The sequence below is a fragment of the Benincasa hispida genome, chromosome 8, assembly GCF_009727055.1.
Source record: "Benincasa hispida cultivar B227 chromosome 8, ASM972705v1, whole genome shotgun sequence".
NCBI lineage: Eukaryota > Viridiplantae > Streptophyta > Magnoliopsida > Cucurbitales > Cucurbitaceae > Benincasa > Benincasa hispida.
The window spans coordinates 37,455,232-37,527,320 of record NC_052356.1 but is presented as its reverse complement, the minus strand read 5'-3'; the positions used below and the strand labels follow the sequence as shown (position 1 = coordinate 37,527,320).

The 72,089-nt window shown below is 33.6% G+C and overlaps 3 protein-coding genes across 9 annotated transcripts in view; 1 reads left to right on the top strand and 2 right to left on the bottom strand.

Annotated features, from left to right (window-relative positions):
• Positions 1-4,702, bottom strand: part of LOC120082559 (single-stranded DNA-binding protein, mitochondrial-like) — an 8,238-nt gene extending 3,536 nt beyond the window's left edge. Inside the window, exons 1-6 of one of the 6 annotated variants that reach the window (XR_005483222.1) lie at positions 4,363-4,702; positions 4,043-4,269; positions 3,644-3,744; positions 3,124-3,237; positions 2,738-2,877; positions 1,839-2,377 (exon numbers count right to left, since the gene is read on the bottom strand). Coding sequence is in view for 4 of the 6 variants with exons in the window: in XM_039037790.1 (XP_038893718.1) it covers positions 3,155-3,237; positions 3,644-3,744; positions 4,043-4,269; positions 4,363-4,650 (699 nt within the window). In the remaining 2 variants the exon portion in view is untranslated. Of the gene's footprint in view, positions 1-1,838; positions 2,378-2,563; positions 2,878-2,938; positions 3,238-3,643; positions 3,745-4,042; positions 4,270-4,362 lie in introns of those variants that run through there. The other 5 variants (XR_005483223.1, XM_039037788.1, XM_039037789.1 and 2 more) reach the window with 5 other exon arrangements.
• A 43,090-nt stretch (positions 4,703-47,792) lies between these two features.
• Positions 47,793-51,796, top strand: LOC120082691. Of its 2 annotated transcripts, none has more exons than XM_039037965.1 (4): positions 47,793-48,474; positions 48,571-48,692; positions 50,808-50,984; positions 51,373-51,796. In XM_039037965.1, exons 1-4 carry the CDS (start codon positions 48,253-48,255, stop codon positions 51,494-51,496), a joined length of 645 nt encoding a protein of 214 aa, XP_038893893.1. In that variant the 5' UTR covers positions 47,793-48,252; the 3' UTR covers positions 51,497-51,796. The 2 variants fall into 2 exon arrangements, with proteins under 2 accessions (XP_038893893.1, XP_038893894.1); XM_039037966.1 differs by having other exon boundaries at positions 47,798-48,474; positions 51,351-51,698.
• Positions 51,797-54,701: 2,905 nt separating this feature from the next.
• Positions 54,702-55,574, bottom strand: LOC120083287. Its single transcript, XM_039038963.1, has one exon. It carries the CDS (start codon positions 55,486-55,488, stop codon positions 54,988-54,990), a length of 501 nt encoding a protein of 166 aa, XP_038894891.1. The 5' UTR covers positions 55,489-55,574; the 3' UTR covers positions 54,702-54,987.
• Positions 55,575-72,089: the final 16,515 nt, after the last annotated feature.

The following is a 72,089-nucleotide window of genomic DNA, read 5'->3' as shown; positions in this document are numbered from 1 at the left end:
AAATCGTCGTTGTCGATTCAACAACCTCATATGGTGCGTGACATTTTATTGCAAAACATTTGACCGCGTGTTGTTGCATTCCTGTGTCTTGACAAATCATCCTTTTATACAATTGAGTATTGTCAACGTCCACATGGGCTACAATTGGGTCATGTTCTCGAATGCTATCCAATACATTCATATCCAAGTCGTTGAATGTATCTGAAAGTAACTCATGTTCACGACCATCGAAATCCAACTCTTCAAATTCATTATCCGTTTCAATTCTGAAGTCTCTATACAGTTGTTAGCCGCCATATCTTCATTATCACATGGCGATGCAACTAACTCCGGATCAGGATCAATACATTCAGTTGGATCTTCAAACTGGCTACATGATATATTCAAGTTTATATTCACCCATATCCTATTTACATTTACATACAAATGCACTAAATTTGGCAGTGACATTACAATTAAGAACATCAAGTTCATAGCTTGTGTATTCGAAATAGGGAATGACATAAACCTTAATGATCTTGATGGTTCTAGGTTAGGATGTCTATATTTTTTTTCCTTTCAAATCATGACTTTAAACCCATTACCTGTTGATCCTGATGTTTTGTACGACCAGTCCATTCATCGATCATCTGTTGTATGGCGAGATCGTACTACTGGAGAAATATCTTGCAGGCGTCGAGAGACAGTTCTCCAGTGCATTATCCTACTCCACTCTCAAATACTATCGCTACTGCGCACATTTGGATTCTATGAGGTTGCCAGATTGGGATTTATTCAGTTGAACTAATATCTGATCACAGTCTTGGTCGAGAGATAGAGGCCTGAGACGCATACATTTCATATGTCTGTTGAAGAGTACACTATCACTCTACAAGACATAGAAGTGTTGCTGGGGTTACCTGTTGACGGTGAGCCGGTCACCGGAGTGATGTACGATGACTGGTCACAAGTATGTCAACTGTACCTCGGTGTGACCCCATCTGCCGACAAAATTAAAGGATCGAGGTTAAGTTTGATATGGTTAGGAACACAATTCCGTGAGCTCACAGATGATGCAAACGAGGAAACCGTCATAAAATATGCGCGAGCATATATACTACAAATGATGAGTGGAAGTCTGTTTTCTGACAAATCAAGTCATTTTATTTACTTGATGTTTCTGCCACTATTAGTTAACCTCTATGATGCGGGGCGGTACAACTATGCAAAGTAACAAGACCTGAAGTTCGAGAGATAGCTGGACCTCCCATACTTTTGCAACTATAGGCTTGAGAGCGATTTTCAACAATGGCTTCATAGCTACAACATGTTAATGCCCCTAAGTTAGATGGACGAGCCTACGGTTCTCGGTATGTTGTTTTAATTCAATTTAATTTTTATCACTGATCTAGTTAATTTAGATTCTAAATTATCAATTTAAAAATTTAGGTGGAGAGACAAATTTGGTGTGACTAGGACTGCCACACATGTAGTCAGCCAGTACAGATACATGTTTATATTTGTTTTTAATGTTCTCCAATATAATAGTTTGTGTTTGTATTATGCATACTTTACCCAATTTTTGTACGAATGGTCAAAACATATGACGAACGATGAGTCTTCTCATATGTTTTCCCATTGGTGAGTGGCATCTTCTTGATAGGATGATGAGACAATTCGGTTTTCAGCAAGATGTCCCACCACCTTGTAATACTGAATCGCTACTGCATGATATCGACTTAAATTGATTCGAAAAAATTGCACATTTGATTGTGTGATGGCACTATCGTGCAAGATGTATTGCAATGGAGGTTTCTATTGAACAGATTAATAGAGATGTCACTTAAGACTACATTCATTGGTATAATAATATCTCAAGATGCTACGTCACTCGTCTGGGAACAGCTGTGGGTCATCTGGTAAATGAATGAATATTATCTAATTATTTTTATTTAAATTTATTACTCCGTAATGTTGCAAATGATCCGAACCAAGTTCTTGCTATATGTAAAGACAACCAAAGTTATATGGAGAAGATACATTATATGTACGATATACCTATTGTTCCTCCACCAACTCCTAGACGTAGAGGACCTGTACGGGAAGACGATGAGTTTGATGAGGTTGCATATAATGTGGAAGAGTTGCCCATGTGATGCAGATGCAGAGTCAAACTGATTATGTTAGTCCGATGATGATGATGTCAGCATTTGGCTCAAGACATTATGATTTAGAGACTGATCCTTCATCTTCATACGTGATCGAGGTCGTGGAAAGCATAATGAATATTTATATCATGAAGCGTCTGCAGAGGTACTAAAGCAACATCAAGAAGAACCAGAGCAACCTTAAATTTGAAGTCGACGACGACAACCAGCTCGAAATCGACGATATCCGCCTTGTGGGACACATTGATTTTTGTAATTAGTTTTATATAAATGAGATCTTAATTCACACTTTTTTATTTTTATGAGATATTTTTTTTTAATTTATTCTTTTTAAGGTTTAAATAAAATAATAAAATATTTTTAGAAATTGTTTTTATAAAATGGAAAATTAAAAAAAAAAAAAAAAAAAAAAAAAGAAAGAAAAGAGGTCGAATTTCTAACATTCGATCTCTAAATTATTATATAAAAAAAAGTACATGGTCTAATTTTTGAACCCTCGACCTATTAAAAAAAAACAACAATATTTTTCTAATAGTTTCAAAAGTACAACATTTTTATATTTTAAAACTACCGTATTATTTTAATTTTACCTTATGTGGCTCCATTACTTATACATGTGCCTCTAGCAATTGGTCAGAGTTTGTCTTGCGGTTTGAAAAATACTGGTATTGTTCCATAAAAAGCCAGCATTCACTCTGTCTAACCGAAACTATGCCCATGACCACTGCAACTATACAGGCAAGCATAAAAAAAGCATCACAAAAGAACCAGTAAGTCGAAATAAGTTGCAATGAAAAAGCGAAATGAATTTGGGATTCCAATTCTCTCTCCATCAAATTCATTTAAATCATATAAATATCAAAGATATTTGTCACTTAACAAAGGGTGGGGAAAAGGGAACTACCACAGAATGCCTTGTTGCAACTAATTTGAAGTGAAATCACAGCATTTACAGAGAAAAGTGGGTGATTCAAACCTTTAGATGACAGAACTGCAAACATCATCTCTTAGTAATAGCCAACACCTTTGAATTCTGATGGAGTGGACTGTTGAGCATCACCTTCTCCCTTCCCCAAAAGTAGAAGGCGACCTACATGACAACCAAACTTTATCAATGGAGATGTGATCCTAGGGGCATTTAATTTCAACATGCATGAATGCCAAGCCGCACAAAAGCAATCAAATTCTTTATAATCCCTCGGGTTTACCGAGGATCAGGCCATGAAAAATCACGAAACAAGAAAAGGGAAATGCAAAAATCAGAAACCCAATATTAGTATTTGACCACCAGTGTTGTTTCAGTTAAAATATATATCACGTCCAAGAAAGGACATTTACATCGTAATGAGGCTGTACCTTCATCACAGTTCAGAACAAAATTTACCGAAATTTTTTTATTAAACATGACACTGATGGTATGTAGTTTAAGTAGCAAGAATACATGAGGAGCTATATGTTCAAAAAACAGGGTGAATGAAAAACAAAAGCTGGTGTACCATTGCGACGAATTGCAACTTCTCTAATACGTCGAACAAGACCGGTGGTTGGATCAATGAAGATTTTGGTCTCCAAATTCCCCTCCAAATACAAAATTGAACTGAAAAAGACAAATTTACACCGTAGATATGAAGCTGCGACAAAGAAATGAGGAAACTAAGACTAGTGAAATATCTTGTGTGAGCAACAGGATAACATGAACCAGAAAACAAGATAACTACAAACTCAATAACGGGCACAGTTTGGAATTGTATTTCAATTAAGTGGAGCTTCGCACCACTTTACTAATGTAACATAAGCTCGCAATTAAGAAGCTCAGGGCAATTGATGGCAGACTACAAACAAATTTCTACGGTATTATCTCCGTGTACCTCAGGTAAATGGACCGAAATGCTTACCCAGGCACAACATGCTTCATGACAATATCGCCCAGTCTCTGAGGATAAACCGAAACCCGATGCCATTGAACTGCGCACCGATTTGCATACTCTCTGGGTTCCTCGTTAGCCAAGGGTCTCCGATTATTACGAATACCGCCCGTTCCAACTGATAACAGCGTCACTGTTATCCCACTCTTCAGCCGCTTCTGCAGTGGACTTTGCCCCACCTGACCCACCAATATAGCCTTCACGCAAACAAGAAATGTCATTAAGATGAAAATGTAAGTAACCAAACATCGAGAACAAAAAGTCCCAAAACCCTCGTACTTCCAACCTACCTTATAAACACCAGCATCGAGGCCATTTTCCAGAGGTCGATTGTAGATCGTTCTCGATAGGGTTGATGATTGAGACGAGGAGGGTGAGAGAGAAGGTGGATTAGTTACTGAATGTGAGTCCGAATCCAAGTTCGATTCAATACTGGACTCAGTGATGTCTGATACCGAGCGGAAGGAAAGGTTATTAGTGCAATAGGTTACGGGGAGGATGTTATGGTGATGAGAAGCTTTTGAATTCGACAGAAGAGAGCGGCAAAGCCTTCTTGAGAGTGCAGCCATGGAGGTCATCGTCTTCGTGATTGACAATCTACAGAGAAATTCAGTGAATGGCTTAAACCCTAGAAAGCTAGATGACCCGATTCCGAATTTGGATAGTGTTTCGGGGTTGGGCTTCGGGTCGGACTTTTTTTTTTTTTTTTTTTAATTCTAATTTTCTATAGTTTATTTTCAGTGTTGTTAACTTTTTCTTTTAAAAGTCAATGTTTGTAGAGGTGAAAAATCAAACCATCCATACTTGGATAGTTACAGAGGTCTCTTTATTTTCTTTTTAGGGATGGGGAAGATGAACCTAAGACATATGGAATAAGTGCATATGTGACATCAAGTAATTTTAATTTATGAATTTGGAATGTTATTGTTAGATATTAAAGAAAAAAAAATGGAATTGAATTTTTGGGATTTAAAAGAATATATATTTAGAGATTTGGACTTAAGTCAGTTTTAATTTGTTTTATTATGGGGTTATTAGGGAGTTTTAGGGTTAAAGTGGCCTCAATTTGCATGTAGAGAAAAAATAAAGGAAAATATTTTCCTTCTTCTCTCTTCTTCCCTTTGTGATCGTTGGTAAACCCCCTGTTTCTTTTTCTTCTCCTCGCATGAGCATCAATCAGGCTTCCTCCCAGTCGTCAGTCATCGTTGCTACCCTCGGGTCGTCGGAAAGCCACGCTCGACGTTAAGCGTTCGATTGATTTCGCGTTCGGCAACTTCAGTCGACGGCTCCAGCCGTGCAAGCCGCGCTTTTGCTCGACGTTGTCTCCAGTCGCTCTTCCAGCAAGTCGCATCGCACAAGTCCACCGGCGACACGTTCCTCTAGTCGTGTGACTCCATCGATCATTTTTTTACAGCTACGGTCGTCAGCCCTGCAGGTCCGTACGCGGTGAAGATGCCACTGTCATTTGTTTAACTCCTCCGTTTGTCGGAATCTTGGATTTTTGGGGTGAGATTTGAAGTTTATTTGGCTTTTCTTGAATGGGTTTTGAATGCCCACTGGGTTGGTCTTATTTAAGTTATACCCATGATGCGTTGATGTTCAAATCGAAGTTTTGACGCATTTTCGGCACTATCCAGTAGCTTCGACGGTGAAACCAAAGCGTTTTCGGTCCAATTTGTGGGTAAGATTGTGATTTTTGGGTTTTTGGAAATTATGTTTTAACCCTTGGAATTAAGTGTCATGCATAAGGTTGAGTTTATTGTTTGACAATTGGAAGTATTTGGGAGTCACTACATATTAGGTAGTTGATCTGAGGATTCTTGGATATTTCTTTTGTTGGGGTTTTCGCCTGAAAATGTAAATTGATTTTGGTTCAGGCTCGAAATCTCTCAAAGCAAAGAGGGGAGATTAAATTATTTATGCTAGATTTTGACGTAAGCTACTTACTACCAATTTGCCCTTGAACCCAAGTTGGAGTTAAATATGAAATTGCATTTTGTATGTTAGATTGAAATGTTATGCCATGCTTGTTGGGTTGTTGGTGGAATTATGGAAGCCTACGTTTATGTCATGGAAATTTAGATATTGTGATGTGGCAATGTTTGATTGATGGATGGATTTTAAGACTCTTTTTTTGAAACCTCTAAAGCATGATTTAAGACTATGACTGTATGCTTATGTGTTGTGGCTAGGCACTTGTGGGACTTTAAAAATTATGATCCCTCGACATTAGATGGGTCGCTGAAGGACCCCATTAAGGTGGAGTTGTGGATATCTTCCATAGAAGGTATCTTTTGATACACGAGGTTCTCGGAAGAGCAAAAATTGTAATGCACCGTATTTGTGCTCAATGATAACACCAAATGCTGGTGGCGCTCAGTAGAGTGAATGGTAGATGTCAGTAGAAGCCAGGCAATGTGAGACCAATTCAAAGAACGATTCTATGAGAAATACTTTTTTACCCACGTGAGATACAATAAACAGGTCGAGTTTATGAACCTAAAGTCGGGGATCATGATGGTGGAAGAGTATGAGTAGAAGTTTGGTAGACTGTCTTGTTTCGCCCCCGATTTGATGTCTACTAAAGTAAAGAAAGCTGAAAGATTTATTTAGGGGCTTCGAGATGGGGTGCGAGGTGCAAGCATTTGAACTTACCATCTATACAACAACATTTCATGCGGCAGCATAAGTAGGCTATCCATCAAGGTTAGAGTTTCTAAAGTCCTTGGCAGTAGAACCCACCTCGAGCCAAAAGAGAAAAGTACATTAGAAAGCTTCAGAGCCTCCATCGAAAAGGCAAAACACAGATAGACCGCAAAGGCACATCAAACAGCAAGCTTTTAATTTAGAAAGAGCCTGGAGGGACAGACTTGTGTGCAAATCGTGTGGGAAACGTCATTAGGAATGTTGTTTGATTAGTATAGGGACTTGCTTCCGGTGTAAGCAGCCAGGACATACGACTGAGCAATGCCTTAGTAATGGTTCTAGGGGTTGTAAGGGTCGACCATCGAATTCACAATAAGGGACTTCAAACCGACAGCAACAACAGGGTTGAGTTTATGCCACGACTCGATGTGAGGCAGAAAAGTCAAACTCGGTGGTGACAGGTACACTCTATATTCTGGGACATTATGCCCTTGTATTGTTTGACTCTGGTTCAACGTGTTTATTCATATCGTCTGTGTTTGTGAAGCATGCTAGTATAGAAATAGAGTCGTTGTGTTATGTATTGTCAGTTTCTACTCCATTTGGAGATGTTATTCATGTGACATAGAGGGTAAAAACATGTTAGCTTGTGATAGCAGAGCATACATTAGATGTAACCTTGTTAGTCATGAATATGACATATTTTGATGTGATTTTAGGTATGGGTTGATTGGTTGCCAACCATGCCATCATAGATTGTTTTCGTAAAGAGGTTGTCTTTAGCCTGCCTGTGGGAGCTAGCTTCAAGATTAGAAGGGCTAAGATTGAGACTTCGCCGAGGGTAGTCTTAATTGTAAGGGCTAGAAGGATGGTTAGCCAGGGTGCTTGGGGCCTATTGGCCAGTGTAATTGATGAAAGAACTCGTATTAAAGAGATCCCTGAGCGGAAGCGGATCGTCTAAATTTCATTAATTATTGAAAACTAAATTTAAAGTAAACATACAGTAGATATGCATTTAAAGATAAACTACAACATGCTTTTTCAAGAAATAAAGGTTTTAAGATACATTACCCTTGAAGTACCTTTCTTCACGTTAAACTCTCTCGAACAGTCACGTACCTTGAACAAATAGCAACTCTTGAAGACCTTCTTCAAAAATTTCTCGTACCAAGGAGGACATTACCACAATGAGTCTTTGGTATTCTCAGGGTGAGAACCCAGGAGTGATTGACTCTGACTATTTTGGTTAAATGTGAGAGTTTAGATGGAGGAGGAAGAAGATTGAGGAACAAACAGAACTTTTCTATAAACTCAATCGTTTTGCAATTCCAATGTTAGTTGTAGCCCTAGAGGAAGAAAAGAAACCCAATTTTCTTTTATTCCTTTTTCCACAAAAACAATAATCACCCACTAAGGTGGTTGGAGAGAAAAGAGGGAAGTTATTATTCAAAATAATAAAATAATATAAATAAATATGATAACTAATTATCATATTATATTTATATTAAACTATATGTTATATCAAATATAACATATAACCTATAGTTTTAATACTGTATCACATACAATATAAACTATAGTTTTTTTTCTCTATTTTATGTTATTTAATATAAATCATATTTAAATTTAACAAGTATGAATCATATTCATAATATATATATTTTCTCCCATTAAACTATAATGTATCAAATATATTATGACAATTATATCATATTGAAACAATTTAATTATATCATATATTATTAAATTCTTCTTATTAATTTGAATAATTCAAATTAACCCAAAAACTAATTATCAACTAAATCTTTTTGAGCTACCAAGGAGACCTTATGGACCTGTAGCTTGAAGCTTCAACAGTATATGAATAATTAATTAAACTCTTTAATTACATTATCCACCATTCGTTAACTGTCGGACACTCCACTAAAGACCAACAACTGCATTCTTTACACTACAGATATATTTCTTTGTCCATTGGATATAACCAATCAACAGTACAATGACCCTTCACAAATTGCTCGTAAGTACAGCTAGACCAAATGACCGTTTTGCCCCGTAGTTACATCTAACTCCTTACCACTGATTGCTCTAACGAACAATAGGTCATAGTCCTACTATGACTAAACCTCTCTCGGGCCAAGAGAGGGTATGGCGCCACATTGTTCAAGACCCGAAATCAGCTCTTAAGGAAGCAATTTATCTATTTATCCCTACTTCGAGGAAGGAGTGAATTCCATCTTGTGTAGTTGTGTTCCCAACTCCCCAATCAGATGAACCCTAAAAATGGTAGGCTTGTTGAGTCGGCGATTTGGCCATTCTCACCCATACAAATCAAATGACCATCCTCATAGGCAGGAGTTCACAACTCACTCAAGATTCGGGTCATGTTACCTATGGTCATCCTGGTGAAATGTAATACTCTATTATGAATGGTGATATATAATGAGACTAAACATTTCGTGGCCTAGTCTTATACAAACTCCTTTGTATAGAATATCCCTGCTCGCATGTCTAATACATGAATTATCAGGATTAGTTCATTTGTAGCACTTTGCAACAATTGTAACACCTACAAAGCAGGTCATACTCGTAGTGTCACTGGAATAAGGTATCTAGCCTTATCCATATAATACAGACCATTTAGGTTATCATTTAAACATGATCCACCTGTATGTCTCCACATATATGTTTAAGTTGCAATGATAACCTTGGATGTTAGTTTATTGGTTTATGGTTAATGCAACTAAAATATCACATATTTTATATACAAAGTGAATAAAATTCATATATTATTAATCACATAAGAGTTTGTTCATACAAAGTTTACAAACTATAGGACCCTACGAGATTTAGGGCATCAACCTTAATAGTTGATACCAAAGAACATAAAGTCACTTTTGAAGGAATCAAATTCCCGTGGAAGCGTGTGAACGCCTTGTATTTAGATATTCAATTTTTATGGAAACAAAAACAGTAAAATGAAACATGCATTTGTAGGATAAATAATGAGGATTAATTGCTCTGCTAATATGCGTTAATTTTTGTGCATTGATGGTCATGCGATGATCGTGTGTTAATATCAAGAATATGCATTATGCATTATGCGTTAATCGTGTATGCGATGACCATGCGTTCCCATCACAAGTTTTCTTGCTCTCTCGTTAAGTATAACGAGATCACAAGTTTCTCGAGATAATACGAGGTTGAACACGAGGACTTGCAACTGAAAGATGATTGTAAAGTAATGCGTTTGAGGTAGAGAATAAAAAGAAAAAGAAAAAAAGTTGATTAAGTATGTGCTACTTCTACTCCTACATAAACAGACTGAAAATTTGAAGTTTGACTATGAGAATCGGTAGAGATGCGACAACTGTTAACACGTAATGATATGCATGGATAAATAGAGTTGTGGAGGAGATATCACCAAGTCCTTAAGTTTGGTTGCAAGGATAATCCCAACTTGCCAACTAACGCATCGCATACCTCTCGATGGTCAGCCACATGCTTTATATTTCTATAACGCATGGTTGCATTGAGCATAAGGTTATTCCTATCTCTAGGAACACCGCTTACTTTGCTTAGTGAGTTTCACTACTTACCCTCTCGGCAGTTGTTATAGCTACTCTGCTCATAGACAAGCATTGTGTAGCCTCGCACTAAACAAACGGGATTGATACATTATACTCGCGCAACGCACACCTCTCGGTGGTTTGCTACATGCGTCATATCTCTATGCCATGATTGAGTTTGCGATAACTCTTGTAATCTATGCTTAACTCATTGCAGTGAAAGAAAAAAATAATAAAGTAGAAGAAAGTGATGAAAATGATGTTGAAGGAATTAAAGAGATGCATTGATTACAAAATGTATTAATGTCTTAAGCCAAAATGTAATACAATTCAGAGGTGAGAAGAAAGGTGGAAGGTTAGATGTAAGCAATCTCTTGCTTTCATCAGATGTGTGTCAAGGCTGGCAGTGGTGCAATGGATGAGCGGTGAAGTAGTTTCTCTCAATCTCTATCTTCGACGATGCTTCGGTCGTCAATCAGAGGAAATTGTGGAAATGAAGAATTCTCAAAGAATTTCTGCTCATGCTCTCGTCTATGATCACAAGAATCTGCCCAAGGCAGAGTCCCGGATGCTTTGAATTTAGGCTTCAAGGCTCTATTTATAGAGCTCAAACGTGGACAGCTTTGATAATCCCGCTGTGAATCACTGCCATTACTGACGCGGTGGGTGAAATATCATCATGATCTTATCTCTTTGACACTCTCGAGCCCGAGGTACGCATTCATGATTGTTTCTTCTGAAGTATCAATGCATTCCACCCACTTTGCGATCAACCTTCTATCACGGCTATCACTCTGTAGTTGCGGCATTTCATACGACGAACTTGTCTTCATTAAAATCAACGCATGCAATCAACTTTGCGATGGTTTAGGATCAACGCATGCGATTGTTCCTATGACAACTACAAAATAGACATTTTGATGCAAAATAACGCATGATATAAGGTTAGCGGGGATTCTTAATGCTGATCAACGTAAGCTCATTATTCCACATGAATTGTTAGCAAAGTTAACGCATATTATGTCTTAAAAACTCGTAGTTTGTAAAATAATAAACATTTTCTATAATCAATATACTTGTTATTGATTTCATAAATTGTACGAAAGTCTAAATCCAATAAACTATGACCTATGACTATTGTATGAGTACTTAAACTTTATGTGGAGACATAAGAGTGGATCGGGTTCAAGTAAATAGTCAAAATGATCTATGGTACATGAAGAGGCTGGATACCTTATTCTGGTGACACTATTAGACGCGCCCTACTCTGTAGTTGTTACAAAAAGTTGTAAAGTGCTACATAGATATGATCCTAATTTGTACATTATATGCCATGAGAAGTGAGGGTGTCCTATGCAATGAGTTTGCATAAGAACAGGACCATGAAATAAGTCACTTTTACTTTATAACGTTGTTTACTGTTTAAGACTAACTATTTCACCTAGATGACCTACGTAACTCAATCTTAATCCTGAGCTAACTATGAACTCCTGTTTTTTCGGGATTGCCCTTAGATTTGCATAGTTGAGGGTTGACTCAATAGTGATGGCTCAATAAGACTCCCATTTCAGGGGTAAGACCAGATAGATAGCTGGGGACATAGGATGCAAGAAGTAGTTTGCACCTACCCGATTTAGGGATAGAAGAAAGGTTGTTCTCTCAAGTATTGAATCCAGGTATTGAACAAGGGGCCACACCCTCTCACTGGGCTGAGAGAGTTTGGTTTGGTGATTGGATCACAAATCAGTTGTTCATTAGAGTATCAGTAAGGACCTAAGGAATAAGACGTAATCTCAGTGGTAAAATAGATATTTGACCCACCGTTATTACAAACAACCTGCGAAGGGTTGACTTGCTGATTATGGTTAAATTGTGGACATAATATATCTATAGTGAGGGGAGTGCAACTATGGGGTTTAGTGGAGTGACCCATTAGTTAATGAATGGAGATTAATTTGGTTTAATGAGTTTATCCAATTAATCTTGGATCGTTGGAGCCCATGATCTATAGATCCGCGAGGTCCCCCTATTAGCTCGTAACGAACAAGCTCTAGAATAGCGTGATAAGTTAATTTGAAACGTTCAAATTAGAATTAAGGGAATTAGTAATTATATGAGATATAATTATATGTTTAATTTTAGAATTAAACAAAATAGGAGAATTTATATATTTAAATATGATTTAAAGATAGATATGTGTTAAAATTAATTTAATATTTGATATTAAATTAATTAAGTTTTATTTAATAATTAATTTATGAAATTAATTAATTTTTTCATTTTTTAAAATCAAAATAGATTTTAAAAAATCAAATTTTGATTTTTAGATAAAATTGAAAAAAGGAAAAGGAAAACCAAAAACACACAAAATGGAAAAAATAGTTTTTTCATTATCTATTACCTAAGTAGCTCACTCAAATGGTAATATCTTTGCCTTGTCTTCTCCAAGCATGAGCTGCAACTCATGCAACTCTTTTCTTTGCATGTTGATCTACAATATAATGAAAAGATTTGAGTGGAAATTGGGCATGCAATCCATAGAGAATTTTAGAGAAAATTCGATTTGAAGAAAGGTTCTTCAATAAGGTTGTAGTGAGTATTTCTCCTTCTACCCTTGTTTCATGTTTGTTTTGAGTCCCACAACTCAATCTAGAGCACCAAGAGAATAGTGGGAAAGATCTTAAGATAGTCTATAACAAGATTCAGAGAAGATAGTAGCTGGTGAAGGAGCTTTGAAGAAGTTCTACAAGAGATATGTCTTGAAACTCATTTTTCCTACAAACGCATGTTTTATATTTTGCCAAAATTAGTGAATTTGAATGCCTAGATGATCCTTGTGTCTCCATTGCTGTTGATACAATCCTACATATTCTGCTCATCGACCCTCATAATTCTAAATAAAAGGTTGCAATAGCTTGTATTTCTACACGCTATCAATAAACATTCAAATAGAACTATAAGCATGTTAGAAAAGAGAAAGAAGAGAATAAATCAAACTTCACCTTTGTTGATTCTTCTAGCTTTCCTTTTCAACCGTTAACAATGACCTCGAACTTCTCCAATGAAGAAGGACACCACCAATAAAGTTACCTTGATATTCTCTAGGATTCCAAAGAACTTGGAAGAGTGGTCTTCAAGAACTTTTGAGGAAGAAAATGATAGATTTTTAGAGAGAAGTTAGAGAGAATGTAGATGCTAGGTTTTTCTTTTTATGTAATCAAAACCCCTTGCCCAAAATGCGCTATAAGGATATATTTATATGGAGAAGGGTTAACCCCTTCTCCAAGTATTTCTCGTTATACTCTTAGTGCTAATTAATTAAATAACCCTTATTTAATTATTTGGTACATTAATTAAATGACTATATATTAAATCCTATTTAATATACATTTAATTAATCATCATAAATATCATATATTTATATGTACCTCAAATCTCCATTATTTCTTAATCAATTAATTAACCATTAATTAATCAATTAAATCATATTTAATATGGAGCTAATTAACATATAGATATCACATATTTATATGTATACATCTCTTTATGAATCTAATTCATATAAATCTAATATTTGAATCTTATTCAGATATATCTCTCTTACATAATTGGGATTATAGATCATATAAATAATTAACCATTATATATTAATCTCATTAATATAAAATTCTCTTGTTTGATTTGAACATCACTATCCTTTAGTGAGCTAACAAGGGAACCTTATGGACCTACAAATTAGAAGCTCCAATGATATGAGATTATTTGATTAAACTCCTTTAATCCAATTAATCAATATTCATTAACTACCGATCACTACACTAAAGACCGATAGTTGCACTATTCGCACTGTATATATATTTATGTGACCATGGATATAACCAATCAACAAAGCAATGACCTTTCATAAATGCTCATAACTATAGCTGGGTCAAAATACCGTTTTACCTTTGCAGTTACATCAAGTACCACTGATTCCTCTAATGAACAAATTGTTTATAGTCCAACTATAAACTAACACCTCTCAAGCCAGTAAAAGGTTGAGACCTCATTGTTCAATACTCGTAACCAACTATGAAGAGAGCAATTTATCTACTTTCCCATAAATGAAAATGAGTGAATATCATCTTGTGTAGTTGTGTTCCCAACTCCCTAATGAGACAAATCCCTAAAATGGTAGGCTTATTAAGTCGGCTATCATGGCCACTCTCACCCATACAGATCAAATGATTTATATCATAAACAGAAGTTCACAACTCACTCAGGATTAAGATCAAGTCTCCTATAGTCATCCTAGTAAAACATTAGCTTCTTCAAGTAACAGTGTTATAAAGAGAAACTAATTATTTCATGGTTCAGTTTATGTATAAACTTCTTTATACAGGATACCCCCACTCACATTTCTTTACAAGAACAATATGGTTCGTATGGTTTATAACACTTACATCTCATGTAACAATTACAACGTGGGTCGTATGTGTAGTGTTACCAAGATAAAACACCCAACTTTCATCCATTTACTGCAGATCTTTTAGGTTATTACTAGAACATGAACCACCTTTATGTCAACCACACACTGTTCAAGTGACATCATATAATTTTGGATCTTAATTTATTGAATCTAATTAATGCTGTCTAAATGTCAAATAAAATATCTCTAATTTTATTAGATAGATAATTTGCAAACAAAACTACAAACCATGTGATACACTAGATTTAGGACATCAAACTGAACAACCTTGTCGTCCGAGCCAATTGTGAGTGAGTATTCAAACATTTTTATGAAGATTTCCTCAAGGGGGATCGAATCCTTCAGTGCAAGCGTCTTGTGAGAACGCCTTACATCCCACAATTTGATTTTTACAATAAACAAAATCATTATACTAAACAGAATGTATAAACATATAAATTAGCATGCATTAGGAAAAAGATTAGAACGATTCTTACCTCTGTAGATTCTCTAATGTCCCGAACAAGCCTCTCCAAGTTTACAATGAATGGATCTCCCAACGAATGAATCTCCAAATGATCTTGATCACAAATAACTCTTATTCTCTTAGGACTCCAATAGAGGTAGGTGGTATCCAACTATTGAGAAAGGGAAAGGGAGAGGAGAATAAGGTTTTGGAGAGTAGAGAGACTCAAAGAAAATTATGCACAATAACACTACGGTATTGTATATTGTCAAAGTTTCTATGTATGAGAATGTATGTTTCAATGTGTTCTCAAAGGGTCATAGGGAGGTCTTTATATAGAAAAGGGGTCAGCCCTCTTTATTCAAGTCCTGGAGACACCACTTAAGGGAACACTCATCTACTTACCCTTAAGGCGGGAATGAGTGAATTTAATCTTGTATTATTATGTTCGCAACTCCCCACTCGGTCTTGTCCCTAGAATGGTAGGTATATTGGGTCGGCGAACTGGCCACCCTCACCCATACAAATCAAAGGACAATCTCTCGTGAACAGGAGTTTATAATATACTCAGGATTAAAACTAAGTTTCCTAGGTCATCCTATTGAAATAGAAACCTAACTAGTTAACGGTGTTAAATCTAGTTACTACTTCGTGGTCTAATCTTATGCATACCCATTACATAGAATACTCTAACTCATATGTCAGCTACACAAACACGTTGTATCATTGTGTTTGTATTAAATACAAAGTGAGTTGTATTCATAGTGTTACTAGGATAAGGTACCCAACCTTATCTCTATACCATAGATCCTTTAGGTTGTATCTTGAATATTGATCCCTAAATGTCTCTACATACAGTTAGGGGTGGACAGTGAAACTGCATAAACCGAACCGATTTGCAAAATTGAACTGAACCGAACTGAATTATCAACAAAACCAAAAAATTTAGTTCTATGTGGTTCATTAGAATTCCAAAATCAAAATTAAACAGTTCGATTCGGTTTAGAGTTCGAAAACCACTTCTGAAATCAAACCAAACTGTTCTAATATATATATATATATATATATATATACACTTATAAGTTTTAGGGTTAATGTTTTTACTAGAAACTTTCTCAGATCTTCTTTTCCCTCTCGACTGATGACTCAACCTTCAGTCTCCATCTCCTTCTCTTCTCCAAACCTTCCCGATTCCACTCGGCACTTGGTCACGCCACCCTTGCATCGTGCATCAACACCTCGTCAGCTTGTCACTACTACATCAAGTCTCTATTCTGATTTTTTATTTTTTTGTTTTGATTCCATCTGACACAACACCCCTCTATTGCCATCTTTTCTGTTCCGATCCTATCGGCGCCAACACCTCAACTTTTCCAGTCCTCAAGTAAGCTTTTATATCTCATTCTCTCAGTTTATTTTCTCTCAGTTTTGATTTGGATGTGATTTTTAATTTTTTTTTTCTCCTTCGCCTTTGATTTCAATTAGGGCATAAAACCATAATCTTTGTTTCTCAACCGGACATCTCTCTAACTTCGATCCATTTTTCAGGTTCATTCCTATCTCTCTCATTTTTTTTATCCAGAATTGTAGGCACCATTAAAATTTTGCACGAGATCACCAAAATGCAGCATAAATTTTGTAGGCAATGTACATCTATGCTCTGTTGTTTCATAACTTTATTAATTTTTAATTAAACTAATTTTAATCCTTCATAATTTCTTATTTAATTCATACAAGTGTGAGTTTCGGTCTTATTATTATTAGTCACAGATCAATTTTACCTAACTAAATTTGGCAATTCCTAAATTTTGGAGTTGCTGTCTTATTATTATTAGCCACAGATCCTTCATATTTGACAATTCAAAGTGATGAGACAGTTTCAAAGCCTGTAAATGGAAGAAAGAGGAAAAATTCATCTATGGTATGAGATCACTTTACTAAATGTTCTAAATATAGTGATGATGATCCACATGCTAAATGTAACTATTGTGGTATGGTGTATGCATGTCATCCTAGAAGGAATGAAAATTCAATTATGAAAATGCATATTGAAAATTACTGTAAAAAAAGTCCTTATCAGATTAAGAAGTGTAAGTTAGATGTAACACAAAGTAAGTTGGTATTTAAGAAGAAAGAGAGTATTGGAGATAGTTCACATTCATTCGTTAGTTAAAAGATGTTTACTATTGAGAGTGCTCGAAAACTACTTGCTGAAATAATTGTAATTGATGAGTTGCCATTTAAATTCATAGAAAACCAAGGATTTAAGAGGTTGGTGAATGGGACTTTGGCGTTAGCGTTAGTAGAACCAAATTTTGTTCTCCCTTCTCGAAAAACAATTGTTAGGGATAGTTTAGGAATATATGATAGCATGAAAGAGAAGTTGAAAGATATTTTAGTGAATCAAGCATATAGAGTGTCACTTACAACCGATACGTGGTCATCAATCCAAAATATGAACTTTTTGGTTTTGTCTGCACACTTTATTGATAAAGATTGGAAATTACAAAAAAGAATTCTTAATTTCACCCAAATCGAGAACCATAGAAAGGAGACAATAGGAAAAGAGGTCGAGAAATGTATATAACAGTGGGGATATTGAAAGGGTGATGACATTGACAATTGATAATGCTTCGCCACATGATACTGTCATCGCTTATCTGAATAAGCGTTTTAAGCATGGGTTGGTGTTAGATGGTGAATTCTTACATGTTCAACATTGTGCACATATATTGCACTTAATTGTATGTGATGGCCTAAAAGATGTTAATGATTCATTGGTTCGAATTCAAGATGTCGTGAGGTTTGTTAGACTTTCTCCTGCTCGACTTGCTATATTTAAGAAGTGTATCGAAGAGAATAACATAATAGATAGTAAAAGTACGTTGTGTCTTGATGTTCAAACTAGATGTATTTCTACTTATTTGATGCTTGAGGTAGCTGTAAAATTTGAAAAGTAATTTGAGAGGTTAGAAGTGAAGGAACTGTAATTAAAGAGGACCTATGAGCGAAAGCGGATCATCCAAACTCTATTGTGAAAAAGAACACATACATTCACAGTCATACTAAGCAGATTATGCATTAAATCATAAATTATAGCATGCTTTGAATTAAATACAAGGGATCAAGAAACAATACCTTTGAAGAACCTTTCTTCAAGTGAATCCTTCAATCAAACTCGAATGCAATGAGCGACTCGAACTCCCTCGAACAGCAATGAGTATCAACTCGATCCTTAAACAGAACCAGAAACAACCATTAGATTCCCTTGATATTCTTGGTGTGAGAATCTAGGAGTTATGGGCTCTGGTTTATTTAGATTAGAGGGAAGATTTGGAGTGGAGGAAGAGACAATTGAGTAAATGATGACAGTATCGTGTAAAAGATGAAGTCTCTCGCATAGACTCGATACTTGGTCGTTTAGTCTCTCAAGTTATCTTCTAGTAAACTCGATGCTATCGTGTAGTCACTCGATAGTGAATAATGTAAGCCGTATGAGATTTTGAAATCTAATTTCCTTTTATTCCACAATTGCCATAAAACCGCGTAACCAGGTTATTGAGAAAAAGAAATTTAATTATCAAATAGTTAATAAATTATAAATAAATACAATAACTAACTTATCATATTATATTTATAACCTATAGTTTTAATATTGCATTATATACAATATATAAATCATAGTTTCTTTTTAATTTTATGGCATTATTTATATTAAATTTAATAACTATGAATCTTATTGATAGAAATCATATTTGAATCATATTCAAATATTAGTTCCTTCAATCATGCAATAATGTATCAAATACTTTATGTCAATTATATCATATATAATTGAATTAATTGAATTATATAATATATAATCAAATTCCCTCTCATTAAATTGAACACTTCAAATTAACCCAAAAACTGATTCTCAACTTGAATCCATTGAGCTACCAATGGGCCTTATGAACATGTAGCTTGAAGCTCAAATGGCAACGGTACGTGAATAACTAACTAAACACTTTAATCACATTATCCACCATCTGTTAACTATCAGACACTCCAGTAAAGACCGACAGCTGCACTCTTTGCACTACAGATATATTTCTGTGTCCATTGGATATAACCAATCAACAGTACGATGACCCTTCACAAATTGCTCGTAAGTACAGTTGGGCCAAATTATCGTTTTGCCCCTGTAGTTACATCTAACTCCTTAAGTACCACTGATTCCTCTAATGAACAATAGATCACAGTCCCACTATGACTAAACCCCTTTTGGGTCAGGAGAGGGTGTGACGGCACATTACTCAAGCCCCAGAATCAAACCTTAAGGGAGAAATTTATCTACTTACCCCTGCTTTGAGGAATGAGTGAATTCCATCTTGTGTAGCTGAGTTCCCAGCTCCCCAATCAGATGAATCCTCAAAATGATAGGCTTATTGAGTCGGCGATCTGCCCACTCTCACCCATGCAAATCAAAGGACAACCTCTCATAGGCAGGAGTTCACAACTCACTCAGGATTAAGGTCATGTTACTTATGGTCATCCTAGTGAAATGATAGTCTTAATTATGAACGACGTTATATAACGAGACTAAACATTTCGTGGTCCGGTCTTATACAAACTCCTTTGTATAGAATATCTCCACCCGCATGTCTAATACATGATGTTAGGATCAGATCATTTGTAGTACTTTACAACATTTATTACACCTACAAAGCGGACCATACTCGTAATGTCACCAGGATAAAGTAACCCTCCTTATCCATATACTACAGACCATTTAGGTTATCACTTAAAACACGATCCACTTGTATGTCTCCACATACATGTTTAAGTTACAACGATAACCATGGATCTTAGTTTATTGGTTTGTGATTAATGTAACTAAAATATCAAATATTTCATAGAGTGGAGTGAATAAAATATCATATATTATAAATCACAAATTGTTTGTTCATACAAGTGTTTACAAACTACAGGACCCTACGAGATTTAAGGTATCAATCCCAACAAGAAGACTACGATACAGTCTCCATGAATGAGGAGGAAAAACCGACCCCCAAGGATTGCAGAATTTCCAGAATATTTACCAAATTCTTGTCAGTATTCTATGAAGTAACTGTTAGGCTTTCAGGGTCTTTATATCTATGAGTTTTATGGCAAAAAACCTAACAGACTTCACTTGAACTGAAACTCTTGTTAATGGGTCGTACAGGATATCGAAATCCAAAAGGCAGGATTATTGTGAATAAATACAATAACTAGGGCATCCATATTCCCAGTACACATCTCCCCTTGACCTAGATTATACAATGTACATGTCTTGTAGACCTATACTCTCTAGATGACCTTCAAACACTTTAGCCGAGAGAGCCTTCGTAAATAGATCAGCAATGGCTACTGCCCTACTGTTGTCACAGTATAAGGTGACGGACAAGTCTATATTTGGAATCACTTCCAAATCGCTTAGGAATTTCGTAAGCCAAACTTCTACCTTTGCTGCTTCACAAGCAACTACTTACTCAGCTTTTATAGTGGAATCTGCAATACATCCTTGCTTGATACTATGCCACATCACAACTCCCTTATTCAGGTAAACACTGATCCTGACGTGGATTTCTTAGAATCCTTGTCAGTTTGAAAATCATACTCGGTGTATTCTGTAAGAATCAAATTCTTGGCTCCACATACTAGCTTATAGTCCCTCATTCTTCTAAGATACTCGATGATGTTCTTAACCATAGTCTAGTGGTCTAACCCTGGATTAGAGTGACTATTCCCACTGCATAACAAATGTTTGGCCTAGTGCAAGGCATAACATACATTAAGCTGCCCACGACTGAGGCATAGGGAATACGTCTTATATTCTCAACTTCTTGAGGTGTCTTAAGACATTATTCCTTAATTTCATACATCATTCTCAATGAGTACGATATCGTCCACATAAAGTACTAGAAAAGCTACTTTATCGTTGATGATTTTCTTATAGATACAGGGTCTATCAATGTTTTGATCACTGTATCAAATCTAATGTTCCAAGATTTGGATGCACGTTTCAACCCATAAATGAATCGATTCAGCTTGTAAATCTTTTGCTTTTGACCTCGCGCTATGATCTCCTCGGGCTAAGACACAAAGATATTCTCTTCAAGATTATCATTTAGAGAAGTATTCTTGACATCCATTTGTCATATCTTATAATCATAATTTGTGGCAATGGACAAGATAATTCTTCTAGACTTAAGCATAACAACAGGGGGAAAATTTTCCTATGGTCAACTCCTTCCCTTTAGGTATAACCCTTCGCTACAAGTGTAGCTTTGAAGGTCTATTTCTTTCTAGGTACATCTCTATCTTAGAATATAATATTTGATATTGCGATCAAATCTTATGGCTTCGATCAGAATGTTGATAAGCCTTGTGTTTACAAGAAAATCATCAACAACTCAGTAGCTTTCTTCGTGCCATATGTGGATGATATCCTACTCATGGAGAATGATGTAGATTTTCTAACTGATGTAAAGAAATGGTTGGCTACTCAATTTCAAATGAAAGATTAGGAGAGGCGCAGTTTGTTCTAGGGATCCAGATCATCAGGGATCGTAGGAACAAAAGGTTAGACTTATCTCAAACATCGTATATTGACAAGATCCTTATCAGATCTTCGATGCACAATTCTAAGAAGGGTTTATTACCTTTCAGGCATGAAATTGTATTGTCTAAGTAGCAGTGTCCTAAGATTCCTCAAGAGGTTGAGGCAATGAGACGAATTCCCTATGCATCGATCGTTAATAATCTTATATATGCAATGTTATGTATCAGACCTGAAATTTGCTATGCAATAGGGACTGTCAGTCAATATCAATCCAATCTAGGATTAGATCACTAGACAACGGTCAAAATGATCCTCAAGTACCTTCGGAGAACGAGGGACTATATGCTTGTGTATAGAGATAAGGATTTGATCCTAACAAGATACATGGACTCTGACTTTTAGACTAATCGGGATTCTAAAAAATCCACATCAAGGTCAGTGTTTACTTTGAATGGAGGAGCTATAGTTTGGCGAAACATCAAGCAAGGATGCATAAAAAACTTCACTATGAAAGTCGAATGTAGCTGCTTGTAAAGCTGTTAAAAAGGTTGTTTGGCTTAAGAAATTCCTTACTGGTTTAGAAGTTGTTTCAAATATGTCTTTACCCATCATACTTTATTGTGATAACAGTGGTGTTGTGACAAATTCTAAGGAATCTAGGAGTCATAGAAGAGGTACAACACATTGAGCGAAAATGTCACTTGATTTGGGAGATTGTGCATTGAGGTGACGTGATTATCATGAAGATTGCTTCAAAGCACAACGTTGTTGATCAATTTATGAAGGCTCTCACGGCTAAAGTGTTTGAGAATCACCTAGAAAGTGGGTCTATGAGACATGCAGTATATTGTCTAGGACAAGTGGGAGATATTACTGGGGTATAGTGTATGCCCTAGTTTATTGTCTTTTGTACTTTATTTGTATTGTACATTAGGGTCCCTAAGCTTTAGGACAATTGGGAGATTGTTGGGATGGTGTCCTAAATATCTTGTATTCTCGTAGTTTAATTTGGATTTAGTTGCAATTTTCTAATAAGATTTTATTTAACAATTTCAACATGTCGAATTCTTATAAAATACTCGTTTCCACTTTAGTTAACGGTAATAACAATTCAACATGCAAATTAAAATTACTAGCAATGATGATTCAAAACAAGTTTTAATAGACTTGGATAGTGGAAAATGATAAAAAAAAAAAAAGAAGACTTGGATAGTAGATTCATGTGTCGCTAATCATATCCGTACTTTCTCTCAGGAAACAAGTTCCTAGAAACAATTTACAGAAGGTGAAGCAACCTTTAAGGTAGGAACCGGGGAGGTTGTTTCAGCTAAAGCAGTGAGAGATATGAAGTTATTTATAAGAGATAGGTACATTTTACTTGAAAATGTTTATTATATTCCTTCTATGAAAAGGAATTTAATATCTGTCTCATGTTTACTGGAACAAAATTACAAAGTTTCTTTTGAAAATAATGAAGTATTCATTATTTCAAAAAATATCAAAATTTGTTCTGCGAAACTAGAAAATAACTTATACATGTTAAAACCGATTGAGGTTAAAGTCGTTTTTAACATAGAGATGTTTAAAACAACTGAAACTCAAAATAAGAAATGAAAAATTTCTCTAGAATCCTATTTTTGGCACTTGAGACTCGGTCACATCAATCTCAACAGGATTAAAAGATTGGTTAAGAACGGTCATCTAAATTAGTTAGAAGATAGTTCATTACCTCCATGTGAATCTTGTCTTGAGGGTAAAATGACTAAAAGATCTTTTTATGGAAAAGATCTTAGAGCCAAAGAACCTTAGAAGCTAGTACATTCAGACCTTTGGGGTCTGATGAATGTTAAAGCTAGAGAAGGGTAAGAGGAGGGTATGAATATTTCGTCAACTTTGTTGATGATTATTCAAGGTATGACTATATTTACCTAATGCATCATAAGTTCGAAACACTTGAAAAGTTCAAGGAATATAAGGCTAAAGTGTAGAACCAATTAGGTAAAAGACTTGAAACACTTCGATCAGATCGAAATGGTGAGTATATGGACTTAAAATTCTAGGACTATTTGATAGAATATGGAATTCAGTCGCAACTCACAGCTCCTGGCACACCTCAACAAAATGGTGTGGTAAAAAGGAGAAATAGTTTTTAGGAATGGTGTCCTATATCTCCTTGTAATCTCATAGTTTGTTAACTCTGCATAAACATATTGTTATTAATAAAATAAATGTTATTTTATAAGCATTTACTCAATCTAATAAACTAAAGATCCGAGATTATTTTATATAAATTTAAACAAGTATGTAGAGATATACAGGTGGATCTTGTTTAGATAATAACCTAAATGGTCTTTAGTAGATGTATGAGGTTGGGTGCCTTATCCTAGGGATACTACGGATACGACCCGCTTTATAGGTGTTACAACTGTTGTAAAGTGCTGCAAATGATCCGATCCTAATCATTCATGTGGAGACATGCGAACGGGGTATTCTATACAAAGAGTTTGTATAAGACTGGACCACAAAATGATTAGTCTCTTTGTATAACACCATTGATAATAGAGACTTATATTTCACAAGGATGACCATAGATGACATGACTTGAATCCTGAGTGAGTTGTGAAATCCTGCACATGAAGGCGGCCCTTTGATTTGTATGAGCGAGAGTGGCCAGATTGCCAACTCAACAAGCCTCATTTTGGGGATTCGTCTAATTGGGGAGTTGGGAACTTAGCTTCACAAGACAAAATTCACTCCTTCCCCGATGCAGGGGTAAGTAGATAAATTGCCCCCTTAAGGGATGATTCTGGGTCTTGAACATAGTGCCCTCTCTTGGGAAGAGAGAACTCAGTCATAGTGGGACTATGACTTATTGTTCATTAGAGGAATCAGTGGTACTTAAGGAGTTAGATGAAACTACAGGGGAAAAACGGTAATTTAGCCGAATTGTATTTACGAGCAGTTTATGAAGGGTCATCGCACTGTTGATTGGTTATATCCAATGGACACAGAAATATCTCTGTAGTGCGAAGAATGCAAATGTCAGTTTTTAGTGGAGTGTCCGACAGTTAACGGATGGTGAATATTATGATTAAAGAGTTTAGTCAGTTATTCACGTACCATTGTAGCTTCAAACTACAGGTCCATAAGGTCCCCTTGATAGCTCAATGGATTCAAGTTGAGAATAAGTTTTTGGGTTAGTTTGAAATGTTCAAATTAACAAGAGGGAATTTGATTATATATGATATAATTGATATCATGTATTTGATTGGAGGAATTGATATAAATATGATTTATATTAAATACCATAAAATAGAAAAAGAACTATGATTTATATGTTGCATATGATGCAACATTAAAACTATAGGTCATAAATACAATATGATAAGTTAGGTATTGCATTTATTTATAATTTATTAATTATGTGATAATTGATATTTCTTTTTCTTCAATATCTACCTTAGTGGGTGGTTTTAAATGGTTTTATGGCTAACTGTGAGATAAAATGAAATATGATTTCAAAATTCACGATTACAACGAATCTCATAAGTAATCAAATTACTAATCAAGAGACTGAAGGATCGTATCGAGTTCATTATACGATAGAACTTGTTTCTACACGATTGAGCGTCGAGTTTACTATACGATAGTACTCTTTTACTAAACGATCAAGCGTCAAACCTATACGATAGACTTCATCTACTACACGATTGTGTGGTTGCATACTCGATCGCTACTTCAATCTTTCCCTCTACCTAAAATCATCTAGAGCTCACAACTACTGGATTCTCACACCGAGAATATTAAGGTAATCTTGTGGTTGTGTTCAATTGATTGAGGATCGAGTTATACTCGTTGCTGGTGTTCAAGGGAGATCGAGATCGAGTTCGAGTTCTTGATCGTTGTGAGTTCTTGTTTGCTGCGTTGCTAAACGATCGAGGGAAATACGTGAAGAAAGAGTTTTTCAAAGGTATTGTCACTCGATCCCTTGTATTTACTTAAGAAGCATGTTGTAATTTATCTTTAATTCACAATCATTTCTGTATGATTGTAAATGTTTGAGTTCGTTGACAACGGAGTTTGAACGATTTACTTCCGCTCAAAGGTCCTCTAGTTTTAGAGTTCCTTCAATAGGACCTTGTTAGACAAGGTTCGTTCTATGATGAGTTATGCCCAGTTGTAAAGTTCTTTTTAGGGACATGTAGTTGAGACTACGGTGTATATATTGAATATGGTTCCCTTGAAAAGTGTTTCTGAAATACCTTACGAGCTATGGAGAGGATGTAAAGGTAGTTTACATCAATTCAGGATCTTGGGATGCCCAACACATGTGTTGGTGCAAAATCCTAAGAAGTTGGAATGACGTTCAAAAGTTTGCCTATTTATAGGTTACCTTAAAGAGACAAAAGGTGGTTTCTTTTATGATCCTCTGGAAGATTTGTACCGACAAATGCAACTTTTCTAGAAGAATACCACATTAAAAATCATCAACCTCACAGTAGGTTAGTAATATATGAATAATTAGAGAAACGACAAATGCATCAACAAGAGTTGTAGATGAAACTGATACTTCACATCCTTCTCAAGAGTTGAGAGTGTCTCGACGTAGTGGGAGGGTTGTGCAACATCCTGGCTGATACATGGATTTAACTGAAACTCAAGTCATTATACCAGATGATGGCTTAGAGGATTTATTAACTTTCAAACAAGCAATGGAAGATGTGGATAAAGACCAGTGGATTAAAGTCATGGACCTTGAAATAGAGTCAATGTACTTCAATTTAGTCTGGGATCTTGTAGATCAACCAGAAGGGGTAAAACCCATCGATTGTAAGTGGATCTACAAGAGAAAACGAGACCAAGCTAGTGAGGTATAGACCTAGGTTATGCTTGTGGCAAAAAGGTTTACCCAAAGGGAAGGGGTAGACTATAAAGAAACCTTCTCTCCGATTGCCATGATAAAATCTATTAAAATACTTTTGTCCATAACTGCATTTTATGGTTTTGAAATCTGGAAAATGGATGTCAAGACAGAAGGGTTTATAGCACAGGGTCAAGAGCAAAAGGTTTGCAAGCTTAATAGATCTATTTATGGTTTGAAACATACGTTTCGATCTTAGAATATAAGATTTGACACTACATCAAATATTATGGCTTTGAAAAAAATGTTGATGAACCTTGTATTTATAAAAAAAAATCGTTAACAAAACTGTCGCTTTTCTGGTTCTGTATGTTGATGATATTCTACTCATAGGAAATGAGGTAGAGTTTCTGGGTGACGTCAAGAGATGGCTTACTACGCAATTCCAAATATAAGATTTGGGAGAAGCATAATATGTTCTTGGGATCCAAATAGTTTGGAACCGCCATAACAGAACTTTAGCATTATCTCAGGCATCTTATATAGACAAGATGTTGTCTAGATATAAAATGAAAAATTCAAAGAAAGGTATGTTACCTTTCAGACATGGAATTCATCTGTCTAAGGAAGAATGTCCTAAGACACCTCAAGAGGTTGAGGTTATGAAACGAATTCTATATGCATCAGCAGTAGGGAATTTAATGTATGCCATGTTGTGTATGAAGGAACTCTTATCAAAAAGTACCTATGAGCGGAAGTAAGATCGTTCTAAATTCATTGTGATAGAAATACAACATTCACAAACAAACATACAAGTTATGCATCACAGAACAAATTACAACATGCTTTTAACAAAATAAATACAAAAGAACAAGAGACTTACCTTTGAAGAACTTTTCTTCCCTTTATCTCTCGCTCTCGTCAAGAACAGCCCTTCTCTTTGTCGGTGCAACACCAAGCCAATCGTCTACCAAATCTCGCTATCGCTCAGCAAACTAACGGTCTTTTCTAGGAACAAGCAGCAAGGATGACACCACCACTCAGTGACCTTGGTATTCTCAGAGTGAGAATCCAGGAGGTGTGGGCTCTGTTAGATTTGGTAGAGGGAAGGAGGAAAGAACGATGATATTCAATGACCAAGCAAGTGGGAGAGGTTTGGAGTCTATCATATAGACAGGTGCTTGATCGTTTAGGTAATTGAGTACGCTCGTTTAGACAATCGTTTAGGTAATCTCACTCTCGCGCGCGATCTCTTAGTAAAGGCTACATAATCATTTAGTAAACTGCGCCTGTACACAATCTTTTAGGAAAAACACTTGAGCTGTTGTGTAGGCTCTGGTTAGCTAAACGATAGGTCGTGTATAATTAGTGAAGCGATTATCCGATTCCTTATAAAATGAAAACAATCTTCACTTTATCCTTTCAGTTATGAAAACTTAATGTAACCTCCCACTTTCACACACGGTTATGGAGAAAACTACCAACAATTATCTCATAATTGTTTAATTATAAATAAATATAACAACTAACTTATTATATTATATTTATAATCTATAGTTTTAATATCACGTCATATACAACATATAAACCATAGTCTTTTTCTCCTCCACTAGATATAAATCATATTTATATCCATTTCCTCCAAGTAATGTATCTCATACATCATGTCAACTATATTATATATAATTGAACCAGTTTAATCATATTATATATAATGAAACTCCCTCTTGTTAATTTGAACACTTCAAACTGACCCAAAAACTTATTCTCAACTTGAATCCATTGAGCTACCAAGAGAACCTTATGAACCTATAGCTTGAAACTCCAACGGTACGTGGATAGCTAACTAAACTCTTTAGACACAAGATTCACCATCTGTTAACTGTCGGGCACTCCACTAAAGACCAACAGCTGCACTCTTCTCACCACAGATATATTTTTGTGTCCATCAAATATAACCAATCAATAGTACGATAATCCTTCACAAATACTCGTAAGTACAGCTAGGTTAATTTACCGTTTTACCCCTACAGTTACATCTAACTCCTTAAGTACCACCGATCCCTCTAATGAAAAATATCTCATAGTCCTACTATGAGTGGACACCTCTAGGGCCATGAGAAGGTATGTGGTGCCACATCGTTCAAGCCCTGGAATCAGCCCTAAAGGGAGTAATCTATCTATTTCCCCTACTTCAGTGAAATAGTGAATTCCATCTTGTGTAGCGGATTTCCCAGCTCTCTAATCAGATGAATCTCCAAAGTGGTAGGTTTGAGTCGGAAATCTGGCCACTCTCACCCATGCAAATCAAAGGATCACCCTCAAAGGCAGAAGTTTCCAACTCATTCAGGATTAAGGTCATATTACCTATGGTCATCCTAGTGAAGTGAAGTCTCTATCACGAACGATGTTATATAACGAGACTATAACACTTCGTGGTCCGGTCTTATACAAACTCCTTTGTATAGGAGCCTCTACTTGGATGTTTTTACATGAATGATTAGGATCAGACCATATGTAGTAAGTCACAACACTTGCAACTCTCTACAAAGCAAGCCGCATCCATAGTGTCACAAGGATAAGGTTTCCCTCTTATATCTATATACTACAGACCATTTTGGTTATCACTTAAGGCATGATCCATCTGTATGTCTCTGTTAGGATGATGTCCTAAACTCTCGTTGGGTTCTGTAGTTTGTAAATATAGTTTTGAAGAAACACTTGTGATGTATAATATATGATATTTTCTTCACTTTTGTCTATGAACATTAGATGTTTTATTTGCTTTACCATAAACCAATAAACTAAGATCCCTGGTTTCATTTGTAACTTAAGCATGTGTGTGGAGACATATAGGTAGATCATGCCTTAAGTGATAACAAAATGGTTTGTAGTATATAGATATAGGACGAAATCTTATCCTGGTAACGCTACAGATGCGGCCCGCTTTGTAGAAGAGTTACAAGTGTTGTGACTTGCTACAGATAGTCTGATCCTGATCATTCATGTGTAGACTTGCGAGCGAGGGCGTTCTATACAAAGTAGTTTGTATAAGACCAGACCACGAAGTATAATAGTCTCGTTATATAACGTCGTTCATGACAAAGACTTCACTTTACTAGGATGATCATTGGTAAGATGACCTTAATCCTGAGTGAGTTGGGAACTCTTGTTTTTTAGGGCGGTCCTTTGATTTGCATGGGTGCGAGTGGCCAGATCACCGACTCAAACCTACACTTTAGGGATTTGTCTGATTTGGGAAATGGAAACTTAGTTACACAAGATGAAATTCACTCCTTCCCAAAAACAGGGGTAAGTAGATAAATTGCTCACTTAAAGGATGATTTCGGGGCTTGAACGATGTGGCACTACACACCTTCTCATGGCCCGAGAGGTGCCCACACATAGTAGGACTATGTTGTATTGTTCATTAAAGGGATCAGTGGTACTTAAGGAGTTAGATGTAACTACAGGGGCAAAACGGTAAATTGGCCAAGCTGTACTTACGAGTATCTTTGAAGGGTTATCGTACTATTGATTGGTTATATCCAATGGACACAAAAATATATCTATGGTGAGAAGAGTGTAATTATCGGTCTTTAGTGGAATGCCTGGCAATTAACGAATGGTGGATCTCGTGGCTAAAGAGTTTAGTCAGCTATTCACATATCGTTGGAGCTTCGAGTTATAGATCTATAAGGTCCCCTTGGTAGCTCACGGATTCAAGTTGAAAATAAGTTTTTGGGTCATTTTGAAGTATTCAAATTGATAAGAGGGAGTTCAATTATATATGATATGATTGAACATGTTAATTATATCATATGATTGACATTACGTATGAGATACACTGTTTAGAGGAAAATGATATAAATATGATTTATATCTAGTGGAAGAGAAAAGATTATGGTTCATATGTTGCATTTGATGTGATATTAAACCATAAGTTAATAAATATAATATGATTATATTTATTATTTAATTAAATGATTATCGGATAATTGTTGCCCAGTTTTTTCTCTGCAACCGAATGATATTGGAGGTTGCATTCAGTTTTCGTGACTGAAGGATAAAATGAAAATTGTTTTCATTTTGCAAACAAAAAATAAGACATTCGCTCACGTTTAGTATATACTGCCTATCGTATAGCAAACTGAGAGTCTATACGATAGCTCAAAGTTTCTAAACGATCGTATACACGTGCGCGTTCTTCTAAACGATCGCATAGGATTTGCTAAACGATCGTCTAGCTTTTTCCTACACGATCGAGCGTCTGAGCGTTTACTAAATGATTATCTATACGATCGTGCCCGTTTAGCTAAAGATTGTGTACCTCTACCCAAATAATCAAGAATCGTCTATACGATAGGCTCCCAATATTCCCCTACTTGCTTGGTCGTCATATACGATCATCTCTTCCTTCTTCCCTTTACTAAATCCAACAGAGCCCACACCTCCTGGATTCTCACACCAAGAATACCGAGGGTTTCAAATGATGATGTTTTCCCTGTTGTTGTGTTCATGAGAAGTCTGTTCGTGGGTAGACGATTTGGTGGACGATTTGCTTGGACGTTCTCAGCGAGAGCTAGAGGAGCAGTCCTTGGACGAGAACGAGATTTTTGTGAAGAAGGGTTCTTCAACTTGTATGTTTCTTGTTCTCTTCTTGTTGTTGTTAAAGTTCAAAGCATGCTTGTAATTTGTTGTTAAATGCATATCTAGTCTGTTTGATTGTGAATGCGGTAATTCTGTCACAATGAGTTTGGGACGATCTTTCTTCCGCTCAGAAGTGAAGTATCTGTCATGAATGACATTATATAATGAGACTATAATACTTCATGGTCCGATATTATACAAAATTCTTTGTATAGGACGCCCTCGCTCGCATGTCTCCACATGAATCATTAGGATCAGACCATCTATAGTAAGTCATAACATTTATAACTCTCTACAAATCGGGCCGCATCCGTAGTGTCACCAGGATAAGGTTTCCCTCTTATATCCATATACTATAGACCATTTTGGTTATCACTTAAGGCATGATCCACCTGTATGTCTCCACATACATGCTTAAGTTACAATGATAACCAGGGATCTTAGTTTATTGGTTTGTGGTAAAGCAAATAAAACATCTCATTTTTCATAGACAACAGTGAAGAAAATATCATATATTATTACATCACAGGCGTTTGTTCAATACAAGTGTTTACAAACTACAGGACCCAACGAGAGTTTAGGGCATCATCCCAACAGTGTACTCGTCCCGACTTATGCTGCAGTTGGAATTGTCAGCAGATTTCAGTCCAATCTAAGATATGATCATTGACTGCAGTTAAGAACATCTTCAAGTATCTTCGAAGAACAAGGGACTACATACTTGTGTATGGGACTAAGGATTTGTTCCTTACTGGATAAAATGATTTTGACTTCCATACTGATATTAATTTAAGGAAATTAACTTCGGGGTTAGTTTTCACTCTAAATGGAGGAACAGTAGTATGAATGAGTATCAAGCAAAGTTGGATTGTTGACTCCATAATGGAAGTTGAGTATGTAGCTGCAAGCGAGGCATCAAAAGGAGCAGTATGGCTCAGAAAGTTCCTGATTGATTTGAAAGTGATTCCTAATATGCACCTGTCGGTCACCTTATATTGTGATAACAGTGGAGCGGTTGCAAACTCAAAGGAACCTAGAAGCCATAAACGTGGAAAGCACATTGAGAAAAAGTACCATCTCATCAAAGAGATTGTACACAAAAGAGATGTGATCGTCACGCAGATAGCCTCACAAGACAACTTGGCCTGTCCATTTACGAAGGCTCTCTCTGCTAAAGTGTTCGAGGGTCACCTAGTGGAACTAGGACTATGAGATGCTTAGAACTAGGGCCAGTGGGAGAAATAATGGGTATCTGATGCCCTAGTTGATTGTATTTATTCTATTGTATGTTTTCTCTCATTGAACTCAACATTGCATATATTTGTATATATCCACTGGAGTTTTTAGTCCAAGTGGGAGTTTGTTGAGGTGTATGTCCTAGAACTCGCAGTTAGTAAATTTAAAAATTTTCTATTATCAATAAAGATGTTATTCGACATTTATTCAATAAAGTTGTTATTTAATTTGTAAATTTCACTTATAAAGACTAAATCCAATCAACTAAGATCCTTAACTATTATATGAATACTTGAACTTTATGTGGAGACATAAAGATGGATCAAGTTTGAGTAAATAACCAAAATGGTCTATAGTATACGAACAACTCCTTGAGCGATCTTGAATACTACCACAGGAGTTACCTCATTATTCTTTGGGATTCCAATAGAGGGATAGGTGGTATCTAACTATTGGGAGAAAGAGAGAAGAATAAGGTTTTGGAGAGTAGAGAGGATTTATGGCTTAGAGAATTCTGGACAATAACAATAAAGAGTTATGTATTGTCAAAGTTTCTCTACAACGAGAATATTGCATTCAGTGCCTTTTCCAAAGGTTCATGGGAGGTCTTTATATACAGAAAAGTCAATCCCTTTCCCAGTATATTTTCCTTTTCTATAATTAATTAAATAACCTTTATTTAATTAATTAGTCAATTTAATTAAATAACACTTATTTAATTTTTATTTTCATAATAATTAAATAACATTAAATCCAATTTAATGTATATATTTAATTATCATATACATCCCCAATTAATTAATTCTTTGTGGATCTAATTCACTTGATTTAATTTGAATCTTATTCAAATATTACTCTCCAATTTAGTTATAGATCATATCGATAATTATTTATATATTAATCACATTAATATATAGTTTCCTCAAATTATTGAACAATTCAATATATCCCTTTTAAGTATCTATAGTAAGTTAACAAGGGGACCTGGTGGACTTGTAGGTCAGAAGCTCCAACGATACAAGATTAATTGGTTAAACTCATTAACCAAGTCAATCAATATTCATTAACTGTGGGTACACTCCATTAAAGACCCACAACTGCACTCTTCTCACTACATATATATTTTGTGTCCATAGATATAGACAAGTACTAGTAAGTTAGTCCTTCACAAGTGTTTGTAAATCCAATTGGGTCAAATTACCATTTTACCTTTAGGTTACCTCTGGCTCCTTAAGTATCAGTGATTTTTTTAATAAACAACCTATTTATGGTCCAACCAATAAATAGAAACCCCCTATCGAGCCAATGAGAGGGTAGAACTTTTTATTTAAGTCCTGGAGACACCACTTAAAAGAACCCTCATCTACTTACCCTCAATGAGGGAATGAGTGAATTCCATCTTGTATTATCATGCTCCCAGCTCCCCAAGTCTTGTCCTCAACATGGTAAGCATATTGGGTCGGCGAACTGGTCACCCTCAGCCATGCAAATAAAAGGAGAACCCCTCGTGAATAGGAGTTCATAATATACTTAGGATTAAGACTAAGTCACCTAGGTCATTCTATTGAAATATAAACCTAACTAGTTAACAGTATTATGTCTAGTGGTTACTATTTCGCGGTCCAGTATTATGCAAACTCATTGGATCATTTATGTTTGTATCAAATACAAAGTGGCTCCTATCTGTAGTGTTACCAGGATAAGGTATCTATCCTTATCCCTATGCTATAGACCCTCAACTATATCTTAAACATTGATTCTTGTATGTCTCAACAAACAGCTCAAGAATCATAAGACAACTTTAGATGTTAGTTTATTGGATTTAAAGTTATTTAAACAAAATAGACAACATCACAAAAAATAACATTTATTGATTTAACATCTATAACTCTTTATTGATGACGGTCAATTAATAACATTTACTATCTATGAGTTTTAGGAAATAAAACCCAACAAACTTCCACTTGAACTCAAACTTTAGTCAATGGGTTGTACACAACCCAAAAGGCGGGATAATGCTAAATGCAATAAACTAGGGCATGTATATACCCGTTACACTCTTCCACTTGTCCTAGATTATAAAATGTACATGTCTCATAACCTGGATTTTTTAGATGACCCTCAAACACTTTAACCTAGAGAGCCTTCGTAAATGGATCAACAATGTCATGCTCTAAGGTAATCGTTGTGACGATCACATCTCCTATTTGCACAATCTCCCTTATTAGGTGATAATTCCTCTCATTATGCTTCCCTTATTTATGACTGCAAGGTTCTTTAGAGTTTATATTGCCATAATGTTGTCATAGTATAAGGTGATAGACAAGTTCATATTTGGAACCACTTCCAAATCACTCAAGAACTTCCTTAGCCAAGCTGCTTCCTTTGTTGCTTCACAAGCAGCTACTTACTCAGCTTAAATAGTGGAATCTGCAATGCATCATTGCTTGATACTACGTCATACTACAACTCTCCTATTTAGGGTAAACACTTATCCTGGTGTGGATTTCCTAGAATCCTTGAAAATTTGGAAATCAGAGTCAGTATATCTTGTAAGGATCAAATCCTTAACTCCATACACTAGCTTGTAATTCTTCATTCTCCTAAGATATTTAAGGATGTTCTTAACCGCTGTCCAGTGGTCTAACCCTGGATTGGACTGATACCTATTGACAATTCCCACTGCATAACAAATGTCTGGTCTAGTGTAGAGCATGGCATACATTAAGCTACCCATCGCTGAGGCATAGGGATCATATCCTTAACTTCTTGAGGTATCTTAGGACGTTGTTCCTTAGACAAGTGAACCTCGTGCTTAAAAGGTAATCAATCCTTCTTAGAGTTATGCATCGAATATCGAGTCAACACTTTGTTGATATAAGTTGCTTGAGACAGAGCTAGCGTCCTGTTCTTATGATCTCTGATGATTTAGATTCCAAGTATATACTGCGCCTCTCCCAAATCTTTCATTTGGAATTGGGTTACCAACCATTCCTTAATGTCAATAAGATATCCTATATCATACCCAATGAGTAGGATATCGTTCACATAAAGTATTATAAAAGCTACTTTGTCTTTGATGATTTTCTTGTATATACAAGGTTCATCTACGTTTTGATCAAAACTAAAAAACTTGATCGTTGTATCAAATCTAATGTTCCAAGATCGAGATGCCTATTTCAACCCATAAATGGATTGATTCAGCTTCCAAAATTTTTTCTCCTGACCTTGGGCTATCAACCTCTCGAGCTGAGACATAAAGATATTCTCTTCAAGATTTCCATTCATAAAAGCAGTCTTGACATCAATTTTCCATATCTCATAGTCATAATATGTGGCTATAAACAAGAGAATTCTTATAGACTTAAGAATAGCAATAGGGGAAAAAAAATTCTCATTGTCAATCCTTTCCCTTTGGGTATAACCCTTTGCTACAAGTCTAACTTTGAAGGTTTGTACCTTTCCAGCTACATCTCTCATTCTTTTGTAGATCCGTTTACACCCTATGGGTTTGACCCTTTAAGGTAAATCTATAAGCTTCCATACTGAATTGGAGTACATAGACTAAATTTCAAGGTTCATGGCTTTGACTCATTGGTCATTGTCCATAGGTTTATAATAATTCAGGAAGCAGATTCTTGTAGTCCCAAAATTGTTATTCATTGCTTGTATATAGGACAATGGATCCTCAACACCATCATCTGGTATGACAACTTGAGTTTCTATTAAATACATGTAACAGTCAGATTCTATCACAACCCTCCCACTGTTGGTTTCAACATGCATGCATCGAAAGAAAATAGAATCATTAAGCACTCTATGTCCATTAATTTTAGCAATAAATCAAGCATGTTCATCAAATGAAAAGAGGGTTTCAAAACTACCTGTGAAGGTCTTCTTCTTTCTTCAAATTCAGCTGTAATTTACTCGTTGTGAAATACTAGAAGATCTTCCTTATTATCCACCAGGAACCTTAGATTGAGTTGTAAGACTCAAAAAAATCTGAATTAAGGGAAGAATCGAGGAAGAATACGTTGGATAACACTGAAAATTAAAGAACACTTCTCCAAGAACGCTCAACCAAATCCTCTCTTTTCATCCCATTTCAGCTGAAATTTCTGTATGTTTTATGAAACCATGCAATCAGATTGCATAAATAAACCACACATCATACTTCAACAAATTGGGTGGGATTGGAATGGAATAATGACTAAGTTGTTCATCCCAAAGTGGGAAAATCCCACTTTCGTGGTTTTTCAAAATTTCATATTTTTCTTTTTTAAATGTGTAAACAATTTTCAAAATCAAAATCTTTTTTAAGTTTTAGTTCTTTAATTTAAATGAAAAATTATTAATTTTATAAAATTTAATTCAATTAATTAATTTTCAAATAAAATTAATTATTAATTAAACAATTTAATCAATTCTATTAATTTAATATCAAATATTAAATTAATTAAATAGCAATTTCAGTACCATGAATCCCTATTCATGAATTTAATATTTAAATCATATTTAAATATTATCTGATTCTCTAATTTTGTTTAATTCTATAATTAAACGTGTAATTATATTGCATACAATTACTAATTCCCTTAATTCGAATTTGAACATTTCAAACTAACTCATCACACTATTCTAAGGTTTATTTTGTTTGTGAGCTAGTAGGGGGACCTAATGGACCTATAAATCATGAGCCTCAACGATCTGATATTAATTGGCTAAACTCTTTAAACCGAATTAATCCCCATTCATTAACTACCAGGTCACTCCACTAAAGCCCAGTAATTGCACTCCTCTCACTGTAGATATATTGTGTTCACTCGATATAACCATGATTATTAAGTTATCCATTCACAGGTTGTTCGTAATAACGACTGGGTCAATAACTGTTTTACTCCAAGATTACCTTTTATTCCTTAAGTTCCATTAATCCTCTAATGAACAATTGGTATGAGATCCAATCATAAAACCAAGTCCCTCTCGTGCCAATGAGATGGTAGGGCCCTTGTTCAAGACCCGGGGTCAGTACTTAAAGGAACAACCTCTCTACTATTCCTAAAAATAGGTAGGAGTGAATTCCATTTTGCACCCTTTGTTCCAGCTATCTACCCGGTCTTACCCCTGAAATGGGAGGCTTCTTGAGCCGACGCTATTGAGCCAACCCTCACCCATGCAAGTTAAGGATAATCTCGAATAAACAGAAGTTCATAGTTAGCTCAGGATTAAGTTTAAGTTACCTAGGTCATCGCTTTGAAATAGTCAGTCTTAAATAGTAAACAATGTTATAAAGTAAGAGTGACTTATTTTTAGGTTCGATCTTATGCAAACTCATTGCACAAGATGCCCCCACTTCTCATGTCACCACATGAACGAATTAGGATCACTTCATTTGTAGCACTTTAATATGATTGTAACAACTACTAAGTAGGCCACATCTGATAGTGTTACCAGAATAAGGTACCCAACCTTATTTATGTACTATAGATTATTTTGGCTATTTACTCAAACCCGATCCACTCTTATGTCTCCACATAAAGTTTAAGTACTCATATAATAGCCATGGATCTTTTAATTTATTGGATTTATTTCTAAAAATAAATAAGCAATTCATATATTCGATAATTACTTTATTAATTTACAAAATAAGTTTATTGTTTACAAACCACGAGTTTTAAGACATAAAACTCAACACCCACTGTGTCTAGGCACTCTCAATGATTGAGAAGGACGAGACTAACCTAAAGTGTTGGCTCTTTCATTAACTCTTGATGAAGGACCAACTTCATCAATAACCCTTGTTGATTCTTCAATAGCCTCACTCAATACTACTTTCCTACGTGGTTAATGATATCTCATGTGGTCTTCTCTAAAAATGTAGCATTTTTCGATATAAACACTTTATTTTCTTGAGGGTCATAGAACAGACCACCTCTCGTCACCTAAGGGTAACCAACTAATTGGCACAATCTTGAATAAGGTTCCAACTTCTTAAGATTTTTCACTAATATATGTACAAGACAATCCCAAATTCTGAAGTAACGTAAACTTGATTTATGCCCTCTCCATATCTCGAAAGGTGTTTCAGAAACACTCTTCGAGGGAACATTATTCAAGATGTGAATTGCAATCTCTACTGCATGCCCCCAAAACGAGTAAGGCAATTGAGCATAGCTCATCATAAAACGAGCCATATCTAATAAGGTTTTATTTCTCCTTTTTGATGCATCGTTTTGCTGAGGTGTACCAGGTGCTAAGAGTTTGGATTAAATTCCATGTTTGATCAAATAGTCCTAGAATTCTGTACCACCTTGGCAAAGCAAATGTGGTGGCCGACGCTCTCAGTAGGAAGGCGGCTCACTCCCAGCCTTAGTCACCACATAGGTTCAACTATGTAAGGATTTTGAGTGTGTTGAGATCATAATAGTGGTGGGGGAAGTCACCTCACAGCTAGCACTGTTGACAGTGCAACCGACGTTGAGCCAGAGAATTATAGACGTACAACGGGGAGATTCATACCTTGTGTAGAAGCTCCGTTAGGTGGAGTTAGGATGGGACAACGATTTTTCTATGTCCTTGGATCATGGTTTTCTTTATCAAGGACGTTTATGCGTACCTGAAAACAGTGGTCTTAATAGCGAATTGTTGGCAGAAGCTCATAGCTCCCCATTCTCAATACATCCTAGTATTACCAAGATGTATCAAGACTTGAAATAGTACTATTGGTGGTTCAATATGAAAAGGGAAATAGTTGATTATGTCAGTAAATGTTTAGTCTGTTAGTAGGTGAAGACCCCGAGACAGAAGCTAGTGGGTTTGTTTGAGCCTTTGAACGTACCATAATGGAAGTGGGAGAGTGTTTCCATGGATTTCATTGTGGGTTTACCAAGAATAGCAAATGTTTATACAATAATTTGGGTGTTAGTAGACAGGCTCACTAAGGTGACACATTTCATTTCAGGGAAGCCCACGTATCCGGTGAGTAAGTGGGCACAACTATATATGAAAGAGGTGGTGAGGTGGCATGGGGTGCTAGTGTCGATTGTGTCTGATAGAGACCCTCGTTTTACCTCAAACTTTTGGAATAGCCTCCAGGTAGCGTTAGGGACTCAGTTGAATTTTTGTACAAACTTTCACCCTCAAAATTTCGGGAAAACGGAGCGATCTTGGAATACATGTTGCGAGTCTGTGCATTGGAGTTTTCAGGGAGTTGGGATACTCACCTGCATTTGGTAGAGTTTGTAATAATAACAGTTTTCAAGATATTTGTAAACCTCGAGCCTTGTTTTCCTTACTTCAGTATGTATAATCAATAATGTTAAGTATGATTAACTTATGATAGCAATATGCTTGTAGGGAAAAGTTTGAAAAGTAAGGGTAGAAGAAGGAAAAGACTCAAAGAGTTGAATCCTAAAGGTCTTTGGGTATTAAGTGCAAATGTGTTTGGTTAGAAGAGGGAAATCTGATTAAGTGTGGTAGCCTTAATAGACTTGATGACTAAGGAGGCATGCAGTAGCCATATGCTTCTAACGAGGTTGGTTGGGTGCAAGACTTATGTTGAGGTGAGGATGAAGGCAAAGAAACATGCATTGGTAAGGAAGCATTGATGCATAGATGAGGTGCGTAGTGCATGGGTGTGTGAGCATGGTTTGTGTGTTGGCCAAGCGAGGTGTTGAAGTTACAAAGATACGGATGCACGCAACATTGGGCAAGGATGCCTTAGGCGCTGGTGCAGCTTGTGTGTGCGATAGCCGAGCGTGATGCTTGCAAGCAAGTGACGCCACGTGACACTAGCCTAGGCATTGGCATGAAGAGGCACTGAAGCATGCGTTGGTCAAACATGGGCATGTGGTTGAGTGAACCGTGCACTGGGCCTGCTGTCGAGGTTAAGGAAATTAAACTCACTTAGTAGGCTAGCTGGCACCTTAATCTTGAGTTGAGGCAATGCATTTTCTACTATAAAAAAAAGAAAGCTGATGAGGCTCTCGGTTTAGTCATTTTACTTGGGTCAAAGAAGAAATTCCAAAGCTCATTTGAAGGTTGATGAGTGTTAATGAAGCTCTTGGGCTGCTGGAAGGAATCTCCCAAGAATTCGAGTTGAAATCTGAAGATTTACCCATATAGTCCAAGCTCTCGGATAACTTGAGCTAGAGGTGAAGATTGAAGATTTTCGGGCAGACCAAGAAGAATCTGAAGCCCAAATTTTAAGGTAAGCAAATTAAGACATTTATAAACAAGTTTGGAAAGGGATTTTTTCGAAATAAATTCTGGAAATAGAGTTATATGAGTTCAAAGTTGAATGTGGAAATTTTGGTTGATTAAGCAAGTAGCTGCTTCAGTTGAGTAAGCAGGCAGCTCGATCAGCCAAGAGAAGGTGTTGTGGATGCACACGCCCGCGAGGCGCTATACCAAGCATACGCGCAAGGCGTTGTGGTGTGTGAAGAGACACGCGCAGCTACGTTGATAAGCGGGCATTCACGCTTGAGCAAGGTGCGCAATGCATGGGCTTGTGAGCGAGATCTAGCACAAAGAGTGAGCGCTTGCTACCATATCACCTTGCCATTTGACGTAAGGTATATCCTAAGTATGCCATGCGTTAGTGGTCATGCATTGAGGGAAAAATTGACACTCACGACTAAATGTTAAGCTTGTTATTATAAGTAAAGTTCATTAGGAATCCATTAGTATTGACCACAAACATTTATAATTTCTACAGAGTTAACGCCAATAGGGAAGGCCTATCAACCCTAGGAAAGATGCCCAAGACTGTGAGTGACAAAGATTAAGTGTTTTACAAATGCTTTAATGAACGCATGTTTTTATTATAGCTATTGATACATGCTTTGAATGTTAGCATTGCAAAAGAATTTTCCAAGAAAACTAGTTTTCTTTAATGCATGCTTAGTTTAAAGAAGAATTAATGGAAGCATGATTTAAATGTTTTCCTTTAGTATGTTTATGAAGCATGTGTTGATTGATGCCTTATGTCTTATGGCATCTAAGCCTATGGTTCTAGTTTACAAAGTATGTTTTATTCTAAGCATAAGTTTTATGATGCTATAATGATGAACCTGATACTGAAGGACTTTGAGAAGGTATCTGAGATTGTTGCTTTAACAAGGAACCCGATATTGAAGGACCTTGAGAAGGTATCCGGGCCCTCCTAGTACCTAAGATATGACGATACTTAGTTATTACCACGTGCACATAGGTAGAGTTGATGTTGGTTGTGTTGAGATCACTCCACACCAACTAAGGATTGACATTGAGGGATTGAGCAAAAATGGTTCTCTCTCAACTAAGGTTTAAGTAATGATGTTTTATGAAGTTACAAAATTTAAATGTTTTATACACTGGCTACATAAGTTTTAGTAGTTTAAATGTTAATAAGTTTTAAAGTATGTGTTTGCTTGGTAGTTTTCAGTATATATGTTTTCTTTTCAAATGGTCACTCACTGGGCTAGTAGCTCATTCTTTCCAATGTTTTCTTTTTCCTATGTAGCGGTCAATTCCTCAGAAGATAACTACGCTACTGCTCTATCACTCAAAGTACAAGTTAGAAATTAAAGGAAAACTAGGTGTTTATCTTGGCTATATCTGTAATGATGTTATGTTCATGTTTAGGGACTTGCAAGGAGTTTTTGGGACCCACTAGGTTTTGGTATCTGTAATTATGTTATGTGTGCAGTGTGTGCTAAACCCTGGTTGCTCAGGTTATTATATAAAGTGACGATAAAAGTTGTAAGTAGTGTTATCTTGTATCCAAGGTCGTTTAAGCAGGTTAAGGAAGTCTAGACGGGTTGTAAGTGCCATAAAAGGGTTGATAATTGTTGCCATCACATTCTCTCCTCAATTAAGAGGGTAATCTGGGAGGGGTATGACATTACTATTGGCATGTTGTCATTTGAGGCCCTGTATGGCAAGGGTTGTAGGTCTCTCGTTTGTTGGGGTGAGGTTTGTGAGCGAAAGTTGATGGGAACTGAGCTGGTACAAATGACAAATGAAGCCATGCAGAAGATTAGGGTCCCAATGCTAATAACGCAGAGCAGACATTAGAGTTATGCCGATGTTAGGCGTAGTGATCTTAAGTTCGAGGAGGGGGATAAAATTTTCCTGAAGGCAGCACCTATGAAAGGTGTTATGAAGTTTGGAAGGAAGGGAAAGCTAAGTCTGCATTTTATTGGGCCATTCGAGATCTTAGAGCGAATTGATCATGTGGCTTATCAGTTGGCCTTGTCACCATCTCTCACTGTGGAACATAACGTTTTTCATGTCTCCATGCTGAGGAAGTATGTGACAGATCCGTCCCACGTGGTGGACTTTGAGCTTTTGCAGCTGAAGAAGAACCTAAGTTACGAGGAGAAATCTATCCAAATCCTAGCTAGAGAAGTGAAGGCTTTGCATAACCATGAAGTGGCATTGGTGAAAGTTTTATGGCAGGATCATCAGTTTGAGGAAGCAACTTGGGAATAGGAGAATGAGATGAAGACTTAGTGCCCAGAGCTCTTCCAGGATTAGAACTTTCGAGGACGAAAGTTTCTTAAGGGGGAAAGAATGTGACGTCAAAGAGTTTCAAGGTAATTTTAATTTGTTAATTTGGAATGTTATTGTTGGATATTAAAGAAAAAAATGGAATTGGATTTTTAGGATTTAAAAAAAATATATATTTGGAGATTTGGACTTAAGGCAGTTTTAATTTGTTCTATTATGGGGGTTATTCGGGAGCTTTAGAGAATATACATACATATACATACATATATACATATACATACATATATACATATACATACATATATATATACATACATATATATATACATTCATATATATACATACATACATATATACATACATACATATATACATACATACATATATATATATATATTTGTTTAAGAAAAAAAAGGAGTTAGGGTTTGTTTAGGAGAGTATTTGTTTATAAATTAGGGTTAAAGTGACCTCGTTTTATGTGCAAAGAAAAAATAAAAGATTTTTTTTCCTTCTTCTCTCTTCTTCCCTTCGTGACCGCCAATAGACCCCCCTATTTTTTCTCTTCTCCTCGCGTGAGTGTCGATTGGGCTTCTCCTCCCAGTCGTCAGTCGTCGTCGCTGCTCTTGCATCGTTGGAGAGCCACGCTCGACGCCAAACATTTGATTGGTTCTGTGTTCGACAGCTTTAGTCGATGGCTCTAACTGTGCAAGCCACGCCTCTCTCTGACGCCGTCTCCAATTGCTCTTCCAGCCAACCGCGTCGCACGAGTCTGCCAGCAACACGTTCCTTTAGTCGCGCGACTTCTGCGGCCGCCATTCACCATTGCAGTTCGTTAGCCCTGCAGGTCCATGCGTGGATCGTTGTGAAGACGTCACTGATTTAAGTTATACCCATGATGTGTCGATGTTCATATCGGAGTTTCGAGGTGTTTTTCGACATTGTTCAGTAGCTTCGACAGTGAAATCAGGCGTTTTCGACGCACTTTAGGGTTAGGGTTAGAAAAGACGGGCGTCAAGAGAGCCGTCGGGAGTTCCACCCGACGCCCCTTTTAATTTGTTGGGAGTTCCCGGGGAACTCCCGACGCCTTTTTATGTCGTCGAGAGAGACTATTTCTCCTGACGACCAAACTCTCGACGCTCGATTTAGGCGTCGGGAGAACTCATTTTTCTTGTAGTGCATGTTGTAAGTCTTTGGGTTCACACCTTAGGTCTATGTTACGGTGCTCCCTTCGGATCACCACTTATGCTTATGACTGTATACCTCCAAGATCACTAACTATGAAAGCGTGCCTTTAGGTTCGCCCTTTATGCTTATGCCTATGTCTATCCCTACAATATGTAATGTGCACTTGGATCCCGATAGGAAGGTTAACCGTTCACCTAATGGGCCCAATAGTGGGTCGTTGAGTATATTTTATACTCATTCTTTTCTTTCCATGTTTTTTAGGTAAGGGTAAGGACCAGACTGCGGATGATGGGAAGAATCCGTGACTCGGTTATTGGGACATGACGTCGTTTCCGCATTAGTTCATCTATTTAATTTGACATGGTTTGGTTTAGGAGTCTAGTTTCTTCAAAATTCTTGGTTTTCATTTGTTCATTTGTTAAATTATTTATTTGATTGATTTAATCTAAATAAGAGATGGGGGTACCCCGAACAGTATTTTGTGATTTTATTAGAGCTTTTTTTTAGTTGAAATAAAAGTTTTTTTCCTCTTCAAGAACCATATCGTCAAAGAAAAGTTTTTGTGTCATAAGAGTATAGTATAAAGTCGGGTCGTTACAACATGTAAATCACTACCAAGCTAAGTTCCCTTTGATATATTAGATATCTTATTTGTTGATCACATGCTTGAATTTGATCAATATTATTGGCTAAATTGTGATTAGACATTAATCAAAATATAACTTTTCATTAGTTCATTAGTTAAGGAGGGTGAGGTCAATCATCCAACCATAAACTAAAGGTAGTGCAAATGACTCCGTTTGGTGACCATTTGGTTTTTTGTTTTTGTTTTTTAAAATTAAGCTTATTTCATCCACATTTATCTACAATGATTTGTATCTTTCTTAAATATAATGGTTGAATTTTTAATCAAAATCCAAAAACAAAAACAACTTTTTAATAGCTAGTTCTTTTAGTTCTCAAAATTTGGTTAGATTTTTTAAATCACTAGTGAAAAGTAGATAACAAATGAAGAAATTTGGATGTAGAAGTAGTGTCCATAAATTTAATTTAAAAAAAAAAAAATAAATTGGTTACCAGATGGGACCTAAATTATGTATATTCAAATTTAACTTAGACATAACTATGTTAATGAAGGCTAAATTATAAGGTTAATGTTTCAACTTTGAGTTTTGCAACCAATGGATTCATAAGAAGTGTTTAATAAGCCTTTTGAAATTTTAATTTTGAATATATCTATTAAGCTTTTGAACTTTAAAATTGTTTAAGATATCTTAAACTTTCTATTTTTCATTGAAGTAGTATAAACATACTCTATATCTTTTTAATTAACGAATCTAATACTATAAAACCGAATATGTCCAATAAAAACTTGCACTTTTAGTTTTGTATAAAATATGTTGGGAATGCGACCAGAGTCCCATATTGATCAGATAAGAGGATAACTATGTCTATTGGTATGAAGCATTCTGGGGTAAAACCAAAAACAAAGTCATGAGAGTTGATATCATGCCAAGGAGATCTTTGGATAGTCGTTGTGTCTAACCGGTGTTATCACAATCATGCCTCTGACTAGAATCCTCGGGTGAAGAATAATGATATAGTATAGTGAAGCCTCAAAAGTATTCATGGTTTGATCCGTGGTTGTGCTCTTTCATGGTGGTGTGCTTCAATGAAGAGGAATTAGCCTAGACAAAAATTAAATGGATGAAGATTGACCAGTTGAAGGGAGACTCAGTGGTCCTTTTCGAGAGGAAGATTATTAAGAATTTGGTATGAGGTCTTTTGATTTGAGACCAAAATCAAATTCACGAGGGGTTATGTTCAAATGAACAATATCATATCATTGTAGAGATATTTGGAGTGTCATTTTCACTAATAAAATATTACATGTAGTGTCAAACTTTTTGATCTAAAGTTTAAATAGTACATGTTTTAAAAATTAGATGATGATGTAACATATGTATTTAAACTTTGTTAATTCATTTGGTAGAAAAGGCATTTTCTATCTTTTCACCAAATACGCCTTTTCCCCTTTATTCTAATACGATAGAAGTTGTGTAAGGACATACCATATAAATGGAGAAATAAAATATTATATTATTTTTAAAGCAAAGTATCAAATTCCATACAAGAATCAGAGCTAACTATGAAACAAATCAACTTAAAATAATATTTTAATGAACTTCAATTGATATAGTATTGAATTATCGACTTTGAGTTCAGAGGTTCGATTCTTCCACCCTATACATTAATTATGATATTTTTTATAAAAAAAACTTAAAATAATTTTTTAATAAATTTATTTTGTTTTAAACTTCATGGCAATAATATAAAAAGAAAACATGGAACAAACAAAAGCAAACAAACTGTGAACTAAAAAAACAAACAAACAAACTAGGTGAGCGCACGACCCATACACTCCATTTTAAAAAAAAAATTAAAAAATTAATATAATAAGGATGTGGCAGGAAGTATGTATTATTTATGCAAGATGATAAATTATTTTTTCGGAATGATATTGGCCGTACACGTGGCAGCTATCAAATTTGAGTGATGAGATCATCCCCTAAAATTTCATTAATATTAAATAATAAAGACATGAACGTCTTTCATTAAAAGAAAATAATAATAGAGGCATAAATAAAAAGTAATTTTTTTAAGTAATTTTCAAATTGGATTATATTATGCTAGAGTATTTTAGTACCAAACATTTCAAAGTCAATTTGAGAAGGGAATTCCATATTTAGCTCGTTCATAAAATTTATTCATCCTTTTTTTTCCCCTTATAATAGATAGGATGGGAAATCGACCTTTGATTTTAAAATTAATAATATGAACACTACGTCAGTTGAGTTATGCTCATTTTGATACATTTTTATTGTTCTATCGATACATTTTTTTTTTTTTTGTTAAAAGCACGATACGGTATAATTTTATGCGTCAGATTGAAAATAAAAGTACGTTGTGTATCATTCATAAGCTACAACTATAACTTTTTTTTACATCTCATTCAATTATTTAATCATGTGGTACATTTTTCTTAATTTTTTTAAAATCAAATTTTTATGTGTATAATAGGAAAAAAAATTATACTACATCCCACCATTTATTATATGTCACATCAATCTATTTTTAAAAATAAAGTAAGTTTTATAATTATTAATATAGATTACGAGTATTTATGAAGATAAATTTATAAGAATATAGAAAATATGATAATCTCATAGTACAAAAATTGATTAACAAATATAAATGCTTGGAAATGTATTAGGTGATAGCAAATACTCATATTTATGAAAGAGCAATGATTACGTACAATCTTATTAACCACATACAAATAGAATTAGAAAAAATTTATTTTTCAGAAAATAAAAATACCATGTGACATTATTTTATTAGACAACAACCAAAGTTTTTTTTTTTTTTTTTTTTTTTTTTTTTTTTTTTTTTTTTTTTAGCAAAAGTGTGCGCAAAATGTAGTCTTGAAAAATGGATACATCAAAGCAAAAGAAGTAGGATAAGAAAAAGCTCCAAAAGAAAATAAAAGGTTGCAATAATTTACTTAAGAAGATTAATGCTTGTCACCATCTCAATCTCTTCTCAAATATAAAGTCAGCTTCTGTGGCTTTAAGAGAGAACGTATCAATTCCAAATTATCCATTAACGCTTAAAACAAGCTTTTCCAGTTTCTTCAATGGCAGACGCCAGAGATTTGATCACAAAATTCCGCCATTAATCTTTCGAGCGAAGGAGAACAGAGGATTATCATTACATTACAGAGCAACCTGAGGCCCACGAACACAGCAGAGAGAAGAGAAATTCATATTTTAGAGACAGCAAAATCCCAGTCAAAATAGTACAGAATTTCCCCAACTGTTTCCCTTGCGATCTTTCAATTAATTGCATTGTATAATCGTCTCTCTCTTTCTGTCAATTCTTCCATGGCGAGAATTGATTTACAGAGATAGATAGGGCTTCATAATCGACGAATCGCGAGTTTCTTTTCTCAATTTTCATCTCAAAGAAAAGCGAAAAGAGTGATGGATTTGAGGAAAATCGCGGTGATTGTTGAGGATGTTGAAGTAGCGAGAACGGCGTTGAAATGGACGCTCAATAACCTAATGCGCTATGGCGATTTGATTACTCTTCTTCATGTATTTCCTTCTACAAGATCCAAAAGTAGTTCCAAAGTTCGTCATCGCCGATTGAAGGGCTATCAATTAGCCCTAACTTTCAAAGACCTCTGCATCACTTTCCCCAATGTAAGAGTTTCGATTACAGATTTTATTGTTTCTTGATTCCTTCTGTTATACCAATGATTTGAGTAACGATAATCATTTTATAGGGTTATGTTACAGACAAAGGTAGAGATTATTGTGACGGAAGGCGATCAAGAAGGTAGAAAGATCGCGGCCATTGTTAAAGAAATTGGAGTTTCCGTGCTTGTAGTTGGCCTCCATAACTATAGCTTTCTGTACAAGTAAGTTTTTAGAATTAATCAATTATTACTACACTGTCTAATTAGCATTAACTTCACTGTGTTGATGGATTAATTTTTCATTGGGACTCTGGGAATCTTCATTAATTATGATCTTGATCTGCCATTAATGAAAGGGGTCCCGTCCTGTCTGTTTTCCAACTTCTTGTACCGAATGAATCAGTGCCAGAGAGATCTTCTTTCTTGATGTTTAAAAGTCAAGAACAGAGGATGTAGAAGTGAAACTTTCTGGGAAATTGCTCAAGAAATGGTCAACTTTGTTGGGATTAGAGAGTACCTGAATCGATTTAGACTTTTTTTTAATCTCTGTTTTATTATGTAATTACCATGATCATTGCCCAGATCCAGTCCTTGTAACTTGCCCTCAAACACAAGCTTTACAAACTCATCGACTCCAAACACGGTCATTTGTGATCTCCGACCTTCAAAATTCTCTCCAATAAATTCCAGTCATTTGATTTTTAGGTTTTTTATTCCAAGCTTGTTCATCAAATGCTCCCTTTATGATTTTGTACTTTCTTCAATGATAGAGGAGTGGGTTGTTTTTTCTTCCTTTATGGAAATTATGTGAATTTTTTCATACTACCTTCATTTATTTTTTGTTACTTCAATGTGCTATTAAAAATAGTGTAGAATTTACTAATATAAATGTGTGGTCTATTAATATTTTTAAATATAAATTTTTAGTGTAAGCAAAAAAAAATACAAAACTAGAAAATTTTCGGGTTCGTATAAAAAATGACGTGAAATTTAGGAATATTTGAAATGATTAATAAAGCAAAATTTATAGTGAAATAAGTAAGTAATAGGGAAAGAGAAAAAGGTTAGGGGATTTTTCATTTATATATTGAAGAGTTGATTGTCACAACTTTTTGTGGCTTCTTGTGGTTTGATCTTTCATCACAAAAATGCCTCTTACCTGACAAATTTATTTTGAGCCAAAACCATAAATGGCAACGTTTTTGTGATTATTGGATAGACCCATTTAATCAGTCACTTTTTTCTTTTCATCCAATTAATATGTCATATTTTGATATGATCTCTAAATTTAGAGTCTTTGAATAAGAACTATCATAAAATTATAATAATCATTCTTACAATAAATATTATTTTGTAGTATCATATTAGCTACCGTCAACATTATTTAAAACTCTTATTTGTTATAGTATTTACTATTTGATACCGTTTTTATTATTTTACTTTCATCGTTTTATTTTTTATTTTTTATTACAATGTTTACTGTTTCTTTCTTAAATTAAAATAATTTATATCTCAAACATACTATTATATCCAAACATAAACTATTATAACCCAAAATAATATAGGACTATAATAACCAACTCTTTGTCCCAAACGTCCCCTTAATATGGTGGGAGGGAACTTTCCTTTCCTAAACTTAGGATTTTAAATCATGATTTATGGGTATATGTGAAGAATATGGTTCATGAAACTAATGCTAGGTATTGTCTTGGCTATAAAAATGATATGAGTTGGTAATTATTTGGTGAAATTTTACCTAATAACACATCTTCTAGCATGTCAATATTTGTGGTTTTTTCTTTCGTTTTTGGAGATGTGAACACTACTCTATATCAAATAGTAGTCAAATTACATGAGATTCATATGTCCAATGATTTTTGAATTTTCAATTTTAGTCACATTGTAATAAACTCCAAATTGAAGGTTGGAGTCCAATTAGACATAAAATTCAATTTTATATTTATTAGATCACTTATTTTCTTAAATTTTTAGACAGATTGAAACATATTGAATATAAAATTAAAAGTTGAGAGACATATTAGATATTATTTTTTAAATTTTATATATCTATTAGACGCAAAATTAAAATTTATAGATCTATTAAATACTTAAATAGCTAAATGGATATATATACTCTGAAAGTTGTGAAATTGAGTAATTTATAATTTATCCAAAATTATTAGAAGTAGAGATCATAATAATCCTTTTTATTTTAGCATATCTAATTAGAAATGGGTTTTTTTTTTCTTTTTCTCTCTCTCTTTTTTCCTGAATCGGTAGAAAAGAAAATAATAATAATAATAATAATAATAATAAGCATTTGGCTTATGTTGATAGAATGGCTATGGGGGAAGATGATTTAGCAAGGATTTTCAATTGCAAAGTTCTGGCAATCAAACAAGCATCAACCTCAGCAGAAGAATCACATAAAACAAAAAATGTGGAAGTTATAGCTGCAGCTATGGACAGTTCAACCAACATGGACTTTTCCCAGATTGAGATTGCCAAATTACAGTAAGCTAATTAATCTAATCACTCTGGGTCCGTTTTGATAATGGTTTGTTTTTTTTTCCTTGTTTCTAAAAATTAAGTCTATAAACATTACTTTACCTCTAAATTTATTCCATTATTATTTATTTTTCACCAATTGTTTAAAAAATAAAATCAAATTCCAAGAACTAAAAAAATTAACGTTTGAAAAGTTGTTTTTGTTTTTAGAATTTAGTTAAGAATTCAACTAAATGTACTTAAAAAGATGCAAATCATGATAAAATATGTGAATGATTACCAAACGGGACCTCGACTAAAAAAAAATTTTATATTGGAAACAACTTTACTTCACAGTTACATTTGAATTTTGATTACATATACATTATGCAGAGCTCCTGAAATTCTTCCGCAGAAAATTCCATACAGAATCTGCCCCGACCCTTCTGCGATTATTTGGAGATCAAAGAAATCAAGAAGAAGGTGGACTTTGTGACGACGGGACCATCTTTATTTATCTCAAACTTTATTTCTACTAATGTTTGCCCCTGTTTTTTCTCTTTCCCACACCTTCTTTTTAGACATTGCCAATAATGGAGACTGTCTGGTTTTTGAGGTTGTCATTGTCGATGACAAACGTGCCCTGTACACCACACACCCAGAGTAGGAAAAAAAATGCATTAAAATTTGTAATCCATTTGATCTGATTTATACATATAGGTTTTGCAGGTCCCCCCACTACCCTGATCTTGTTTCTTTTCTCATTCGTATCAGTGTTCAATTTTAGTGTATTGTGTATAGTAATAACGTATGAGTATAGTAAGTTTTAATTTGGTAAATTATATATATGTGTGTTTATATATGGAAGCTTAAATTAGATAAATAAGTAGTCATGTATTAAATTAATTCAAAATAAATGAAAAGTCATTTTTATTTTAAAAAAATAATAATGAAAAGGCTGTGGACAGATCTGCCATTAGTCATTCATTAGTTGTTCTTGTATTTTCAAAAGAATTCGAGAAGATTGTATTATTTTTGAAAAAGATAAAAATAAATAAAAAGACACATTCGGCTGACACATCATTTTTACTTTTTAGTTTCTATCTCTTCCTTTGGGTTTTCACATCTATCCTCAAATCCGGCGATAACGATTCAACTCTTTCCTTTTGTCCGTCGCGCTGTAACTCAAAGAGAATACCTCCGGCAAGAAAACCCATATTCTCCGGTGCGATACAGCTCGAAAGTGTTCTTTTTTTCTGAAAAATTGAATCGAAACGTTCCGATTCAGCATGATTTGCACAATTCAGAAGCTTGAATCACACATAAAATTTGCAATTCATAACTACGAGTTGAATCGTTTTTCTTTAATTTCGATATGTACGTGAATCGTGCGTTTTTAACAGCCTTGCTTGAGACTTTTGTTTTTCCTTTAAAGTATAACAAAGATGGATAATGTACTTGGAGTATGTGTCAACTATCATTGAGCCCAAATCTAGAATTTTTGTTTGGAGGATTAGTTTAAAGTTTTGCAAAAATATTAAAACGAGTAAAAAAATTAAACTCTTAATTAAGTGCAGTAGGATTTGAAGGGGTTCATTTTACCACATGCAATGATTAGTAATACCTAATCATATGTTCTCATTCTCCTTATACACTAAAAATCAAATAAAAAATTAATTAAAAAATAATAAAATTATCACATGACACATTTTTATTGGGTGTTACCTCAGTTGCACTATTCTCAAGTTTTTTTTTTTTATCACTCTAGCAAAAGTCATATTGATGTCTAAAAAAGTCTTTGTTCTATACTAATATATAAAAATTCATTGAAGTGGAGGGAAACTCGAATCTTTCTAAGCCTATTATAAAAGAGCTATACTCATCTTGGTTACAACTATCGAGATTTTGAGAGTTTCTCGATGTTGCGATGATTGAGGTTTCTCGACATATATGTGTGTGTTTTTTTGTCTAATTAATAAGCTTTTTGTTTTTGTTTCAGTTCATAAATTTAATTAAGCTTTTTTTTATTAACTATATATATGTTTTGTTTTCCATTTGTTTGAGTTTTCTTTTTTTGCCCAAGAAAAAACATATATTAACTGAATTGTAATTGAAAGAAAATATTGGCAGAGACACGTTTCAAAATTAACTAACCCTAACATTTGATAACTTTTGCTTTAGTTTTCAAAAAAATCGATAGGTTTGCAAAAGAAACAAGTTCAAATTTTAAAATAAGAAAACTAAAAAATAGCATTGGTACTGTGCTAGGTGCTTCAAACAACTAACGGCCACTATCCTTTCTTCCTTAAGTTATTTTTCAATAAATTAGTTTATATTAATCCAATATTTTAATTTTGTAGTCATTTTAAACATATAAAGCAAGTATTTCTAAACTTAAATATATTTCAACTAATTACACTTGAATGAAAAAAAAAACGATTAGAGCTTCGATTTTTCTACCCGACATATATACCCTTTTAACTGTAAAAAAGGAAAAAAAAAAAACAATGACATGTTTAAATAAAAATTGATTGGAAATAAATAGACTAATGATATTTGATAGATTGAATTGTTTAAATTTTATTTTGGTCTAAAAAATTTCTATTAATTTTTAATTATTGAATTTTAAAATGTCTATTTTAGTTCTTGAATTTTTGAATTTGTTTCATTTTAATCCATCTCTATAAAGTTTTAAAATGTATATTTTAGCATTTACCTTTCAAAAAATAACTATTTTGATATAACTTTCATTTTAAGTACGTATGTTATCGTGCTTTTAGAAAAAGAGAAAGAAAAATAAGTATATTATCATGTTAATACATACATGATTTCAAATCAAATTAATTAGTGATAATTACTAGGTAATGTAAATTTAAAGTAGAAACATAATACAACAAGAACCCAAGTGATTGTTTTTAGAATTTTGGGTAATAAAATCAATACAAATTTTGAAAATTTATGAAAGAAAATAGAAGTATAGAATCGGACCAAAATATCCATTTAAAAGTTTGGATCCAAAATATAATAAACTTTAGCTTTAGGCATGTTTAATATTATAATATATTTATAAAAGTATCATTATTTTAGAAAGATCAATGATGTAAGTATTTTATATAAATGGATTATTTATATTATCACTTAGTAATATCCAAGTCTGTTTGGAATTGCTTAGAAAAAGTCTGCTTGGAATTATTATGCGCTGACCTCATATCAAGTGGGTGAACCATAGATTTTCTGATAGTGTTTATATCAATGGCTAAGTTATGGTTACCCAATGTTTTGAAAATTGAATTTTTTTATTCAATTATAGGAATCAAACGAATTCATTTCAAAATTAAAAACTTTTTAAACATACACCGTTAATATTTACAATTGTTAACCTGTATTGAACATAGACTTTTGATTAAACAGTAAAATTCCAAGAAGAAGAAAAAAAAGTTAACCTATTTTAAGAAAAATACTTACACCTCTCTTTATATATTTTTGTAGTCCATCAATCGCTCAATTAAAAATTGACACATGGAAAGAAATTTTATTATTTTTTTTTTTAAAAAAAAATATATTGTGGTGTAAAAAATTTGGATTGCATAATTATTGCCTCATTTTTAATCAAATTTCACAAAACATGCAAAAACATGCCAATTTTGTAGATTTTTTAATCAAAACATTTTAACTAAGGGAATACTTTCAACAATTATTTAAAGATTAATAATTGGTTTTCTTTTTTAATCATTACAAAAGGTAAGAGATTAAACTATCGACCGAGTTGATATCACGATCTGATATATGCTCAGATGGTCAAGCTAGAAGAACTAGATGGAACAAAACATAGTATATTTTACATACACTCAACAAAATTACTTTCACTCTATATACTATACAAAAGAGAGATTTGCAAAAAAAAAAAAAAAAAAAAAAGGGGCCAAAATAAAAACCAAGGCACATCCCCAATTCTCATCCAATCACATGCTTTGGTAACCTACCTGAAATCACCCGCGCGTGACGTTAAGATACTGAAGCTCCGTTCGACTCAGTATACCTGGTGGTGACTGGTTGCAAGAAAGGCAGGCAACGGACTGGCACGTGGCGATCGTAAAGGCACTTCGTTCAGCTGCTTCCCGTTACTATCGTAATAAATTACGCCCGAGAAATCCAACGGCTCACACTTATCCCCCATCAAGATCGCCTTCTGCCAGACTCCGCCGTCTCCCCACTCCTCTTCTGTATTGCCGCCGCCGTGCTTATTCTTCTTCTTATGAATCAACGTGATCGCCGTGTTGCTTATGTTCTTCAGAAACCGTTTCGGCCGGAGCTGCGGTGATCGTAACTCTAATCGAGGTAATTGCTTCGATTTCAGTTTGGTTTGAAGCTTTTTTGATGCTCTGTTCGCTTGCTTCGCACAGAGCGCTACCAGAGTCGATAAAGAGATGAGCAAAGTCGCCGCCGCTCGCCTAGGCGTCGCCAGAACAGAACCACCACCGGATATGGAGATGGAGGTGGAGCCGCCGCGTTCCGGTGTGGCTTGTCCCATGCTTGAAGAAATCGGAAATGGAAAGGTAAATGAAAATTTTCGATTTATGGATTATTATTGAGATGGAATGGAGATTTTGAATTTGAGAATTTTGGTGTGTATTTATAGTACTCTGAAGTAGTGGTCCTGGTCATCGTTAATTCGAACATCTAGAAAGAAACGACGCCGTATGACCTCGGCAGCTTAGTTTCATATATATTTTATTAAAGACCAAGGGAAATTGGGTTTTTCCTTTTTCTTCTTCCTTATATTTTTGAGTGATGCTCAAATAACTTGATAATCCGAGCAACTAATAAAAAAAATTAGATTAGGTTAGTTTTACACTTGAATTGATTGGATTAAACTTTTTTATTTTTTTATTTTTTATTTTTGTTGAATTGTAGGTTGACTAAAAAAAATCTAGATTGACCCAATCCGGCTCATGTTTGAGATTTGATTATTTTATATTGATTAATTTGTGAATTTTCATATTTTTCTTTTAAAATTGTCATCACATTTATTTTGTTTAAAGTTTCCAATAAATATTTAAATATAAAAGATATTTTATATTTAACATTTGAATTTTATGAGATTTTAATTGTTAATCATGTTGTATATAATTTACATATTTTTTTTTAATTAAAACGGAAAGTAAATAAGTAAGTTATAGCCTCACAGTCCAATCTAACCTGAACTTTCTACTAGTCTAAAAAATAAAAAAATACTTTCAATTTAACTCAATCCAATTCATATACATTTCTAGTAAAAAATAAAAATTAAAAAATACGAGTCCACCCATTCATGGACGGGCCAGATTTGAAGGATATGGCAAAGGGATATTGTTTCTATTTTCTTTAATATGTTGAAAAAAATAAATAAATTATTGATGTCAACACATTTGATTGTTGGTAATAAAAAACCCAAAAAATGGAATCTTTATCAAATTAAAAAAAAAACTATTAATATTCAAATATCTAGACAAATTAAATAACATATTTATAAATGGTTGAAGACTTGTGTATTTATATAATTCAATCAAATATTTGATTCGTTGAATCTTTCAAAGCAATTTTAGAGTCTAGTGGTCACCTCACCTAGAAGCTCATAAGCTTAAACTTTAAGCCTTTGAAATAATTTTCTAAAATAAAATCTAAATTATACCGTACTTGATATTTTAATTAATCGTTAAAAAAACAGTTAAAAAGCATTACCTCTAAATTTTAAGTTGCCTTGTAATATTCGAATATATAGATAGTGGAGAAGTACAACACGTGTATAAATTAAAAGGAGATAGTGGAGAAATTATTTAAAATTAAGGCAAACCCACCATTTTTAGAGGTTAATTATCGTTTAACTATTATTATTATTATTTTAATCGAAGGATTTATTTGATGTGAAAATCGTGGTGGATTTTCAGGTTCCACTAAATACAGCGGATAAAAATGGAAAAAGCACTCGTGGGGAGATTAATTAGTGGGATTGATCGTGATTGCCACGTGTCAAGCAGGGAGTACAGAGATTGCAATAAAACAGTTTGATAAGTCAAATAAGGAAAAATTGCCACGTGGATATGTAAACAAAAGGTATTTTAATGAAGTGGGAGAAAGTGGGTGGGGGTGTGGAGTCATACGTTGACTCCGCGTGCAACTTGGCATTTTTGGTGTTTCGTATTATTTTGGACCCCACCACTTTTGGTATTTGAAAATAGTGCCCCTCTAAAGTTAATTTTAATATAAGGTGGAACGTTCAGATCACCCGATAACTCGAATAATTTGGAATATCCAATCTAATATTTAGATTTGTTTTGTTTTTGGATTTGATTGAGTTAAACTTTATCTATTTTTGTTGGGTTGAATTAATCTGTGGGTTGACTAAAAAAAATTTGAGTTAACCCAACCTAATCCGAATTATAAAGTCTGATTACTTTTTATATGATTAATTTGTAAATTTTTAATATTTTTCTTTTAAAATTGTTATGATATTTATCTTTGTTTAAGGTTTGCAATAAATATCATAAATATTTGGTATTAGCATTTGAATTTTATGAGATTTTAGTTATTAGTCATATATTGTATATAAATTTATGTGTTTTTAATTAACAAGAAAAAATAAGTTATAACCCGACAATCCAACTCGAAAATTTTGGGTTAGTTGGGTTGGCCATCAAAAGGATCCAATAAAGTCTCAAATCTAACTTAATCCAATCCTTAAAATTCGGGTGGTCCAAACCCCCCCACAACCCAATCCAACCTTTAAAGTTGATCTCTCTCTTTCTCAATCTATCTTACTTTTTCGCACTTCAATTTTCGCATTTAATTTTCTTGTCAAATCAAACCAAAACCTCTATTTTTACTACTTTCCACAATCCAATTTAGCTTTAAGAAAGATTTAATTCTTGGACTCTCTGTGATTTGACTCCGTGTTTGCTACTTACTTTACCTAATAGTATAAATAGTAGTTCGTTGATTTTAGAAATATTTTTTTGTTTAGTTAGGATTTGTGGGCAACGACAAATTTCTAGATCACATTTCAAAAAGTACAAGAATATAAATAGGCAAGAGTATATTGACTGAATTAACAAATAAGTACTATCAATTTCATTATACCTAGAAGCTGCCCTAATTATCAAAGAAAAAAATCATATTCAAAATGTCGAGCGTAATGAAATATTTAGAAAATATATAAAAAAAAATAATAAATAACATAATTTATAAAACTAAAACTAACTAACAAAGTTGTGACGAATATTTTTCTATTTTTTGAAAATTGAAGTTTACTATTTCTGTTAGTTCTTTCAGTATTTTCTTTAATTTGAAATATTGTCAAAACAAACATAATTCAATTATATGTGATATGTATTAATAATTAAGAGATTTGTGGTTTGAATATCACACTTTTTATATACTAAAAAAATTCCTCAAATAAATTAATTAATCTATAGAAAAACTCAAATACTGATTTTAAATAATTATATTTGATAGGACTTAAAAAAATACATTAATTTGATAGAATTAAATAGATGGTGAATAATATATATATTTTAAAAACAACAAACAAAATCATCATCATACATAAGTTCCATTCTTATACCTATTGTTCTTGGGAAGAAATTCAATCATAGGTTGTATCGATTTAAAATAATGATCAATAATTATTTCATGAACTTTCGTTAGTGTATCAAATAACACCCATGTTCAAACTTCATTTGAAAAATATCCTGTGAAACATATTGTTTTAGTTAAACTTCTAAATTGTATCAGTGAATCAATTTAGACCGTTTATTCAGATTTCATCTTAAATTCATCAATACATTCAAATCTTACAGGCATTTAAACTTCTTCAAGTGTCATATTAATAAAATGGATGATGAAATTGTGATACGTGGACAATTATCAAATGAAATATTAACTGAGTGTCCAATTTGACTCGTTTATGAAAGTTTAGAGGTTGAATCGATAAAATTACAAGTCTCACACAATGTTTATCTAAATATAATGTAATAATGGTGAATGTAAATTAATACACTTACGAAAATATCAAAGATTAAATTGATACAATTAATAGATCAAGAATAGCCGGATTAGATCTCGATGTTTAAGTGGTTTTTTTTTTTATTATTATTTTTAAATCTTAAAAGACTTGTAAAATATGACATGTCAATTATAATGGAACCCAGCAAGTTTGATGGGAGAGGGAGGTCTTTCCAATTTGGCTTGCACTTCAACTCCAAGATCTTGATTGCCTTCAAAGATTTATCTTATATCATTTGATTAGGTATGCATTGGCAAAATTTTTGTTGATCAACTTCTTCACCTATATTTTATCTGTAGTATATAACTTGTATTTTATATTATTGGCTTCACTAAATATTTAAATAATTTATAGGGTAACATATCTTTCTATATTATACCAAAAGATTACCCTAACTTATTAGGTGGTGTGTCAATCAATTATTTGTTCATTAGCATACATTTGAAGCGAGCAAGCTAAATAAAAGCATTGCAATTTCAGGCCTTTTTCAAACAAAGCTATAAAAGAAACTGCAAAGAATAAAACACTTTATTAAAAAAAATGGGGGCAAATATCAATTTATAACCTTAAATTTTAGGGTTATATCAATTTAAATTCAATCGTATCAATTAAACCTTAAACTTTGAGGGTTGTCTCAATTTAAACACTAAACTTTGGGATTTGTATCATAAACCCAAAATTAATAATTGTATCAATTAAACACTAAACTTTCACTATGAGTATCAATTTAAACCTTGAACTTTCGTAAGTGTATCAAATTTAACTATGAGTTTTAATAAATATATCAATTTAAATCTTGAACTCTCATAAATATATCCAAATAAAACATAATAGAGGGTTTAATTGATACAATTGTGAAAGTTTAGGATTTAAATTGATACACTTATAAAAATTCAGGGTTTTAAAATATATATTTTTTAAAAAAATAAAAATTTGGTCATGTGACAACTTGTAAAATACACCCAAATATTTTTTTTAATATATGTTAATAAACACGATAGGTTAAAGTCCTATTAATAGATACTAGGTTAACACATGAACTAAATATGAGTATAGCCCAAAAATTTATATATATTTTAAAACTATAATTTGACATGAGAATAACTCTTCTTTCCTTAAAGTTAAGAAAATTAAAATCATCATTAAAATTCTAAAATTGTAATTTAATATTGAAAGTGATATTTGGAATGGACAATGACTGAAAACCAAATGACGCATGTTGGTTGGGACATTATTTGTTGCTCTTATATTTAATGGATTGAAGAGTCAGATTGGCTTAATTAATTAGGTCAGCTATCTGTTACTCTCTCCCTTGTCACTGTCTTTATAAATGCGGCGAATTAAACCATCTCAAAGCACTTGCGGCTTTGCCTCATGCAATTTAATTCAATAATTAAGGTCAAATTCTTTGTAATTACGGCTCAAAATACTAATTAATTAAGGAAATAAAATTGAACACAACTTGGGGGTTGAGGATTATTGCAATTAACCAAATATTTGGCTCTTTCCCTAATCTAAAGGCCATTGGCTTCACTTGCTCCCTAATTGACATTACTTAGAAGAACTAGTTGTCTCTTGAGCCTTCCAAAATATTTGGAACTTTAAAATACAACAAAAGTTAATTTTATTGGTTGGTTCAAATTCTTCCGCACCTATATTTACGATAAAAAATAAATAATCTTTTGGAACTCAACTAACTATACACTTTATGTACAGTGCTCAACTAACTATACACTTTATGTACGGTATTTAACTAACTACATACTTAATATACTAACTTCGACATCAAAATGTGGTAGATTTGACACCGTACCTACGTGAGAAACTCTTGCGCATGTTAACTCGAAAGGTAAGACTAAATAAGGAAAATCAGGCCAAACAGACAATCTCACTAAATGTTTGCAATGATGACGAACGCTTATGAGTTTCCTATGCCAACAAGACACGTAATAAATTGTTGCAAATTAAATTTATGGATTGATAGTTTAAAAAAATGATGGATTGATTAAATTATTACTACCATAAAAATTCGGGGATTACATGGGTGTTTATAACCTAACAAATTAAAGTTCTAGTTGATAATGATTTTATTTTATTTTTTAGTTTTTGAAAATTGTAATTGTTTCCAATTCCATTTATATTTATTATGGGTTTTACAATTTTTTAAAATAAATATTTGAGTTTTTAGTCAAAACTTTTTTTATTTTTTGGTTAATAACTCAGATTCTATTTGGTAACTATTTTGTTTTTTTTTTTAATTTTTGAAAATCAAACATATTTCTTTCAATTTTTAACAATGATGTGCATCTTTCTCAATACAACAGTTGTATTTTTATCCAAATTTCATAAATAAAAACAAATTTTTAAAAACTATTTTTTTTTATTTTCAAAATTGGATATGATTTTTTAAAATAATGGTAAAAAGTAGATATAAAAAGAAAAAAAAGAAGAAGAGATGAAATAAGTGTTTATAGACTTTTTTTCAAAAACTAAAAATAAAAAACGGAATCAACAAGTCTATTTTTTTAGTTTTTAAAAATTTCCTTCAATTTTTATAATAATGTTAAACTAAAAAAAAAAAGAAAAAAAAGAAAAAGAAAAACACAATTAAACAGTAATTTATACTTGAGAATTAAAGCATGCATTGTATTTATATATGATTATATGAAAGAAGATATTAGACATACTAAAAAAGGACGATTACATGCAAGAGCTGTTATTTTCTAACAAAGTCAAACAAAATTGCCATATAAAATAAAACACAAAAAGGACAAGGGAAAAAAAAGCATGAAATGCATTTAAAAGAAGATGCTGACTTTTATAGTGGAAAAAATCTAGTGTCCATGAAGCCAGTTGTAAAACGACTTGTAATTTTTGAGAAAATTTTTAGTTCTTCTTTCACACTAAAATTTTATTTTTATAAATATTTGAAATGGTAGGATTTTTTTTTGACATATTATCATAGTACTTAGAATTTTTCTTAGTTTTTGCTCTAAATAACGCCAAATTTGATGATGTAGAAGATTTGGCCAAGGCGAAATGATGTGTTTATCGATGTGGTAAATGAACCGTTGACTGTCGATCTCGTTCCTTGTCATCTATCATAGGTTTTCGATGATAACCTGGTAGTGATACCGTTATGATAAGTGTATTTGAAATACATTTTCAAGAATTTAATTTAAAAAATAAGTCATTTTAAAAAAAATTGAAGTATTTGATAACCACCTAAAATGGTTTTTCAAGTATATTTTAATCTGTTTTTCTCAAAAGTGTTTAAATAAAAATGATTTTTTTTTTTTAAAAAAAACATATTTTTCTCAAGTCAATCTAAACAGACCCAACATGTCGTCGAATCAAACTACGTGCACCGACACTGAAGTTATGTATCCTCAACATGATAAAACAAGGTGTAAAATTCTGGTTGATTTCATTATGAACTAAAATTGGTGAAAATAGAAGCAAAAATAGAGGAATCTTAAGTTCGACGAGAATGAGAATGAACTATGGGTTGAGCATAATGCAAGGCTTTGTTTGGATAATAAATGTTAAAAATAATGTTAAGCTATTGGACATTATTATGCAAGGTTTTGTTGAGCATACTATGGTTTTTTTTATAGCAAACTATGGTTTGAAGAACCAAAATTTTGAGTTTAAGTTTCATCGTCCCTATGTTTCAAAATATTACATCTTCACTGTTGAGTTTTGAGTTAAAATTCTATTTGGTCATAGATTTCAAATTGTTATACTTCTATCCATGACTTTTGAGTTTAGCTTTCCATTTGATTTATAGATTTCAAAATACTACATTTTCGCCTTTTGAGTTTTGGGTGTAGTTTTTATTTGGTCCATAAATTACAAAATGATATACTTTTACCCATCAGTTTTGAATTTAGTTTCCATTTCTTATAAATTTCAAGTTGTTGGCATGAAAAACTCGCACAGGCCCTTGGCGCTCCTCTGCGCCTCTCCTCTAGTCTAGATGCGTTGTTGGAGTAGACCTGCAAGAGTACTCGCACAGGTGTGGTGTGTGTCGAACCGAGTATACTTTGATGCTTAAATTAGTACATGAAGTATCAACTCGGCTAATTACATAAAGATTTGCTTTCTCTTTAAGGTTGTCGGTGTGAGATTATTTATTAGGCCTGTCATCTGACTCTTGTTTGGGATATGTGCAATATTGACAATGTCAAAATTGACGTGATCCTCGAGGTTGTAGAGTGTCAATAGTGAGTTCGGTTCCGTCATTTCCCTTTTGGTGAAACTTCACGAGCTTTGTTGGTCGACCAACTAGAATCTGATGTCTCGACTTTTCTCTTATGGGACACCATGCAGGTTTCTAAACGCCTTCGAGCTTTCGACTTGGGTTCATTGTGGGTCTGGGTCTTGCTTTAAGCAACTTTTGTAGGTTTAATTCAAAACATTGCACTTTCACCCTTTTAAGTTATGAGTTTAGTTTTTCCATTTGGTCTTCATATTTCAAAATGCTATATTTTTATTTACAAGTTTTGAATTTACTCTCCCTTAGGTCTATAAGGTGTCTAAATATTATACATTCACCTTAAAGTTTAGAGCTTAATTTCTATTTGATTTTTAGATTTTATATCTATATTCAAAATTTAAGGGCTAAAAGATCCCCATACACATACATACACAAGGCTTAAGTTAAAATTGTGTTTTATTTCCTTCCTATGATTTTCTCTTTTATTTTATGGCAAAAAAAGAGAAGTAAAATCACTTAATTTTTCTTTCATATCTAATTAGTGAGAATTGATTTAACAAAATGAATATAGCTCAAATGACATATAATATGTCTTAGCGATAAAAAGATATGTGATTTAAATCCCCAACAACGTATTTATTGAAAAAAAAAGCATGATATTAGTTGGTTTAAGGGGAATTAGCATGACCTTATTCTTTAGAAGTTTGAGATTCAATCCCTAATCTCCTCAATTGTTGTACTAAAAAAACATGATACTACACTCCTCGTAAAATACATTGTCAAATAGTGTTTTATATTATCTCTTGTACAATTAAAGACATTTACAAATGGTAATGTTCTTTTTAAACTTGTTCAGTTTATTATGATCTCTGTTGAATGAGAAATTTTGGACTAATCACAAATTGTCACGTCATTAACTAAAGTAATGTTGAAATTCCAAATCATCCCTTTTGAGACCAATTAGGAGTTGACATTTTGGGTTAAAGTCCAACTAAGTCTAAAAATAGGCTGAATTATCAAATCAAACCCAAAACCAATTAATTTGGCTCAAAAGCGAGACCCATGAATCAACAAGTCCAAGTCTAACTAATTAGGCTCAAGGACCATGCCCATGGACCAACCAAGCTCAAGCCTACGAGACCCACCTGAGAACTCTATAAATAGAACCATCTTCTTTATTTGTGAGGGGTCAACAATTCTACACTCCGGAGGACCTATAGAGAATTCTCCCACCAATTAAAAGACGCCCAAAATCCTAAAGTTAGCCACATTTGAAGACTGAAGTTAAATATACAAACATTCTGACCACAGTCGAAGACTGAAGTCTTTTGAAGATACAAACATTCTTCCAAGACTCCAAGCTCAAGAACATCCACACGCTCCACTTCTATACATCAAACATACGCATTCAACAGAGAGAGAATCAAAGGATTAAGTTATAGAGATCGAACCACATCGCATCAAATCAACATCAACATCAATACCAACTCAAGTTCAACTCTACGAACCAAGTTTCTCTAGAAGCCTCGTGTGAATACTAATCCTAAAGAAGATCATCAAGCCCAGAGACCGACTATCCAAGAAGATCAACAAGCCCAAAGGTCGATCATCCAAGAAGATCAATAAGCCCAAAGGCCGACCATCCAGAAAATCAATAAGCCCAAAGACCGACCATCCAAGGAGATCAATAAGCCCAAAGGTCGATCATCCAAGAAGATCAACAAGCCCAAAAGTCAATAATCTAAGAAGGTCAATAAGTCCAAAAGTCGATCATCTAAGAAGGTCAACAAGCCCAAAGGCTGATCATTCAAGAAGATCAACTAGTTTAAACATTAAAGTTTATTTTGAATGCACAAAGAATTATTGTATTAGAGATTGTATTTGCTATACTAAAGTCAATACAAATACAAAGTTCAAATTCCACGAAGCAAGTTTCTCCGAAAACCTCGTGGAAACAATCTTAATTTGTGTATAAATTGATAAAAGAAAGTATATGTAAATAGAAATTTAAGATAAACTAAAATTTTTTAGTACAACAACCAATGAGGTAGGAAAATTTGAACTGATCTCAAGAGAGATAGTATATGCTAATGAAATACTTGCAAATATAGTAATCAAACCCAACGTATTAGAAGATATAACATAATGCAAAAAAAAAATTGCAGATATAGCAAAATTTAGATAGTTTATCGGTGAACCATAATACTGGCAGAAGTCTACCAGTGGTGACCATATCGTTGGTAGAAGTCTATCAATGATAGATTGTATAACTGTTAGACTTTGCTTGCAATTTTTTTAAAAAAATGTTGTTATACACTTAGTTATTATATTAAAAATGGTATCAATTATAATTACCTTTATGCTAGTTATCGATAAACTATATTCATTTTGGCCTCCCATTATTATATGTTAACTTGTATTGTTTTTGTATTGAAATAATGGAGTAAGAAATTACGTGGCCGGTTTAATGCATATAATCAAAGTTTTCATAAAGTTGAAACATGAGTTAATTTTTTTTTTTTTAATACAGTATATAAGGTGCAAAATTGAACTTCTGATCTAAAAAATGAACAGTACAATCTTTATACCAGTTGAACTATACTCGTTTCGTCAAATATTAATTAATTCATTATGCAAAATAATTAAAAACTTTTACTTTAAATGTGAAGTTTAACTCTTTGACTATTGCTGACATGAATCTAGTTAATTCAAAATTGGCATATGCAATACTTAAAAAAATAAAAATAAAAATAAAAAAACAATCCATATAAAATTAGGACTAACAATAAATATAACATATTTTAACTTTCTATTTGGAAAAATAGTAAACCTACTTTTTTTTATTTGTGAAAATGGCAAAATGGAATAAAAAATAATAAATCAAAATTGTAAAAGTCCAAAATACTCCTAACACATAGATACAACTCTTATTAAGAAAAAGTCTTAGATACACTCTAATTATACCCACCAAAAATTGCTAACATACTCTTAATGGGATGGAAAACATATCAAGTATTTTGAAATATGAAAACCCACCTGCGGATTTATCTTCCCTAAAAAGTATTGAAATTGTCACTTCCAATATTGAAAGAATATACAAAAACTCTTCCCCTTCCCATCATCTTCCTCTTCCACATCCTTCCATCTTCAAGGTTCTGCCTCATAGAAGGTGCTCAGGCAGTTGAAGGACAAGAAATCGACAAATACTTAGAAGATTCTGACAAAACCGTCAAAATATGAAAAGTAGCTATCGATAGGAGTTGCTTTGGCTGTTATTTCTGAGAGAAATATGTAGTATACAATCTTCAAACTCAACAAATGAATGAATTAGGATTTTGACGACAAATCTTTGTTTTTAAAATCTACAAAATTTGGAAGAGCGCTACAACAAAGGTTCAACATACATACTCTTCTCCTTAAATATACATGCCAGAGTTTTTTTATTTAAAATATAAAATATTTATTTTGATTTTTTTAAAAAAACAAATCCAGTCTGATTTGTAAGGGATCACAAACCGAAATTGAATTCATTTTTAAAACAATATCTTGTTCATATTATTAAAAGAGATTGTAAAAAAGAAGGGTACGAGAAGTAGTGACCGATTGCGTGTTGTGTGGATAATTAGAAGAAAGCCTAAAAAAATCGAATCACTACACTCTTTCAGCAGTGATGAGGAGGTACATTTGTTTTTTTCAATAAGAATGTTGTTTTATATAAATTATATGTAATAGATTATAGAAGCAATTTTATATAACCAAAGTGTAATTATTTATCTGTAAATTGTATAAATAGAACTATAAATTGATTATTTGCATTCATACAAGGAACAGATAACAAAATGACAAGTCTTTTAGTTGAAAGAATCAACCCGAAAAGACAACCTAAGAAAAGAGAAAGGAGCGAAACAACCCTTGATGTAAGCGAAACACCTAAAAAGACAAAAACAAATTCAAAGATAACAATTGTTAAATAGACGTTTTGAAATCATGTCTACATTGTTTAGCAGAATATAAAAGGGCCAACAAAGGGTAAAGGAAAGATAAGAGTAAGTGATACCGACAAACATGAAGAAGATATTGAAGACAAAAATGTATGAAATAATAAAATTAGGCCATGATTATGTTCAAATTGAATCACTGTAACATAGAAGTAATACGGGGAGAGGCTATAGAAGAAACAAAAAGAACACACAAAAGGATATGTTGAAAATAATAGCAATGAAGAGATTAAAGGGTCATCAAATAGCCAAGGAGAAATGACATCACAACCAAAAGACTCACCTATTGCAGAAAACAAATAAAAAATATAATGTTTCTCAAGTTAATTTATAAAATGGTTTGATGTATACAAAATTCTAATAGAATGTTAATCCTTGAAGGCAATAGTTAAGAAGGTGAACGAAAAAAGGAAAGACAAAACGAGAAACCCTAAAGATTATTAGGGTTGAAGAATGTAGTGACACTACAAGAAAACATGCATATTACGACAGTTTTGTTTGCAACAGTTTTGTATTTGCTGCAAGACTTATCTTATTGTAACAGTTTTTAATAACACATCTACTAACCATTTTTATTGATATGTATGGCAACGTTTTGTATGTAATGGTTATGCAACAATTGCAATCTATATACAATTTGCAACAATTAGCTATAGTAATATATTTACAAACTGTTACAAAATGTCTATCACAATGCTTAATTCCCAACATTGTAGTAATCGTTGTAATAGAATATATTCCATCAAATTTTTGTTGCATTTTGGATAATCTATGAAACACAGACACATATACGGTTATACGATACAAATACGATTGGATACGGTGATTCGTCAATTTCTAAAAAACTAAGATACGGATACGTCTAAGGATACACAATTTTTTTTTTTTTTATATTTTTAATTATATATTTCTAAAAAACGAGGATAATGATACATTGAAGATACATTTTCTCTTTCTAAAAAAAATCTAAGATGTAGATAAATTTAGCATATAAGTTAATAACAATAACACAAAAGAGATACAAACACTGAAATACAAAAAAAAAAAAAAAAAAAATAACATCTAAGATGTTGAAGTACAATAGTTAATAAAATGCAATAGAAAAATGACTCGTATTACAAAGAATAAGAAGATTAGAGGGAGAAGTATAAAGATAAACGAATAACTTCTTCATTGAATTGTTGAAGATATCCAAATGATTTATATTTTGGTGGACTTTGAGGGACTCAATGTGAAGATGAAGATTAGATGATTCTAGGGTTTGGTCTTTTATTTATTTTTTTTCCTTTTAGTTTTAGTTTCAAGTAGTGAGTTTTTTAAATTAGGTTGTCTAGTTTTAGATTTGGAAAGATTAGATGAGTTGCTTATCTTTTTCTTTAAAAAAAGGTACGCGTAGAAATAGATACGTCAAATCGCGTGTCAGATACGTATCTAGAAAGTATATCAATATCCGATACGTGTCTGATACGATTTATTGTCTCACATGAAGTATTTGTTGCTTCATAGTGGATAATTTAGCAATAGTGTTACAAAATCCCAAAATTTTAATAAGCAGCATGGAATAAATCACTTTAATTTTAAAAATTCTTACCCCCCCCCCCCCAAAAAAAAAAAAAGAATTTAATCATTTTTTGAAGAGAAAAATATTTAATCAATTAAAAATATGGTAAATTACAAAAAGAAGGAAAAAAAATGATTAAACCCATAATTTCGATCTCCCGCAAGATATTTCCTCCAAAAATCGCTCCCTCTTTCTCTAATTTTATTATCCCACCAAAATTAGAAAATTAAGCCCCTGAACCCTCTCTTCCTCCCGAATACTTCTAAAAAATTTATGAAGCACAAATATTTAGATCTGAGATAAAAAAATCTGTATCAGACAATATCTATATTTTTAGATATCTCTTCTCATATACATATTTGACATGCAATTTGATGTATCCATTTTTACGCTTACTTTTTTAAAGGAAAAAAAAAAGCAACTCATATAACTTTTACCCATCTAAAACTAGACAATCTATTTAAAAAGCTCATTATTTGAGTCCAAAACTACAAGAGAAAATAAAAAAATAAAATACCAAACTCTAGAACCATTCAATCTTCATTTCACATTTAAGTCCCTACACAATCTACCAAAATATAACTCGCTTGAATATCTTCAACAATTTAATGGAAGTTTTTCGAATCACTTTTTTATTTCATTTTATCGACTAATTTAGTCAAACATCTTAGATGTTGTTTTTTGTATTGTATTTCAGTATTTGTATTATATTTTGTACTATTTTTTTTATTAATTTTTGTACTAAATTTATCTATATCCTAATTTTTTAATAATTGACGTATCATCGATATGTGCTTCATAGTCTAAAACCCCATCTCAATTGAATCTAACCAACCACCAACCACATATGATGGGATTAGTTGCAGTGCAGTAGCTTAATCACCTCCTCAATTCATTAAAGATGGATACACCCTCCCTCCCAAATCTCTCTCCCTATTGCTAGACATCAAATGAAGATTGTTTTCGGTAAGTATTTTGCTTTGAAATTTGGGGGAAAAAAGGTGATTTTTTTTATGTTGCTTCGAACGATGCATTCTTAGCAATATGGTATTTTCTTAAGGGGTTTTGTACGTCGATTAATGGATATTGTACTATGTGTGGAAACGTTTTGGATTTTCAGGGATTTTTACCATTTCTCTTTACCTATATCACAAAGGATTCAAAAGAGCATACTAGATTTCTGGTTATTTTGGGGTCCTTTTGTCTTTCTTTTTCCTATTTTTTTTCGTTGTTAATACTGTAGAAGGTCATATTCTACTGTTGTTATGCATCAAAATTGTGGCATTGTTGAAACATACATATGTGATATCCGAGTGAATTTGCAGAGGTAATTGTGAGGAAATTTTAGCATCAAGAATTTTCCTTATTGAAATAGGTATTCTTCCGAATTTTTGTTTGGTTGAATTGTTGAAAGATATAGATCCAAGAATTATAAATCTGGTTTGAGTATGATTCTACCATTGTCCTGAATTTCTGAGCTTGATTACAAAATTATAAATCTTGTATTCTAGTAATTACACTTTATATTAACAAGAGAGATACAGAAGCTTGTTAATGGAGCTATTAATGGGTGCGTTGTTGGTGTTGAAACAAATTCTTACATGGAGTTGATGTTACAAATAGTATAACTAAAATCAGTTACTTTAGCAGAACTGAAAACTACTCAAATCAATCAAGCTTCAACTAATTTTTAGTCTAAGTGGCAGTTTGAAGCGCAGAATTGAGATTAGTCTTTTGAAACTTTTTTATTCAATAATATGCTTCTATGATTACTATTTTTGTTTTGAAACTTTTTTATTTAATAATTCTATATATTTTGTTGGAATAAAATATGGACTACAATTTTTTCTTTTTGTTTCTTTCTTTTTTGAGCAATGAACAACAATTAATCCATTACATTTCTTGTAGAAATATGTTTAAATAAAATGAGAACCAAAGCAAAAGCAAAACTTTTGATTCTAGTTAATTTTTCTCCATGAATTTTATTATCACTTTCTTCTTTTTATTTTTCTTCTTATTGTTGCTTCATATTTTTTTTATGTCATGATTTTTTTAATTAAATCTCTCTTATCATCGTAACAACCAATGGAATGTTACCACATTTCTTCAACAATTTCATTTTTATTTCATATGCGAATTCAATTAAATAAAAATATTTTTTTTACAAATTTTTACGTATAAATATTGCACTTAATGTAGACAAAATATTATTTTTTATATAACCAACAACCATACAACATAGTTTAATAGTCATCAGTCTAGCTTATAGTAGTCGGAAGTGGTTGTCGAAATTGATTATCGAAGATGATTTTTGCTGGAGTTTGTAGTCAGAGATGGTTGTCGGAGCCTGAAGTTGGTTGCATGAAGGTGTATTAGAGTTGGTCATCGAAGTTTTTCATTGGAGGTGGTTTTTGAATCCTGGAGTTGGTTGGGCGAAAGTAGTCGTCAAAGTTTATCATCGAAGATGATTTTCGCTGGAGATTATAGTCGGAGGTGACTTTCAGAGCCCGAAGTTGATCGCATAAAGGTGGTCTTAGAGTTGGTTATTGGAGTTTGTCGTCGAAGGTAGTTATCAAAGCCCTGAGTTGGTTGTTGGAGTTGCTCGCTCAAAGGTGATCATCGAAGGTTATTTTCATCGGAGTTTGTACTCAGAGTTTGTTGTCGGAGCCAATTGGTCATCAGAGTTGGTAGCGCAAAAGTGGTCGTCGGAGTTTGGGTCACCAGAGGTGGTTGTCAGAGACCATAATTGGTTTCCAGAGTTGGTTGCACGAAGGTTGTCGGAGCTTAGAGTTGGTCGCCGGAGCTGTCATTGGAGGTGGTTGTCAGAGTCTGGATTTCGTCGTCGAAATTGTCATCAGAGGTGGTTGTCGAAGCTTGAAATTAGTCACCGAAGTTGTCATTGAAGGTGGTTGTCGGAGCCCAGGAGTTAATTCTCAGAGTGTGCCAGTGGCCGATGGGTAGAGCCATTGAAAACATGGGAAGAAGAAGAGTTGGGGTGAGTTGGTAGAATATACCAACTCCACTAACGTTTAAAGTCGGTGGGCCAAACAATGAGTTGATATATTATACTAACTCAACTCAATTCAGGTTGGTGAACCAAACACCCCTAAGAGATTTTGAGAGATCGTGAGAAATATTTTTCGTTAAGTTTTTTGACATAGAGAAAAGGGACTAAGGAAGCTTATTTTGTAACCATTCTTTGAATAAAATGAATTGCTTTGGGTGTCTTCAAAAGTGGATGAAAGCTTGATGCTAAACCACTATAATTATGTGTTCATTATTCTTAATCTCATCTTCTTCTTCTTTGGATTGA

Bases quoted from the DNA above. Each gene is read 5' to 3' on its own strand.
- LOC120083287 (XM_039038963.1), bottom strand. From the start codon at position 55,488: ATGGGACAAGCCACACCGGAACGCGGCGGCTCCACCTCCATCTCCATA.
- LOC120082691 (XM_039037965.1), top strand. From the start codon at position 48,253: ATGGATTTGAGGAAAATCGCGGTGATTGTTGAGGATGTTGAAGTAGCG. The intron at 48,475-48,570 runs GTAAGAGTTTCG...GTTATGTTACAG, and splicing joins TCTGCATCACTTTCCCCAAT to ACAAAGGTAGAGATTATTGT. The intron at 48,693-50,807 runs GTAAGTTTTTAG...TTATGTTGATAG, and splicing joins AACTATAGCTTTCTGTACAA to AATGGCTATGGGGGAAGATG.